We start from the raw sequence: 72,089 nt of genomic DNA on the forward strand, positions 1-72,089 counted from the left end.
TTATTTCATATCTACTACGAATAATTCACTTTTATTAAGAATTATAAAATATTACTATTATTTAGTATCTACTATTAATTATTTAGTTTTTTACTAACAATTATACCTATTATACATATTATATCTATTATACAAATTTCAATTGTAACTCTTAATTATTCAATATCTACTATAAACTATTCAGTATCTACTATTATTATACAGTTTTATTATTAAGTATTAAATATTACTATTATTCAGTATACTAGTATTTATTCAGTTTTTAGTATGAATTATTAGAATCTACTATGAATTATTTAGTATCTACCATGAACTATTCAGTACTATACTAGTTTAGTATGAATATTAAATGATGACTATGAAATATTCAGTATCTATAACAGTGTGACGCTGTTTTGAATAAGTAAAGGATTGTTGGTCATTTAGATAATGGTTTCAGAGTCATTAGCGAGAGCAGTAGATTCTTCACTGTTCCCTTTGTTACTCAGTAACTACAGTAAAACTTACAGGCCGGTCACATAGTTAACCTCTTAAACCTCAGGCGCAATTATTGTTATTAATCATAAATCTTATTATTCAAAAACTACTGAATATTCATCGAGCACTAATATGCACGGTCTGGGTGACTATGCTGTGCGACACCAATAAGAGTCCTTGGGCAAGACTCCTAACACTACACTGACCCACCTCTGTAATACGAGTAACCTTGTAAGTCGCTCTGGATAAGAGCGTCAGCTAAATGCCATAAATGTAAATGTAATTATGAGTGTGGCGACTGTAACGGCAAAAAGCAAAGCCAGGCTTTCAGTAACGTCAGCGATCAGCGCTTAGAGGAAAGTGACCTCAGAGCGGAGGATGAGAAGAGCGCATTAGACTCTGGGGGAGAGTAAGAGTCCATGTGCTTTATTACTGTACTTAGAGACCCTCACAGGGGTTTGTACTCTCTGAGCTTCTCCATCCAGCTACAGACAGAAAGGCCATTTCAAGCAGAAGCAAATACAGTCTACTGAGAAACTGCATGTCAGTCTGGATTTGCCATAATCGAGTGATTTTGTAAGAAAATGAGCATTAAAAGAATTCAGAATACTATTTTTCATATTTACAGATTAGCACTAGGGTCTGTGAACCCTATATAATAATAATATTTTTTATTATAGTTAATTATTGGGCTTGGATTTGACCTAATCTATAAATGAGCGAGTGAAGGGAATGTCAAACAGCGTGTACTTTATTCCTGTACCATGAGCCTATAGAGGCTACTGATCCCCACCACCCTACTAAACATTATTGTAATACATTGGAAAACATCAGCTGGCCTTGACTTTTAATCATCACTGCTATCCAATGAAAAACATGCATCTCCATTTTTGTCTGTTTTTAGTTTTCTCCATGTTCGAACCCTGTAGCTGTCCTGTAGTACCCTTTGTAAATAAGTCTAGATGAATGGACCAATAGAAATGCTCTGAATTGACGTTTATTTATTTATTTATTTATTTTCACATCGATTTCCATTAAAATTTAAGGTGTTTCTGCTCCTCCTGTAAAGTTGCTGTTTTGGAGATACGTGTTTTTCCTCTGGAAAGCGACGAAATAGTCTATTGTGAGATGACAGTTGTGCCTTTTCAGAATCTGACCTGAGGTGGTTTACAAACCTGAGGAACAGTAAAATATCTGAAACAGCTGGAAGCAGCTGGACAATCATCAAGCATCACAATGTGCTTTAATGAGCAGATCAGCTGAGCTGCTCACTCTGCTGCTGCTGCTGTCCGCCGACTGACCACGTTCACATGGACTCAAGCACACAAAACGACATCTGAACAAAATATCACAAATAAAATGAATTATTAAAAATGAAATAATAAAATAATCAGCTAATAAACATTTCATTTCTCATTAAAGCTGTAAAATTATAGTAGATATAGGAACTATATTTATATACATTCTTATTTATAGTAGTGTTATTAGGGTGGGGTTTGTGATAATGTCACTCACTGACTCTATTTGCAATTATTATTATTATTATTATTATTATTATTATTACCACCGTTAACCATCTTCATTCATTTTATTATTTTTACTGTTATCTATTATTGAGAGGGGCGGTGGTGTCTCTGCGGTTAGAGCTCCAGGTTATTGATCACAGGGTTGTGGGTTCGATACCCGGCTCGGCAAGCTGCCACTGTTGGGCCTTTGAGCAAAGCCCTTCACCCTCTCTGCTTCCTGGGTGATGGAGTTCGCTGCCCAGTGCTCTGGGATGTGTGTGTGTGTGCTCACTGCCCCTAGCTCACTAGTGTGTGTGTGTGTGTTCACTACCACAGATGGGTCAAATACAGAGGACACGTTTCGCTGTATGTGCACCTTTACCTTATTATAATCATATTAGTTATATTATAACTATATCAGCTCACTTGAGCTGGAGAACAGTCATATGTGGTGGTACGGAGCCTTTCTATTAATCTTCTGATCAATGATTGATAAGTAGTTTAGACCAGAGGAGGACGGGTCAGCTCCCCCTCACACACATTATGCCTATTTATCACAGTATCAAGGCATCGTATTAAAGAAATAAGCCATGAACCCCACGGGCTGAGATCTTGCGTGGAGCCCCTGATGGAGGGAGATTAGCAGTGGTCTTGTAGGTCTTCCATTGTCTTACAATTGCACCCACAGTAGATTTCTTCACACCAAGCTGCTGCCTATTGCAGATTCAGTTATCCCAGCCTGGTGCAGGTCTACAGTGTTGTTTCTGGTGTCCTTCGACAGCTCTTTGGTCTTCACCATAGTGGAGTTTGGAGTGTGACTGTTTGAGGTTGTGGGCAGGTGTCTTTTATACTGTTAACCAGGTCAAACAGGTGCCATTAATACAGGTAATGAGTGGAGGACAGAGAAGCCTCTTAAAGAAGAAGTTACCGGTCTGTGACAGACAGAAATCTTGCTTGTTTGTAGGCGACCAAATACTTATTTTCCACCATTATTTACAAATAAATTCTTTAAAAATCAGACAATGTGATTTTCTGAATTTTTTCATAGTTGAGTCTACCTATGATGTCAATTACAGCCTCTCTCATCTTTTTAAGTGGGAGAACTTGCAGAATTGGTGACTGACTAAATATATTTCCCCCCACTGTATATATTTGTGTGTCAGGGATCATAATGTACCAGTTTGTAGAACATGATCGATTAGATGTTTCATTTGCCTTGGAATTATCTTTTCAGCGTCTCTTGCCAGAATAATCTAAGCCAAAGCAGATGCCCATGGCCTCTCTTCCAGCATGTCATGCACAATTAGGCTCCAAGGTGTCTGAGCATCACACACACACACACACACACACACACACTATCTATTTCACACCTTTCTCCTCAAAGTACCACTGTCCATCTTTAGCCGTAGGTAGTATGTAGACTTGGTGTTCTCTGAGGTATTCCATGAACACTGGTCTGGATGTAGACCATGCGCTCCCGGTCAGGAGGTGATGGTCAGGAGTTCATCTATCTGTATTATAATGTTTGTTCTATATGTACGTTCTTTGTTCAGAGTGCAGTCAGTCTCTCTCATCCATTTAGGCCATGGCAAGGAATGCTCATCTCAGTGGCGAATGCTGATTAACCATCTTCATTCATTGTATTAGTCTTACTGTTATCTATTATAATTATATTAGTTATATTATGATATATGTGGTGGTACGGAGCCTTTCTATTAATCTTCTGATCAATGACTGATAAGTAGTTTAGACCAGAGGATGACGGGTCGGCTCCCCCTCTGAGGCTTAGTTCCTCCTGAGGTTTTCTTGCCTCTGTCGTCTTCGGCTCTGCAGGAGTTTCTATGTTTGTGGTTTTGGATTCGTCCAGGATCTCTTGTCCTCTTACTGCTTTGAGACGACATAGAAGTGCTGCACATATAAATGTGGTGTAATCTGAGATCATAGATGTTGTTTGTGCTTAAAGAAGAGTAAACAACTGCAGCTTTAATAAAAGAGTATAATTAGTCTGGTCTAATTGGTACGTTGATGAAAACTTGTTAAGGTCAGTTATTGACAGCGTGTTTAAATGTTGAGGTAAATGTGGGGATTTTCAGTAAACCAACATACTGTAAATGATATGATGAGAATATCTAGCAGGGTTTTCATTTCAAATGAAAAGAATTGGAATTAATACCTTTTCTAAAGCCTCAACACGGGAAACGAAGCCTACTGGACAGCAAAAACTCTTATCGCAGACATTCATTTCTATTATTTTAACCTGATTCACACACATAAAGGCTCTTTATCACAGTATTAAGGCATCATATTAAAGAAATAAGCCATTTTCAAACATTTTATGATCTGTGGGAACCCTGTTTTTTGCCATACCCCTTAGTTTCGAATGTAAGTCTTAAGACGATCCAATGATATTCTAAAAACAAGGACACATTAAGGTACAGTTTAGAAGTTAGGAAGGAGGTTATGTTGGAAAACATAAGTGTAATTCGGGCTGGAGGGTGGTTTGTTCAGACTTTGAGAGATAAGCCTTAACTCATTGTCTTGGAATAGATGGGAAAAAAGAGGGAAGCTGAGACCACACTCAGTTCTACATTTACATTTAAAGCATTTAGCAGACACTCTTATTCAGAGCGACTTATAAAAGTACTGGGGTGATGGGCTCTTTAATGGCTCTCAAACCAATTTCATTTATTATGCTTTACTTTTTTTTTTACTTTCTTATGTCTGTCAATATCTTTGTCGCAATTTATATATTTCCTTATGGTCCAGAAGTTGGTTTTGTCAAGCGGTTTCATCCAAAAGTAAAAGTAAAAGTATATCTACTTTAGGTTTTCCATCTTTGTCCAATGTTCCATTTATCATGATATACATCACTAACAGCCAGATCCCTGAATGCAATCAAATCCTCACAGCAATTCTCCTGCAAATTCTACTATAAAAGCCTTGAATCCCTGAACAGTAGACAGTTACTCCAACAAAAGCAGAATCAGCTCTTTTTAGTACCCTTTGATATGTACAGTGGTTGGTGTGGTGTAGTGGATAACACCACTGTCTTCCCTGTGGTCCAATAAGGTCCCCTGAGAGTCAAGACCCTGAACTCTACATTCTCCTACACCAGAGTACCACGACTCGCTCCGGGTACGAGCACCAGCATATGATTCAAATCTAGCGATTTAGAGGAAAGGACTTCAGTCGGCTTAAATCACGACCGGCCCGAAATAACTGCAATCAGGAGCGGTGATGCAATACACGTGGCAGCTCTAGCTGAGAGAGGGATATTGAGAGGAGGAGGAGGAGGAGGAGGAAGAGAAAGAAAGACAGAGAGAGAGAGACAGACAGCGGAGAGACAGAGAGGTGAATAGAGTTACAGGAGTTTATTCAGCATGCTACAGAGAGAGAGAGAGAAAAGCACACCAGTACGCAAGGGACCGTAAAGCATGAGCTCGGTAGAAAAGGAACTTTTAATCGTGTGGCTTCCAAACTACACTGAAATTGTACATTATTCTAGAGATGTAAAAACTCAACCCATGTAGAAAATATACACAGCGCCCCCCTCCCCTTTCGCCATTCCAAAACGCAGACCACAGAATGGCTAATTAAATTATTAAATGAATCGAATCCATTAATGCTGAGTGACCCCCCCCATCCCCATCCCCACCAGCACCACCCCTTCCCCAGACCACAGCAAGAGAGCTACGAGAAACCAAGCAACATCTACTGACATTTCGTGAGAACTTGAGATGCTCCCCCCTTCGGTGGGATGACCAAACAGGAAACGGTTTTGTACAATGCAGAGAAAACGAAGACAAAAGGCACGTCGACTTTGGTCCCAACAGTTCTTCTACGTGCGAGGGCAACACTTCACGACCACGTCACAGTGAACAGCACGACACCCAGCTAGGAGCCGAGGTGCATTCAGATTCAGCTCGGAGAATCACACACACACACACACACAAGTCTGTTAGAGATCACTGAACACCTCGGAACCCTGCTTATTGGTAGGGTGTAAGATGGGGTGTAGCCTCATAACCAGCTGGAAGCCTGAGTCTCGTCTGTCGGACCCCCCTCAAGCCCCTGGGAACCTAAATCTGAGTTTTCTGTCTAATGAAGTTAATCAGGGCCTCCAGCGTAAAGTAAGCGTCGTACTGCTCTCCTCTCCAAAATGTCAAAATGGACTGTCCTAAAATTGGGTCAGGTTGATGTCAGCATACCCCTGACCAATCGCAAGGCTAACATGGCTCCACCCTCTCTTCGAGTCTGAGCAACCCGGAGAGCTAAAGCTAAAGCTCAAGCTGCGACGCCCAATGTACCGGCTGGGTGCCGTGCCAGGACAGACAGGAGGTCCTGATGCAGCACCATAGCCAGGGAGATCTGCTGCCTGCCGCCCACCCGTACCATGCCACATTGGCACTGCGCATAGCTAGACGCCGAAGCGGAGAAGCGTCGGGTGCTGGACGGGAGCGACAGTGCGGCATGTGGTGCAGTCGATCCCCCAGTCGCAGCCGGAGCTGTCTTTTGGAGTTCTTCGTAAGAAGACAGCACACGTCTTGACTGATCCACCAATTAAGAATTTTAAGAGCCTGTCATGCACTCTTTATTTAGGCCAGCTTCAGTATTATTTTTCATTTAATTGAACTGACTTACATTTAAATAATAAATAAATGTGTAACATCCATCAGTGGACAAATTCAGCAGATGTTAGCCTTAGATAATGACTGGAAAAAGAGATGATTGATTTGGCTGATTTCTGAAGCTGATATTAACTGATTTACTGCAGCTGAGCTGAATGTTTAGGTGGGTTAAGTTTCTAAATCTCCAAATATCTGAATTTTACTGCTTTTGTAAACCTGCCGAGATGAAAGTTATGTTTTCGTGCTGTTCCAGGTGAGTTTAGTCCCAATTTCTGAATGTTCTAAGTGTTTATCCATTGCTAAAAATACTGAATGTCACATCAGCGTCTCCCTGAATCTGAATGCACCTCGGTCGAACATACGCAACAGCAACAGTAAGCGTGTCCTCACTACTGCCAAGACACAGCAGTTCATGCTTAAAAATAAAGCTCCAAAAAATGAAATAAATAAAACAAACCCAAAATAAAAAGCGAGGAAGGTTTGGGAGTGTCCCACACAGTAGGTGTTATATTATACACTATGCTGCCCAGAACACATCCAGTGTGTGTATGCCTATGTGTGAGTGTGTGTATAAAGGGTCTCCAGCATTGAATTTTAAACTATTTGAAATGCCAGATCTAAAACAGAATCCACTACAGCCCTTCCAAAAACACATAAACAAACAGAGCACGTCCGGGCAGGTGGCCGTTTCATCGGATCGGGACACTCATCCGCAAGTGATGCATAACTAAAGTTTCGCACTCGGTTGAGGGAAAAAAAAAAAGGGAAAAAAGCATAAAAGGCTTTAAAATGCTCCGATAACGGACTCAAACAAACGTACCGCTTTTAAAATCCTACCGAACGACGAGTCAGAGTCAGAGGGGAAGAGTTTAACAAACACTTCCTACACAAAAGAACGTGCCTACACTTCTACCGCCTGGATAAGAGGATGCAAAACACAGTAGATGACGCTGTTCTGCGTACGTAAGGCACCTTATTGTTGTGGGGGAAAAAAAACAGCTGGCCCAACGCACGAATGACGGGGAGAAGATGAGCAGGTCTTACAGAAGGGAGAACGAGGAGACGGGAGGACACTACGCCTGTGTGTTAGTGATATGGTCTTCAGGAATGACTGACGCGACTGAATCTCACTCTATGCTCTGCAGTGGGTGGGGAGTGAAGGGTGCAGCTACAGAGCATGATCGGATGTTCTTGGGATGATCGGATGTTCAGATGGTGGATTTGGAGAAGGAAACTCTGAGGCGGTGGCCTCTGCCCATGTCGTAGTTGTGGAGGTCGATCAGGGCCTGGATGGCCTCCTCCACCGTGGACATCTGCAGCAGAGCCATCTTGCGGTCTCTGGAAAGGGAAAGGAAAAAAAACATGTTGACTGCTGTTAGCGCCCCTACTGAACAAAACACGGAACTACACCCTGATGCAGGGGGTCCTAAAATAGTGGCAGTTTGTGAAACCTGTTGCTGGGAGTCACAGTTCAATAATCCACATTGAGATTGAGAATCGATGTGCTATCCTGAGTCCTTCGCTATCCTGATAGACTGCGCTAGGGTAGGACTTCTCCATCCATCAACCTCCACTAATTCCTCAACATCATCAAGTCACCACAAAAAACGGGTTTATTCCAAAGTTTGTAAGAAAATATTGATATATCGAAGTATTGCAATATAATGTTCTGCAACTGATTAGAAATGATGAAAAACACAATTATCATCAATTTTTATGGAAATACATCTCATCGCAACCCTTGTATTGTGACGCTGTGTTATCTCCTGTATTATCACCAGGTTCTCCAAATATTTAATTTTAATATTTTACTTGACTAACAAATAGAGTCGCAAAAGAAAAATAATAGGAATAACATTTAAATTAAGAGTCGATGCAGAAGTCTTAAATCAGGCTAACGTCACCACTAGTTTCTTCAACAACATCAAGCCACTGCAACAAAATAAGTTTATTCTGGAGAGAAGCAGGGGTGTAAGAAAATACTGATTTGTTGAGGTATCCCAAAATAATATTACCAATCAATTTAAAATCGATTATTAATATTAATTAAATCGATTATTACTATTAATTAAAGCAATCCATTTAGAATAAATGTTTATGGCAATATATCTAATCGCACCCCCTGTATTGTGATGCTGTAACCTCTGTATTATCACCAGGTTCGTGCCAATACACAGTCCTAGAGGAAGCATAACAGAGTAACTCATAGCAATTGTAATCATATTTTACTAAAGTAACTAAACGTTAATTCCAAAAAAAGTGTCTGTTGGATCAACTGGAGGGGTCTGGAGGGGTCTCAAAAGAAAACTGATGCCTGTAATGTCACTGACTAAGCATCACATTAAAATAAGCCACGTTTAAATGAAGAGTCGATGTGCAGTAGTCTTACACCATCCAGACTAACTTCTCCACCCATCAACCGCCACTAGTTCCTCAGCGTTATCAAGTCACCAAAGACATTAGTTTCATTCTGGAGGGAGGTAGAGGTGTATCAATATTTATAATATTGATAAATTATTGAAAATATTTAATGGTTTGTGTCATTACACAGTCCTAGATGAAACATAACCTCATCAAAAAGTGTAAGTACTCAACTGTAATTATATTTGACTAAAGTAACTCAAGAACTAAACGTTAATCCAAGGTTCCCAAAACATTGTTGGTTGTTTGACTGATAAATCAGAAAAGAAAAATAACAGGAATACTATTTAAATTAGTCTTAATCTTATCGTAGTCAATCTCCACTAGTTTCTTCGACAACATCAAGCCACCAAAACAAAATAGGTTTATTCTGTAGGGAAGTTAGACATACTGATCTGTCCAGGTATCCCAATATAATATTTGCAATCCATTTAGAATCAACTTTTATGGCAATATATAAACATATGCACAACAAACATAACGGAGTAGAAGTATAAGTATTCAATTTTAATCATATATTACTTAATAACTAAACGTTAATCCAGGGTTCCCCAAATAATAGTGGGTTGTTACTTGTCTGATTGACAAATGGGGTCACAAAAGAAAAATAATAGGTATAACATTTAAATTTAGAGTTGATGCAGTAGCCTTAATCTTATCGTAGTCAATCTCCACTAGTAAAAGTATAAGTACTCAATTTGAATCATATTTTACTAAAGTAACTCAAAAACTAAACATTAATTGAGGTTTTCCCAACTGATTGAGAAATGGGGTCACAAAAGAAAAATAATAGGAGTATAATTGAAACAATCCACATTTAAATTAAGAGTCCATGTGCAGTAGTCTTCACCATCCTGACCCCCTGCACTAGTGCAGGATGTGCAGCAATAAAAATCAGGCTAACTTCTCCATCCATCAACCTTCACTAGCTCCTCAACATTATCAAGTCCCCATTAAAAGCAGTTTTATTCTAATATTTTACTGAAGAATAATACAAATTCATTACAGTAGTGAAGTACCATCCCTAAGAATACTTATAATGTGAACACTGGCGGTAAATTTCAACGTCATTAAGTTTTAACAGCAAAGGAATCATGAAAGAAGTTTAAGGTTCTTACTGAAAGAACTTGAAGGCTTTTACTGTGCCTCCAGAGTTGGAGAAGAGAAGTCTCAGGTCCTCCTCGGTCACATCCTCACTGCAAAACACACACAAGCATTCACATTTCTCCACACGGCAAGGCTAGAGAAGACGGCGGCACTCGCACTGACGGGCATGAAAAAAGAAAAGGGAAAAAAAAACCTTCCACGAATCCTCCTCCATCCACAGCGCTACATAATTAACCAAGTTCAGATTTTTAACCTGCGCCCCTGAGCTACAAAAGAGAAACTGGCAATTAATTTTCTAAAAAGGAAAAACCTTGGGAATCCAAAAGCAGATGGAGGCTGTAATTCATGCAATTCCTGAAGAGTTACGAACAAAGTGTCAATGCCAGGTCTGCCCAGTCATCTGCTACAAATGTCACAGCTAACAAAATATTCTCTCAACCTCCCCCCCCCTTTTTTAATTTTATCCATCACATTACTTGGCAGATTCCCTCCTGCAGTGTTTGTTTTCCATCAGCGCTCGTTCAGCTGCCCGCACTCACTGCTACTCACGGGATGTTGGAGAGATGGAGGGTGGCTGAAGGAGGGAAGATGTTCTGGAAGTTCTTGGAGCCGGGCTTCTTAAAGCGGTGCAGAGGAGAGTTGGCGAAGTCTTTAGTGAGGCCCTGGTCGTCGAGCCCTTCTCTGGGAAGCTGCACTGTCTGGTGCTTCGAAAGGGTGACGCGGATTATCTTCCCGTACATCTTCTGACCGTTCAGGTGGCTCATAGCTGGATAGAAACAAAAGGACATGGACAGTTACGGCCTTTCTACTTTTTTAGGGTCTCATAACAAGTGATAAAGCACTTATAGAAGACTGACTTCTAGAAGACTTGGTCAGAACAACTCCATAACATCAAGCAGGTCTTTTGTGGAGCTTTCCTGGTATGCAGTGGTCAGTACCTACCAAAAGTGCTCTGAAGAAGGACAACCAGTGAACCACAGACAGGGACATGGATGCCTAAAGGTCATAGATACGCCCACCTCACAACCTCTTGGTGCCAGATCCTGAAGAACGGCTTAAGAGGTCTTGTGGAGTCCATGCCTTGAATGCACAGACCTGATGTGGCAGCACAAGGGGGACCTACTCAAAATTAGGCAGGTGGTGCTAATGTTCTGATCCGTGTACATCATTTTTCCCTTGTGTCTACCTTTCCTGATGCATGGACCAATAGAAATTCTCCAAAATGACTTGGAATCAAATCTTGGATTTTTTTTCCCCCCTCGTTCTGTAAAGCTGACATTTTGGAAATGTGAGGTTTTGCTTGAAAGCAATGATATATCTTCCATTTGATCCATTTGCTTTCTGACATTCAGGAACAGGACAACATTTAATCGGCTTCCCCTAACGTCCACTCGAATGACTCTTAATAACGACAGACTGCAGGAATACCACTTCATATTACCCCAGGGAGAAGGCGGGGGGCTGCTAAACTGGGGGTCACATGTAAATGTGTTCATGGTAGTGATATCGTATGATAACCTGGTGGAATTTGGCCTTCGCCTTTAACACCGCTCTGGGTGTGTGTGTACTCACTGCCCCTAGTTCACTAGTGTGTGTGTTCACCACAGATGGGTTAAATGCGGAGGACACATTTCGCTGTACAGTGACAAATACGTGCGCTTTTACACCTTTACCACGGCCAAACCTGTGTATTATTATATAAAGTGACGTCAGGAGCTAATTACAATATTTTCCACAACTTTTAAGTACTTTTTTCAATTTGGCTATTTTTCAAGGACTATTCAGTACTGGACTCAAGCATTTTCATTTTCCATGACTTTCCAGGTTTTCCAGGACCCATACAAACCCTGAATCCTGAACCCATAACCCTGACATCAATAGCCCAATGCTCTAACCGCTGAGCCACCACTGCTTCTCTAAGACTTTATTATTTACACAATATATGTAACATAATACGGAATAAAACATACATTTAATATTTTCTAATAATATATCAAACTCTCTTTCAAAAGAGAGAATTTCCCAACCATCTTTCTATACAAATGCATTGAAATAAATGCCAAATTATTTGGCGTCTTTTTGAAAATTAAACCTACCAGTAACATGAAGAACTAATTGATTCCCAATACTGGGTCCACAGTTCAATTTTTTTACATTTAGAGAAATGAGCAATATCCAGCTGAGGTAAGTAGAGCTCAGCACAGGAGAAGTGTGGTGCACGGTGTTGGACCATGCTGGACTGGAGTACTGGTACCTGGTCCAACAGCGTAACTGCATTAGATATCATCAACAGAACGTCTTTCCTCATGGTGGAGAAGTGCGGTTGCATCTCCACAATACACGCAACTGTACGCCTGCACTCACAATACGACCATGTTCTGCATTCTGCTGCGATCAGAGAAGAGGAGCGCTTCGTCCGAGAGCCCTACCTAACTGCGCCTGGTTTCCATCTGCCATCTGGATGAGGGCGCTGTCCTTCTTATTGTAGAGGATCTTCACGCGCTGCACGTCCCCATACACACCTTCAGTTAAGCGAGAGGCAGATGGAGAGGGGAGGAAAGGAGGGAAGGAGGGAGGAGTGAACCATGAAGGACAAGTTAGTGCTTTAGAGGCTTTCGAGTCCGGACATGAAAACAAAACATTAAGATGAAGATGGTACAACCTTCCCAAAATAAATAAAGAAATCGGTAAATCAAAAGATCTACAGCAAAAAAAAAAGTCCAACAGTGTTTAAAATAGAGCAGAGAACATACTCTGATAGACCCTCCCAAAAATAAAGGAGCTCAGTGATTATGGCAAAGTTAAAAAACAAAAGCCTACATGCAAAATAATCAACCATGCATTACGATAAGCTGTATATGAGGAGAGACAGAGAGAGCAAAGATAGAGACACAGGCTTCAAATAGCCAAAAAGAAATAAATAAATAAGTAAAAATAAAAATTAATTAAAAATAAATTGTATAAAAATGTTAAATTTGGAACAAAAAGTAATTGGAAAATTAAGTGTTCTGAATATTATTTAACTAAAGCTAAAAATTTTAAAGGAAAATAATAATAATAATAATAATAATAATAATTAATATTAATAAAATCTAGAAATAAATTAAAATGACAAAGAATAAATTAAAATTAAATAAAAAGAGGTAGATTGCCAACGATAACATACCGAAGAGGGTAAAGAGACTTTGGGGCGTAACCATCTTTAGAAGGAGAGAAGAGCAAGCAGCGTAAGACAGGAAGAGAGAAGAGTCGAGGTAGAGCGGAGATGAACAGATCATCCATAACGGAGGGTGGTTTCCCGCAGGATGGTGAGGTGACCATGGAGCATGGGGTCAAGGCAGTTAATTGGGGCAAGTTGGTCCGAGGAGGAACATTTGTTTTTGTTTGTTTGGGGGTTTTTTTGTGTGCGTTCAGGCACAAAGCATGAACGGGTGTGGGGTATAAGGGAAGAGGGGATGGGATACAAGGGTAGGGGGTGAGATACAAGGGTAGGGGGTGGGATAAAAGGGTGGGAGAGGGGTAGAAAGCAACGTGGGATAAAACAAGGGGGAAAAAAAAAAGGAGTTGGGAAAGGGACAAAAAAAATAAAAATACAGGTCAGTACACAGGAAATGCAGGAGTTTGGTCAGAAATGGCAGGGCTCTCTTTTCTTTCCTTTTGTTTCTGCTCCCGAACATTGCTTTAATCGTGCCAAATGTAGTCCCCCGAGACCAAACGTGGGTAAGGCACATTTAAATAGACTTAATGCAGCACAGAAATGAAGTGGTGGGACAGAGGAGGGGGGGTGGGGGGTTAAGAGAAAGGACATAGGGGGGCATGCAGAGAGAATGGCTTTAGTAGCTGGAATTAGTAGCTGAAGCTCAGCAGAGTATGAAATGCAAGGCAGCGTGGATTAAAAGGGAATGCTAGCCTGTTGATTTGTCCTTTCCTTCCGGATATAAAAAAGGCCATGCAGGTCGTGGGCATGAAAACCACCTTGCAGAGTTATGGGCATCAACAGACAGCACGTCATGTTTAAAACCACAAAACCCACAAGTGTGTGTTTGGGGAAAGAAAACCATGATGGGGTAAAGAAATTACATGGACATTTTATAGATAGAGAAATAACAATAATAATCATAATAATAATCATAATAATAATAATAAATAATAATAATAATAATAAAGAGAGAAAAGTGAGAGATAAATGAGGCGGGGGTGGAGCTACCACATTTCATACCAACTCTGAATAGCTTAGAGAGAGGCAGTGGAACGTCAGGAAGAGGGAGAGAGAAGTTACAGCTTAGAGAGAAAAGACAGTTAGATATTACTTCAAGAGAGAGCAGCAGAGATAGATCAGATTGGTAGAGAGAGATATATATATAGAGAGAGAGAGAGAAAGAGAGAGAGTGATCAAAACTTGCACAGAATGCACAGAGAGAGACTGCAGAGAGACCCTCCATTTTGACGAGAAATTCATCAAGAAATGCTTTCAGTATATTTATGGGAGAACACAAACCACTGTGCAGAAATTAGCTCTACTAAACATCTACGTCAAAGGCATTTCCTGCTAAAATGACCGTCTAACTGCAAATATACTGAAATAACATTAAAACGTAAAACACGCTGAGGATGGTGCTGAGCCACAGGCCCAGGTGGAGTAATGGGACACGTAAACTGCTCACTGTTCATCACGTGACGAACACCACGTTAGTGTGTAGCCTCTTTTTCCATCTGTGCCAATCTGTTCTACGGTGTGCTTTGGAGTAACCAATCGGTCTGTGAGCAGTTACACTCAAGACTCACGAATGCAGTTAATGAGGACGCAGAAGAGCATTCCTGAAAAAACTGAGATGACTCTACCGTCTTTCAACATCAGACCGGTTCGGAAAGCATGATACTGATGTTATCCTATTAAAAAAAAGAGGGAGCTACTGCGAATATCACAATACTAATAAAACTACTAATCAAATGTTGATCAATTTCACAAAATGCATTTGATAAGGTGGAATAGACTAATAGCCATGGTTGGAACATTTACAAATATAGACAGTAAGCTGGGTCTAATGATGCTCAGAAACATTTATTGTTACATACTGTGATGATAAATATGTATAGATATTAGAGAGATCGTCATCTAAAAGGCAGACAAAAGTTTTTGGACACCTGCTTGTTCATTGTTCCTTCTGAAATCAACTGTATTATATTATATATTTTGTTGGAGTAACTTCTAATTTTACCCTATTTTCTACCCAATTATGTGAACGCCCCCGATCACTAGCACATGTCCCCTCCGCTGCCTCATTTCACTAGGTAGCCAGCAACCGCTCTGAGGAAAGCACGGCTCCCTAGCTCTGATACAACGGCTAACAGACGCCTGTGCTGACCATCATCGCATTAGAGGTGATGTGGGGAGGAAGTGCCAGCAACCCACCCCTGCTCTGAGAGCAAGGCCGACTGTGCTCTCTCAGACTCAGGTTGCTGATGGCAAGCGGCATGACCCTGGATCCGAACCAGAGGTTAACTTCTTTATCGGGGTTTCGAATGCATCAAAAAATGAGCTATGAGGACTGAAAGCTTGAGAACTTTTCTGAAAAATATTTTATGGACTTGATTATTAATTAAATTAATAGTGAAATTTGTACATTCCTCACCGAAACTTCTTTAGACCTTTTCTTCTTTTAAATGAACCTTATTTAATTGGAAACCCTACAGAGCGCTGGTCACCAACCCTCCCCTCCAACGTTCCTGCAGAGTTAAGCTCCAACGTGCTGCAGCTGATCCAGCCAATCAAGAACCTTCAATAAAGTTCATTAGTCAGAGCTTGGGTGGAACTAGTCTCCACAGGATCCACAGATCTCCAAGATCAGCGCTGGTGAAAGCACATGTACGATGAAACTCCCCAAAATCTCCAGATCAGCCTGTTGTAACCCGTGATAACATCAGTATGATGCTTTAAATAAGAGATATGATGTTGAAAAATGGCAGGAGGTCCTCTGAACTGAGACAGAACCAAGAAATGAGCAGACGTACAGAGACAGATTCTGCTGGAGAACTGACTGAACACAATAAAGAAGACTGAGAACAGAGAGAGCAGGTAGAGGTGTGTGTGTGTGTGTGTGTGTGTGTGTGTGTGTGTGAGTGAATGTGTGAGTGTGTGTGGTGTGTGGGTATTGCACTGACCTCGTCGTTCAGATTGCTGGCCAGTAACACCCCGCCGCTACTGGAGTGTCCCGACAGTGCCACCCTGCCAGCCGCTGCCGCTGCTGCAGCCGCCGCACTGAGAGGACTAATAGCACCTACAGCGAGAGAGAGAGAGAGCGAGAGAGAGTAAAGGAGAGAGAGAGAGAGAGCGAGAGAGAGTAAAGGAGAGAGAGAGAGAGAGAGAGTAAAGGAGAGAGAGAGAGAGAGAGAGAGAGAGAGTAAAGGAGAGAGAGAGAGAGAGAGAGAGAGAGAGAGAGAGAGAGAGAGAGAGAGAGAGAGAGAGAGAGAGAATAAAGAAAAATTAAGACATCAAATTAAAGGGACAAAAAAAGAAAAACGAAAGAGACATTGACAGAAAGAGAGAGAAAGAGACATTGAGAGGAGAGAGAGAGAGAGAGAGAGAGGTAGAAGAGATGGAGACAAAGAGAGACAAAAAGAGATAAAGAGCTCAGCGTCAATCAAACTGTCTAACACTCTTCTAAACCTGCAGCCTTGTCACTCCTCTCAGCCTTCAGTCCAGCTGCGGCCATGCTGCCACCCAGCGCTGCTAACACACACACACACACCCCCAATACAGACACACACACACACACACACACACACACACACACACACACACACACACACTCCGCCCTTCAGTCAAAACCACATCCAATGTACACTTTATAGAAAGCATTACACACATCACTGCTGGCTTAGTTTCACACAGACTGGCAGTCAGGATGGAGCCCGACCATTGAAGTGAATGGCTGTTTACCACCCCCCCCCCCTTCCCCAATATTTATTACATATTCATTAGCATCAGTGTAAAGAAAACCCTGAATAAAATAAAGTTAATAAAGTGCTGATACTGATTCGCTAAATATAAAAATGGATAAAAATTTGCTTCTGAGGACTTTAATGGTCTAACACCACTTCATAGAGACCACTGTGAATACACTGTGCAATACAGGCATTACTAACAGATTAATGTACATATATAAGTGCTAGGAGTACTGGTGAGGTGCGTACCGGGTGCTACAGCCTCAAGGGTTATTACTTATTTACTTAAACTGTTCAATATTTGTCTTTTACTTCATGGGTTTCTGATGTTTATTACTTCCATTTAGTGAACTAGTCATGTTCGGATCTGATCAGGCACATTTGAACTGATTGGGAATCGGCTATTTTAAAGTCCTTTCCAGTTCAGATCCTTTGTTTTGTGTTTTAATAAGCTAATAAAGTGGGTTAAATGGTTTGTAGTGTGAGAACTGTAATATCTGCCATCACTATACATGATGTGGGTGTAATATATGTGTGTGTGTGTGTGTGGTCTATTTTCTGCTGTTTACAATAATTATACTATAATTAACATGAGGACCTGTTTGATCTTGGATTTTGGTGATCGGCTCACTTGTGGATTTCACTTGTCCGCATGAAAAGCCAGGTGTAATTACCCCAAGACGCACTGTGATCGGACTACAATCAGATCACTTAAACCACTGAAAGGTGATCAGAGGCGAATCTTCGTCAGGCAAGCGGACATACGTCTGTTATGAAAAAAATTCAATGTAAATACCTCTTTTCCCGAGCTTGTGTTTATTTCCCGGCAGACGAGAGTAGTAGTACTACAGAGCTCGCTCCCTTGTGGTTTAAACAGTCTGTTACGGGAACGTGTCTACAGTCTGCCACAACGAGGAGAACTCAAACACAGCAACTCCAGCAACTTGCTTATAAGTTATACTTAAATATAATAAGATAAAAATGTTCAATTAATTAATGGTGATGCTGATTTGAGGGCATATGTCCCAGTGCTAATATCACACACAAATGTGTACCTTCATTTTTGGAGTTTATAATGTTGACTATTTACAATCTGTAGATCATAGGACCAATAGGATTGCTTCAAAATGACTTGAAATACTGAGTTATACTGACCTTCACTGGAATTGCTATTTAGGAAAAAAAACATTAGATTGTATTCCAAGATATTTTGGAGCATTTCTATTGGTCCGTTCATTATGAATTGTTTGACACAATGTAAAGCAAAACTACCAAATTCCTACTAAATCAAAAAGTTTGTGCACAACAGTGAAGAAATATAAATAAATCAGAGCAGAATGAAAGTTAATATAATATATAATAATAAAATTGGCTTTCCCATTTTATGTAGTACCACTGTGCGGCTGAATTATCATTAGTCTATAAAGCAAATTACTGAGGTCTCTGTATTTATTACATCTCTACCACCATTAAATAATATCAATATTATCAGAACTTTCTCTAATTGGACAGGACATAAACAAACGGACCACTGTGGGCCTGTCCGGCAGCTGCACTGCTTTATCAGGACGGAGCTTTACGGGACAGATTGATTGTCCAGTCTGTGTGAAAGGCAGTGTCCAATTACAAACACAGGTCAATCCTTCACATCCAGGCCACAATGCAGAATGGTAGGGCTTATTGCTGTGCCTTCTGATTAGCGCTCTGCAGAAAAGAGCAACAATGAGAACCCAACAAGTCAAGACAAATGGATGGAGCTGTTTCAGTAGGGAAAGCCCCGCCAATTCTGACAGCAGTAGCAAGAGAGCCTCTTTCCTCCGAGAGAAGGAAAGAACACAACAGGGTTAAGAAAAGAATGAGAGAAAGAGAGAGAGAGAAACAGTAGGTAACAGAAGCATAGGTACCTAGAGAAGATGGATATGCTCCAGCACTAGAGTAGGAAGTTACCATTCCGGATGGAGAACCTAGGAGAACGTGTAGAGTAAAAGTCGTACGCGATCAGACAGGAACCGAGGGCCAGGGACTCTACTGAAGTCTATTATGCTGTAGGTTATTTAGGGATGCACCGAGACATGTATCGACACAGGAACTTCAGCAGGGATGAAAAGCATGAACACCACGTTATCCTGAACAACAGCCTATCAGCTTTTACGCCACCACTGTGTCTCTCTTTTTTTTTTTTTACATAAAGAACTAAAAATAGGTCAGACCTGAGACCACACAGTACCCAGAGAGAGCCACTATGGGCCACCAGGACTACTACTATATAACTACTATTATGTAAACTGTGGCATAAATACAATGCAACGTCAGACTGCCCAGAGCAAGGGTGGGCAATTCAAGTTCTGGACGGCCAGATCCCTGCCTAGTCTTGTGCTTTTTCTGCTCATGCACATCGGACTCAACTCACCTGTTAATTACCAGGTTTAATGGGTCTCTTAAGAGAGGGAGTAACACTCAGTAAACTGTGCTGGACTCTGGCCCTGCTGCCCACACCTGGTCTAGAGTAACACTGGCCACAATCTTAGCTAGGTATGATAAACACGCCAACATTATCTGGCAAATTAAAGTCAGTTATTTATTTATTTATTTATTTATTTATTTATTTCTCATCTGTGTTGTGCAAATCTAGATGTGGCGTATCAGTACTAGGGATGTGCATTTTGACTACTTTTGCTAATCCAGTTAAGGTATTATTCTTATTATTATTACCCCTATAAGGTATTAAGTAGAGGTATTATTCGCACAGACAAAAAAAAAAAAAAACCAGAAAAAAAGCTATTACAGTATATTTACATACATATTGCTTATATTATACAGTTGAATTAGATACATTAATAAATTATATATAAATAAATATATAATAAATAAATTATTATATATTCTTATCTAGGATATTTATATAAAATATGTATATAGAGAACAATATATACTTAAAAAAATAATATATTTATATAGAGAAGCAAAAATATATACTTAGAGAACATGGGAAAAAATAAAAGTGGAAAAGTTCTTCCACATAGAACATTATAGAGATAAAGTACATACTATTTTATACTGAATATTTGTAAAGAAAACTTATTCATATAGAGAACAACTAATATACTTTTCATATTGAATATGTTCTATAAGAAACATTATAACTCATAAAATATGTAGAAAATTTTTTTTTACATAGTATAATTTCTACAGAATAATCATATTTATATAGGGAAAATATGTCTTAGAGATTTAGTAGCACAGGAATATCAACCTGCAGTGTAATATATTTAAAATCATACAATACAATTCAAAAATAGCTGCTATCCCTAATCAGGTCGACATCAGCTTACAGTGCTGGAAGGAATACTGGAGAGGGGAAAAGCATGAATGAGATCTGATCCAGTAATACATCTATTCTTAAACAGCTCTGAGAGTGTGATGTAGTTAGCTGTGTGTTCCTGCTTCGGGGCTGGACAGTGTCTGAGTAGACTGAAAATGATAGTCTACTTTTAGATGCTTGTATTGGGTGAAGAGCTTCAATAAATTAAAAACAGCTCAATTAAAAACTCAGTCATTTCTAAAGAAAGAAAGAAAATAGCACATCAGTGTTGGCGAATGGTCAGGATTTCAATACTGGTATTAGAAGGGAAAGGTGGTACTGTACCTCTCTGAGGGCTTCTACAGGCTCACACTATGGTCTATTACTATTATTACAGCTGAACGCAAAGAACTGCTGTGAAACATTTTATACTGAATCTTCTCAGCGTTCGGATTGATCCATTGGTCTAATCTGAGTTTTATGTTAGGTTAAGTTCAAATACCTTTGTGTGTGTATAAATAATGACCCAGCCTCACAGTTTAGATCAGACGAGCTGCTGATTAATCGGTTCAGTAAAATCCTTTATTTTCAGTATCAGTTTCTGTAATCAGACTTTCTGGTCTGACTGATTTAGTTTAGTCAAGACTTTTCTTAAAATGATGTTTTATAGTGTTTAATATCTCAAAATCCAGTCTGACTCTCCTCCCTGACCAATCAGCTCCCAGCTCCCATCACAACACTGCAGTCTAATCACTTCCTGTGTGTGTGTGTGTGTAGTGGTACACTCTCTGGACTGGTATCTGTGGATGTTGTTGGTCTACTGGTGTGTAATAATTGGTTTATAGTGGGTGAATGTGCTGTGTGTGAGTGTGATTGGGGTTTCTATTGTGTATTAGCATTAGCGTTAGCCTCTACTCGGTTCTGAATGGGCTCTTCAGTGCTGGTTTAAGAACAGAGAAAGGCGAGTGAGCGGTTCTCCGGTTCTCCCGTCTGTTTCAGTGAAGGTTCTGATACTATGGTCTGTTTTCAGGTTCCACTGTAAAATAGCTCCACAATCTCAACTCCTTTATTTACCTTCTGAGAACGTCCGCCCTGCTGCTGCAGCCGACTGGGCTATAATGACCGTTAATGGCGCTTTGAGGACAATAGACGGCACTTTAAAAACAAAGGCTCTGAACTGGACTGGGATTAAAATAGCCAATACCCGATTCATTAATACATATGCATAGATTCCTGACTCGGGACATCCCCAGATATTAATAATGCACGACCGGAGTAAAATAAATGATACTGGGCAGATAAAATAAGAACAGTACAGTTCTCCTTCTGCATCAAGCCACGAAACAAATGGTCACATTTAATTAAATTTGCCTTGCGTGACACTGCAGCCCTGTAATGTGGCGACGCAGAAATAGTATACTGTGCAGCCCTAGTTCCAAGTTCCTGGTGAAGCGTATTAGGCATGGCTAGGTAAGAGCTCCTTGCCCTGGTGCTTATCATCTGCATGGGCTTCAAAAACAGACAGGACAAAAGGCTGATTGTGTGTAATAGCAGTACGGACTCATTTAAGGTCTGTCAGAAAGTAAAGTAGTAAAATGTGTACAACTCTTTATAGCTTTGTTTTAGTATAATCGTTGAGAAGACCTTCATGCTGTTGAATGTACTGTTTAAATTTTAAAACACATAACAGGTCCCAGCTGGCACAAATACGCACAGCTGAAATGAGTATCCTGTACTTATGCAATTTTCATTTGCTCTGGCAGAGTCTACGGCTTTTTTGCAATTGTTTATCGCCGAACTCAGACTGAACATAGCTTAACTGAGGCTGATTCTTGTGCCCTCGCTGTCGGGCTGACACTTGCAGAAGGCCTCAGCTGAGACGCTTTGTTGCTGTACCAAACGTTCGACATTTCGTATTTGTGCAGCGTTGTTTTGGTCCACTGTTGTGGAGAGGGCCTCCAAGAGCCTCAACTATTTCTTCCCAGAGCTTCTCAACTTTCTCTGGATATTGGCACAGCAGGACTCATGGATGTGCTGCCAACTTCATTCCACCGTATGGCAAACTTATATTAGGCAGTCGGACAAATCAAGCCTGTTTGTTTACCAAACCCCTCATAAGCCCCAGATGAAGCCTCAATCCCTTCAATAAGGAAAATATGACTGAACAGCACACATCAGTTATGATCTTCTCTAACTGAAGAGATCAATAACAAACATGGCCAAGGTAAAGGGAGGTATTGACTGTGCTAACAAAACTATGTAATATCCATGCTATTATTAGTACAAGGGCTTTTTAATATAAACAACACGCAAGATAACTGATGAAAACATTGGTGTATTGACAATCTTATTCAAAAACTAATAAAAACTAACGTGCCACCCTGGCTTGGGGTGTAATGGTATGTGTACTGGTACCAAACCGTTGCGGTATGGGGGTCACAGTTCATATACCCGGGACGACTATTAAGAATCATTAAGGAGCCTCCTTTCCGCACTCTGTCATCATGTCGTCCATATTTGAGTTTCCTCTTCGGTCTTAGTGGTCATGTTTTGCTTGAACTATTGGCTACTATGCACCCAGGGGTTTCAGTGGTATTGCTTAATCTGTCCGTACCTGTAAACTTTTAGAAAACGTGCACAAATACAGGCGAAATGAACATATGTGTATTTAACACTGAGAATTAAATGGGCCTTAATATTAAATATTATTTTTTAGGCTGATTTTAGCTCTCTAGTCATTTACTGCTCAACATCCATGCCACAAAAGTTATTATATATTAAACCTGTGCATTTTAATTGATTTAAACTTGTGTAATACTGTTGTAATACTATAGTATGAATAGTGTGTATAATGTGTATATAATGTGTGTGCATATGTATAAGATAATGTGTATATATTCAGTATTTCTATTTTGTAAATATCTGTGTTTTTCCACAGTGACAATACATTTTTCATATATTTTGGATAGAAACAAATTATAATAATATTAAAATATTTTGCTTTTAAATAGAAGTTATACAATGAGAGATTTTAGTGAATGCAAAACCACGCACCACAAATATTAAGACCCTTGTTTCACTCACTACTACACTCAGTACTACACGTATGCAAGCAGAAATGTATAAAAGGAAATATATAAAGTAAACGGTATAAAGATTTAGAGATTAGCGCAAATATTGATTAATAAGGAATTTTACCAATAACTTTTGATTGAGGAGTATAAATCAATAGGAATCTTTCAAACTAAAACGCTACAAAAGTAGTGTTCACTTTCCTCATAATTCTTTTTAACAATGTTAAATTATTACTAATACGCAGTTGGATTTTATATCTACTATTAGTACCAGTCATGAATCGGTGCATCCCTATTGTTTTTACAGCAAATCAACAGATACAAGAAAGGAAAACGTACTACGAGCTACAAGTGAACGCTTTCCTGCTATGTTTTGAGAACCCAGTCGTTTCAAAGCACCTCCTGAAGAATGATTATGTACCTGCAAGTCTACAATTTCTTTAAACTTTAACTAACAGGGTTTGTTTTCCTACATTATCTTCTCAATACCCCCTAAAAGCCCTCGCCTACAGATGCATATGGAATGTAAAAGAAGAATACACAGAGAGACAGAATTAGGTAATGTGTATCACTGATCACTGATACACATTAGGGGTGTAAAATGCATCATGATGCATTGGTCTGAAGGTGATGATTCAAATGCATTGTTTTGAAACGTTATATCTGATGTTAAAAATGCATCATATGCAGTAATGCACAAAGATTTCAGGCACCTGTGAAATGTAGAAATTAAAGCAGCTTATCTGGGCAGTAAGTTTTTATCTGCTCAGTAAACCACTGATATTAGAATAAACACTAATAATAACACTCCTACAGAAAGTGGTGGAGGTTCTCCATCACTGTGTTCATCATTAGAACATCTCCAAAGTTCTCCTCTCTCATGGAGTCTAGTATTATTTAGAGTTCTCCTCAGATCAACACCTGGTTTGGTGGTAAATCAGGGCTTAATGATGGTAAATCAGGTGAGCTGCTGCTGCTGATGGAGTTGAACACATCCTCCACGCTGTGCTGGCTGGACTGGGGGGCGTCCAGGAGAACCATGGAGGAACCGAGCTCTGTTCTTCAGACCAGCTCACCGAAGATCTCACTACTTTCTTCAGAATGAGAAGATCTTGTTTCTCCTTTATACTGTATTTATGCTCACCTGCATCTGTTCAGGTGAGATCTGGAGCTTCTACAGTACAAATAAGTAATATGCTTAGGTGCCTAAAACGTTTGTACAGAACTGTATATCTGATTACAGTCACTTCCTTTCTCTAGCTCAAAAAAAAAGTTTTGAGCTGATTCTGAAAATATAAAAATATTTGGTTTGTTGTTTTTAGAGTTCATTACTCCTCTACTGCGTAAACACGTCTTCTAGTCACATTTGTGCACCGAGTGTGTTTTAAAATGATCAATTTGTTGTGAGGTCAGATGTCAAATGCACTTCAAAACTCAGTGAAAGTGTAATCTTTACCGAGCAGGGAGGTGGAGTCTTTGCTGAGAGCAGCTGCCATTGTCGGATCGACAGGAGGCTGGCCGTCCCCTGCAGGAAGCTCCGGCCTGGTGTAGTCTCGACTCTTATCATTGTTGTACTTCACGTTCAGGTTGACCAGCTTGGAGAAGTCGATGCGCAGGGTGCAGCAAGAATTATAGATGTTCTGTCCATCCAAAGACTTTAGAGAGTGATAAAAGATGTGAGACTTTTATTAAACTACATCACATTTACAACTCCATTTACTCTATTACTTGACTGTAAAGCTCCATAAATGTTCAGACAACCCAAGCAGTGATTGTCAGACTGCAACACACTACCAAATGAATTTCCCAAATTCCATCGCAGTATTAAAAGTGCACTAAACAACTTAAATGTTTAGCTACCGCATATGGACAAAAGTATTTGGACACACCTCCACTTTACAGGTCCCACAGGTGTCTAAAATCAAGCATATCATCCACCCATGCAGTCTGCCTTTCTCACACACATCAGTGAAAGAACAGGAGGATCTAAACAGCTCACTGAACTCCAGCGTGGTTCTGTATGTAATAGGAGACACCGCTGCACCAACAACAACAATAAGTCAGCTGGTGAAATTTAGACCTTCCCTCCTAGATCTTAGACCTCCATCAGCTGTGAGTGGTGTTATTACTGAACAGTGGAAGAGTTTAGGAGGAACAGCTCACAGGGAGCAGCTCAGTGAACCACCGAGTGTCTGTCAGACCACGTAAAGTTACAGAGCGGGGTCAGGGCCGAGTGCAGAAAAGCCTCCAACTGACTCAATAACTGCAGCAGAGCTCCAGACCTGCTGCTGCTGGTAGAGCTTAGAGCAAAGGAGGACCAGCTCCATATTAATAATGCCTATGAGCTTAGAATGGGACGTCTTAAAAACTCCTGTAGGTGGAATGTGTAGGTGTCCCAATACTTTTGTCCACAGTGCATGCTACAGTCTAGAGTGCTTTTGATCATCTGAAAATGATGTGATGACATACTGAAGTTAAGAGTCATGTATGCTGTGAGTAAAGTGCACTAAATATAATTGCACTGCTTGGCAAAGAGGAAATGTATGGTTCTAATGTTTAGGCTCTCTTAAATATCAGCAATATCTTAAATAACACCAATAAAACTGAAAATATACACATGTAATACTGTGTATCGATTAGGCCCGGGCAATATGACAATATTTTGTCATATCGTGATAAATCTCGCTGTCATGGTTCACAATGCGCTTTTATGAGTATATCATGGATATCGTCAGTGCTTAAAGAACACTGATTATATGTCTATATATCTATTACACTATATAATTTATTGCAATGAGTGTAATCAGTGTTATTTAATTCAAAGTGAGGCATATTTTGAGTAAAAATCCCGGTACTCAGTATTTGCATTGCAGTATTTTTGCTATATGGCTTTAAATATTGTAATAGGTTATAAATATAAGTTAATTATTTAACAGTAAATAAATCAGTCCCTTTTATAAGCAAAAAGAGGGGTGTTAGTGCTTTCACTGCATCCCTTCAAATCAAACAGGTGCCTTTTTATATACATGATCATACACCTCCCAACCACGGCAGTAGGTAAGGCTCTCAATAATTCAGTGAAGAATTAAATTCCCTTCAATAGACTCCAGAGGTCTGCCCCACTCACCAGTTTGGCCTGCTGGGCATTTACTGGATCACTGAACTGCAGCAGCGCCTGGAACTGATTGTTTTTAGTGAATGTGATAATCTTCATAACAGTGCCAAACTTGGAGAAGATCTAAAAGGGGGAGAGAAGAAGATTGGTTTACGCATCTTAAGAAAAAGAGCTTTTATTCTCAATGTAATTAAACTACTAACTTTAAGAAAATGTGAAATTCTCAGAGTCCCTTATGGTTTAAGTGGTTCATTTTTAAGGCGTGTTACAGTGCAGAGCAGTATAGAGCAGTGACCTGCTGCAGGACATCCAGGGTGACGGGGTAGAACATGTTGTCGATGATGATACGCAGGACGGGGCTGGGTGCAGGCGTTAGAACGCTGTCGCCTGCCGTGTCCGAGCTCGGAGAGCCGCCTTCCTGGACGGCAGAAACTGCCTGCAGCACAGCCTGAGCACGCTGGCCAGTGGAGGAGAAAGGACATAGGTTAGAAACTAAATCAGGACCTCCCTGTTTCCACATCAGTGCTGTACAGTTTTCTCTACATCATCTGGCTTTTTGTCATGAACTGATCGAACAGCCTCTCAGTCGGTTTAATCAACACATTCTGAATGTCAGAAATATCCGCCAGCCGTTTTCACACGTGATCCCTGAGCCTAGCACTTTCGTGAACCCCCACTGCTACCATTATAACACAAGCCTATATTGTTGATGTTTTTTTATTCTGCACTGAGCGTAGAATGTGAGCTTAGCTTTATTAACTATTAATTGGGGATACTATAATAACTAAGTAGCACAGCCCGATCAATAAAGCAATTTACCAATAATATTGGCTGATGACAACAATCCAAGGCCATCATCATGGTTAAAATGACAAAATCATGAAACAGAATCCTTGACAAAAGTAATGGGACACCTGCTCATCTACTGTTTCTTCCTAAATCAAGGGTATTAAAAAGAGTGGATCCTGCTTTTGTTGGAGTAACTGGAGTCTCTAGTGTCTAGGGAAGAAGGCTTTCTACTAGACTTTGGAGCAGCATTGCTGTGAGGATTTGATTGCATTTAGTGACAAGAGCGTTAGTAAGGTCAGGATACTGGATGATGATCAAAGCCCACCTAATCATCCCCAAGTCATCCCGAAATCATTCCAGAGAACACAGTTCTTCCACTGCTCCACATCTAAATGCTGGGGGGCTTTACACCCCTCTAGCATACGCCTGGCATTAGGCAGCATGGTTCCAATAGGGTCATGATGTTGATCTGCTCCAGAGAGTCCTATTCTATTGGCAGTAGTTCTTCTCTACAGGGACTAGACAAGCTGTGTCAGCAATGGGTGCAACTTAAAGCAGCTGAATGCATTTATTACTTATTCATTAGAAGGGGTGTCCACAAATATTTGGACATATAGTGTATGTAAAGGGGATCTGCAGTAAATCAAATGACGCTTTAGGTGCCAGGATTTGTCTGAGGCAGATCTGTACCTGCACACTACTACTCTAAATATAGTGAGAGCCCACACGCTGAAACGACAACGGCTATGCCTGCTAACCTGATTGAGAGCGCTGTCAGTCTTGAGCTCTTTGTGGTTGGAGTACTGGATGAATACGGGGACGTTCCGCACTTGAGGTGTTACTGCCGTGTAATAGTTCACCATAGTAACTGCTGCTTCTTCTGTTCCCAGCTCCAGGAACGCCTGCAGGCCAGGGGGTGATAAACATTGATAGTGAACAAAAACTGCACTTAGCCTGAACCAAATAACTGAAGTTTCAGAAAAGCAAACCCCCAAAAATGCCTTGAATATTTTTAACTCTGTGCTCTGGGTGAAACATCTGCATTACAAGAGATACTCCGAATGAATTCCTCTCTCCCGTACCTGATTCTTGCCCTTCAGCATCAGGATATTGGTGACTTTCCCAAAGGGCAAGCCCAGGGCGATGACTTCTGTCTCAGAAACTTCGTTTGGAAGTTTGCGAATGTGAATGACTCTGGAAGGGGGGCTGTCCATGCTGTCCTCCACCCTCAGTTTTTTGCTGTCACTTCCATTAGCTGCAGAAATCACCACATTTCCAGGTGTTATTATTATGCATTCATAATAACCTGACTTTTGTATCATCACGCAAAAAAAAAAAAAAGCCTCGACCTGAAGGAGCCGCGGTCCTGCACATTTTAGTACCGCCCTCCTCTAACACACTACCTTCAACTGAGGAAGGGCTTGTTAATTAGCTGATTAGTGTATCACGTGTGCTGAGAGCAGAATAAACACTAAAATGTGCAGGGTAGGGGGTCTTTTGGGACCACTGAACCCACAGTTTTTTCCAATCATAGTGACTTTTCCCGACTCTAAAGCATTTCCTGCATTTTGATTTCAGTGATTATCGATAATATCAAGCTTCACGTCCTCTTCCTTGTACCACCTATCAAGGGGAAGTGCTCAGCTAGCTCTGAGACCCTCTCTGACAGACATAATACTGAGTCAGTAGTGTCTAAATCTAGTGTGAAATCAGCTGGCCATTTGTCATTTGAGTGCTGTGTCTTCAACATGGTTGTCGGTTCTATAAAAGCTGCTGTTCTATTAACCTCTTTGCTCCAGGTGCTCTGATCCCAACTTTCTAAGCTGGGATACGTGAAGAGAAGAACTTTGTCGTACTGTACAAGTGTACAAATATACTACTAATAAAAAATCATTATCATTATTACTATTAATATTATTATAATTATTCTTATTTTTTATTCTTAGAGCAAAACACTGTATAAAACGTCACTGCCACTGAAAATAAGCCACTATATCAAATCTACATTAATTATGCTACAAACAATCGCTACTTAAAACATCCTAAACAGCGAGTTCTCCACACACTGTTCTCCTCACCGGTCACTGAAGAGTTTGGACTGCTGTAAAGACTGCCGGACAACAGTTCATCTGAACTTCTCTAAGAGGAAAGATAGAGGGGAAAGGAAAAAAGACGGTCAAACCAGAACAGAATGGATTATAACCATACATGTTATTGAATAAACAGAATTATTACATTTGTCTATATATGTACATACATATATTAGAGCTGGGCAATATGACGATATTGTATCATATTGTGATGAATTTTGTTATCGTGATACATAACAGGCTTTTCTAAGCACGTGGAGGAGACTGTTAGTGCGTAATAAACACTGATCAGCTGCAGGTTTCATTACTAACAGTGTAATTAGACTGGGTTAATTAAATGAAGAGCAGCAGATGTTGAATAATAATCACTGTGTTCAGTACAGGAGAGGATCTGAAAGGTAGCTACTGATGTTTTTAGTCTGTGATTAGATGTATTGTGATAAATATTGTGCAAAATGTCTTTAAATATTGTGATGTAACATTTTTACCAAATCACCCAGCCCTAATATAATATAATATATAGCAATTGATCTGTGTATATATATATATATTTTAGGTACAACATTACAACAACAACACTAACAAAGAGACAACTTTGTCTTTATACATGTACGAACTGTAGTTTAGCATCTAACCAGAAGTGCCATAAGCAACAAGTGCAGAATGTACGTACAATAGATACAGTAGATACATGTAAATATATAATATATTAGAGGTATTGTAAACATAATATACAGATAAAACAGGGAAAAAATAGACATTATATATATATATATATATATATATATAAATTTTATATATATATATATATATACATATATATATATAGTACTATAAACATGATACAGATGGAATAGAAGGTACTATATGCATAATATATAAGGTACACACACACACACATATATATATATATATATATGTGTGTGTGTACCTTATACACATACATACAGCCCTTCTATTCCAACTGTATATCATGTTTATAGTACCATATATATATATATATGTGTGTATATATGTATATATATATATATATATATATATATATATATATATACATACATATATATATATATATACATATATACACACATATATATATATATGGTACTATAAACATGATATACAGTTGGAATAGAAGGTACTATATGCATAATATATAAAGTACATTATATATATATATATATATATATATATATATATATACACACCCCTTTTATTCCAACTGTATATCATGTTTATAGTACCATATATATGTGTGTGTATATATATATATATATATATATATATATATATATATATAATGTACCTTATATATTATGCATATAGTACCTTCTATTCCAACTGTATATCATGTTTATAGTACTATATATATATATATCAGACAGTGCTTTCTCTTTCATCTGTATATTGAGTGTATAGTATAATATGTACATTAAACAAGTGCACCTATTATACATAACAATTAGTATGTCACTCATTTACTGCACGTCCTGCTATTACCGTTACCATATTTTATCTTAATAAAGACATAAGCAGTTTGTTGTATGATGATGATGATGGTGATGATGGTGATGATGATGATGATGATGATGATGATGGTGCTGTAATGTGTGATGATTCTCCCTCTGGCATTAGATACTGAAGTCAGCTAATGAAGGTAGATCTGTAGATCTTAACTTACCTTTACACCAACTGCAACATCACTAGCAATGCTGAGGAGAAGCAGAGAGGAGAACATGAGGATCTGGGAGGTTTTAGGAGCAGTCAGCTGATGGGACGAGGGGCTTTGTTCGTTCAGGGCTGATGTCTGCCTGTTTCCTTGCCCTGTTTTTCTATTAAAGCGTGTTAACTTTCACTAACTTCCCCACAAACTACCTTATTCACTGTTTCTGTGAAGCTCACGTGCACGTGTTGTTATTAATGCATGTTTTTATTAATCCCAGCTGCATCGGTCTGTTAGCAGGTCAGCACCAGCTAGCTACAGCTAGCATCCACGGCCCCCTTGGCAGCAGACAAAGGAAGCAAAGTTGCCTAAAAAGTCAATTTAATACGAAGCTAAAAAGGATAAAGAGTCTATTTATCAATGGTAGTGAAGTATTTCTTACTCACCCGTCCATTGCCGGGGGAAATTCGCCCTTTCCGCGTCTCTACGCTGTATTTTTGCTCGAATAGCGGATCGGCACACGGACGACGCGCAGCTCAACAACTAACGGCAGCAGCAAAATGGAGCCGATGCTGTTCGGGGGGCGAGGGGGTTGCCGGAGTTAGCCGAGCCTCTCCGATTCCGGCCGATGTTTGATGCTAGCTATGTGAGGGGGTTGCCGGAGTTAGCCGAGCCACTCCGATTCCGGCCGATGTTTGATGCTAGCTATGTGAGGGGGTTGCCGGAGTTGGCCGAGCCACTCCGATTCCGGCCGATGTTTGATGCTAGCTATGTGAGGGGGTTGCCGGAGTTAGCCGAGCCTCTCCGATTCCGGCCGATGTTTGATGCTAGCTATGTGAGGGGGTTGCCGGAGTTGGCCGAGCCACTCCGATTCCGGCCGATGTTTGACGATTTTTGACGATCCACGCTCGCTGGACAATGGCGATGCGTTCCGGTTGTCTCCGATTGGTTCCGATTGTTTCCGATTCACCCAAATTCACCCAGATTCGCTTTGCGTTGTTTTAACGAAAGGATTTAGGGTGTAGGATCCCTGTAGAAATTACGGGAAATATTATTAATAATATTTAGAGAATCATTGCCTATTTAAAAAACTGCTTAGTCAATTCAAAGGTAATTTAGTATATTATAATGAGGAAACTGTTTATTAAATTGAGATAATTAATTAAATTGAAAGGTGGATTTATTCCATTGATTTTTATGATTTAAATACTTTAAAATAATTTGTATTAATTTAAAACGAAAAATGATCTGCAATAATGAGCTCTGTAGTGATTTGCTGGTTTACAGCAAGTATGGCCATAACGGTGTTGTTAGCATTGTAACCATAACGTCGTAATTACATTTTATTGTAATTATTATTAATTATTACTACTGTGCTGATATCATTTGAGCCAGATAGCCAGGCTAGCGTACTGGCCTCAGCATCTGGAATGTTGCTAGGCTAGCCTAGGTTAGCTTTTAGCCTAGCATGGATACCAGATCGCCTACCGTAAAATGCAAGTGGTGTATGTCAGCTTTTTAGGGGTTTAAATATTAAGTCAGTCTTGTAATGTAACAGTGTGGAGTCTTGAAACCGGCTGGTTATACAGCTGTTGTGGTTTAGCTATGTGTCCAAATGTTTGTGGACACCCAATGAATGCATTTAGCTACTTTACGTTACACCCATTGCTGACACATCGATGCCTAAATGCACACACACAGCTTGTCCAGTCCCTGTAGGGAAGTACTGCTAATAAAATAGGAACCTATTGGCTATATGAGGGGTATAAATACCCCCAACATCATTGCATCACTGAATGCAATCAAATCCTCACAGCAATGTGCCTCCAAAGTCATGTTAAAACAGTAGACAGTTTATGTTTAGCAACAAAAGCAGAATAAGCTCTTTTTAAAACCCTTAATTTCAGAAGAAACAATGAATGACCATGTGTCCCAATACTTTTGTCCATTTAATACACTGTAAGTCCAAGCTACATGCGGCAGTCAGAATGGAGTCAGATGGCAACAGCACAACAGAAGAAAAGAGCTTAACGACATAGCACTCCAGCGAAAGTAACAGCCCTGTCTGAGCATCAGCAGGCCTATATGCCCTGTATTGATTTCCAATGCAGCACATGTGGCAGTGTCTCCAGGGCTTTGGTCACTGCGTGAGTTTGGAGCTCGCAGTTCTTTGTCCCTTGAATTAGATTTTTGATGATAACAGCAGGGCAACCTTCTCCAAACCCACCTGCCAACAAGGCCTGAGACATGCCTAGAAAAGAGGTGGGCAGAGTAGTCTAAAAGTGAAGGCAAGTGAAAGGATTGTTTCTTTAATGAAGTAAAAACTCTTTATTCTTACTCCTAGACACATTTAGCATTTTTGAGCGTAGAAACTGGAATCTGTCAGACTCTCTTTTTCTGTTTATTCTAATGTTATATAGACTTAATTACAGGTAGACACTCTCACTGACCACTGACTTTTGTTTATTTAGGTTTATTCTTATGTAATATAGAGTTTTATAGGTAGACACTCACTGACCACTGACTATATTTATTTGGGCTTATCCTAATGTTATATAAATTTAATTACAGGTAGACACTCTCACTGTCCACTGGCTTTATGTTTATAACACTTTATTCTAATGTTAAATAAAATTAATTACAGTTAGACACTCTCACTGTCCACTGGCTTTATGTTTATTTGGGTTTATTCTAATGTTATATAGAGTTAATTACAGATAGACACTCTCACTGACCACTGACTTTATGTTTATTTGGGTTATTCTAATGTTATATAGAGTTAATTACAGGTAGACACTCTCACTGACCACTGACTTTATGTTTATTTGGGTTTATTCTAATGTTATATAGAGTTAATTACAGGTAGACACTCTCACTGACCACTGACTTTATGTTTATTTGGGTTTATTCTAATGTTATATAGAGTTGATTACAGGTAGACACTCTCACTGACCACTGACTTTATGTTTATTTGTGTTTATTCTAATGTAATATAGAGTTAATTACAGGTAGACACTCTCACTGACCACTGACTTTATGTTTATTTGGGTTTATTGTAATGTTATATAGAGTTAATTACAGGTAGACACTCTCACTGACCACTGACTTTTGTTTATTTGTGTTTATTCTAATGTAATATAGAGTTAATTACAGGTAGACACTCTCCCTGACCACTGACTTTATGTTTATAACACTTTATTCTAATGTTAAATAAAATTAATTACAGTTAGACACTCTCACTGACCACTGACTTTATGTTTATTTGTGTTTATTCTAATGTTATATAGAGTTAATTACAGGTAGACACTCTCACTGACCACTGACTTTTGTTTATTTGGGTTTATTCTAATGTTAAATAAAATTAATTACAGGTAGACACTCTCACTGACCACTGACTTTATGTTTATTTGTGTTTATTCTAATGTTATATAGAGTTAATTACAGGTAGACACTCTCACTGACCACTGACTTTATGTTTATTTGGGTTTATTGTAATGTTATATAGAGTTAATTACAGGTAGACACTCTCACTGACCACTGACTTTTGTTTATTTGTGTTTATTCTAATGTAATATAGAGTTAATTACAGGTAGACACTCTCCCTGACCACTGACTTTATGTTTATAACACTTTATTCTAATGTTAAATAAAATTAATTACAGTTAGACACTCTCACTGACCACTGACTTTATGTTTATTTGTGTTTATTCTAATGTTATATAGAGTTAATTACAGGTAGACACTCTCACTGACCACTGACTTTTGTTTATTTGTGTTTATTCTAATGTTAAATAAAATTAATTACAGGTAGACACTCTCACTGACCACTGACTTTATGTTTATTTGGGTTTATTCTAATGTTATATAGAGTTAATTACAGGTAGACACTCTCACTGACCACTGACTTTTGTTTATTTGTGTTTATTCTAATGTTAAATAAAATTAATTACAGGTAGACACTCTCACTGACCACTGACTTTATGTTTATTTGTGTTTATTCTAATGTAATATAGAGTTAATTACAGGTAGACACTCTCATTGACCACTGACTTTATGTTTATTTGGGTTTATTCTAATGTTATATAGAGTTAATTACAGGTAGACACTCTCACTGACCACTGACTTTTGTTTATTTGTGTTTATTCTAATGTAATATAGAGTTAATTAGAGGTAGACACTCTCCCTGACCACTGACTTTATATGTATTTGGGTTTATTCTAATGTTATATAGAGTTAATTACAGGTAGACACTCTCACTGACCACTGACTTTATGTTTATTAGGGTTTATTCTAATGTTAAATAAAATTAATTACAGGTAGACACTCACTGACCACTGACTTTATGTTTATTTGTGTTTATTCTAATGTAATATAGAGTTAATTACAGGTAGACACTCTCACTGACCACTGACTTTATGTTTATTTGGGTTTATTCTAATGTTATATAGAGTTAATTACAGGTAGACACTCTCACTGACCACTGACTTTATGTTTATTTGGGTTTATTCTAATGTTATATAGAGTTAATTACAGGTAGACACTCTCACTGACCACTGACTTTATGTTTATTTGGGTTTATTCTAATGTTATATAGAGTTGATTACAGGTAGACACTCTCACTGACCACTGACTTTTGTTTATTTGTGTTTATTCTAATGTAATATAGAGTTAATTACAGGTAGACACTCTTACTGACCACTGACTTTATATGTATTTGGGTTTATTCTAATTCTAATTATAGGTTTTGTAATGAATAGGCTGAAGCAAGCTATGCATGCACAGTGGCTATTGTGGTCAATCAAGGCCGTGGTAATAATATGGGTACGTAAGTAAAGCATGAGCAGAGTCCAAATGACAAAACAAGGATCAAAAGCAAGAAAAACAAACAAACAAAGCAAACAAACAGGAACGCGGCTCAGGACTTGGATAAACACTGAGAGGCTTAGTCAAACAAAAGGGTATATATGAGAAAGGTAGGCTGTAGTTGTGTAAGAGTGGTGGAAGTGGGTGGAGCCCAGAAGAACCAAGTCTTCCCTATGGTGGGCCATCATGACAACAGCCCCATGGCTCCAAACATAGGGAGAGCCTGTCCAATGAAAGGGACAGCTGGAGCTGGCAGAAAGTCCATAGAATGTCCAGTGAACAAAGGCATTGGGAGCTGGAGCCACAGTGACCCTTAGAGCTGGAGTGACCTATGGAGCAGGAACTGGAGTGACCCAGAAAGGCAGAACCAGAGGAACTCAACTGGAACTGGCCTGGATCTTGACTCAGGAACAGGAGCTAGAGTAGCAAGAGGGAGCCAGGGAGCTGGAACGTGAACCCTCACTGGACTGCACTGGAACTGGAGCTGTCCTTGGAACAGGGATTGGAGCAAACTGGGACTGGAGGGTTAGCCTCAGCTGTAGTAGGCACCCAGGTGAGGCGGCTTGGGGTTGTTGATGGCAGTGATGGCACGCAATGGTGTGACGGTGCTCTCTGGACAACTGGGAGCAGACGTGAGCAAGGTCATGAACCTCCAAGCCCAGGGCAGGAGACTCAGAAGCCATAGCCATAGGCAGCTCCCCCTCAGCTGTGTCACCAGCAAACCCCCAGGAGTAATAAAGCCCTACCTGAAATAATTCTGAAAGAGCTTTCTCCTTCAGTAAGAAGGTCCAGAAGGTGGCCATTGGGTAAGGGGCATCACTCTGAACGACCCATGTGTAAGCCCCCCAGTCTAAGGCAGGTCCTTGAAGCAGTGAAGCTACAAAAGTGACTTTAGCCTCTTCAGACCAGAAGAACTCACAGTGGTAGGCCAAGTAGAGCCTGCATTCATCCATGAAGTCCTGACACTCTTCCAGAGAACCGTCAAAGGCTCTTGAGAGAAAAGGTCCAGTGGTGAGGCAACTGCTTGACTGCTTGTTAACACAAAGGCTTGGTAGGCAAAGTCTTCTGTAATGAAATGGTGTTGAGGAGGGCTGCATTTGCTGAAAGGCTTTATTAGGGCTCAACCAATACTCATCATCCTTAAGTCAGGCTGGTAAAGCATAGAAAAATCCATAGTCCGAGTCCAAATAACAAAACAACAGGAAAATCAACAAACAGGACCACAGAACTCAGGTAAACAATGCAGGGACTTTACAATCGGCTTAGTCAAACAAGGACGTATTTATGAGGGATGTATAACAGGCTGCAGGTGTGTACGAGTGGGTGGAGCCAAGGAGGAGCTAGAGTTGGACGATGGGCCATGGGAAGGTACAGCTGGAGCAGACAAGATGTCCATGGCAAAGAGTAGTCCATAGAATGTCCAATGAACAAGGACGATGCCTTTGTGATGGTCAGGGATAGGAACTGGAGCCCTCTTGGAAGCAGGATCAGCACAGGTGGTTGGAACCAGAGTGACACAGGGAACTGGAACAGAAGCTACATATGGACCAAAGCCAGAACCAAAGCAACTCTGTAAATTTGATGGGGACAAGAATGGGCCTGGTGTAGGCCCAGAAACAGGAGCTAGCTAATAACCTGGGTAGCAGAAACTGGAACAGGAGCTGGAACTGGAAATTACCTAGGAAGAAGGAGTGGAGGCAATGCGGTACTACCTTCTACTGACAATGTTGCGTGTCTACCTGTAATTAACTCTATATAACATTAGAATAAACCCAAATAAACATAAAATCAGTGTTCAGCGAGAGTGTCTACCTGTAATTAACTCTATATAACATTAGAATAAACCCAAATAAACATAAAATCAGTGTTCAGCGAGAGTGTCTACCTGTAATTAACTCTATATAACATTAGAATAACCCAAATAAACATAAAGTCAGTGGTCAGTGAGAGTGTCTACCTGTAAAACTCTATATAACATTAAATTAAACCCAAATAAACAAAAAGTCACAGGTCAGTGAGAGTGTCTACCTGTAATTAACTCTATATAACATTAGAATAAACCCAAATAAACATGAAGTCAGTGTTCAGTGAGAGTGTCTACCTGTAAAACTCTATATAACATTAGAATAAACCCTAATAAACATAAAGCCAGTGGTCAGTAAGAGTGTCTACCTGTAAAACTCTATATAACATTAAATTAAACCCAAATAAACATAAAGTCAGTAGTCAGTGAGAGTGTCTACCTGTAATTAACTCTATATAACACTAGAATAAACTCTAATAAGCATAAAGTATGTGGTCAGTGAGAGTGTCTACCTGTAATCAACTCTATATAACATTAGAATAAACCCCAATAAACATAAAGTCAGCGGTCTGTGAAAGTGCCTACCTGTAATTAACTCTATATAACATTAGAATAAACCCTAATAAACATAAAGCTAGTGGTCAGTGAGAGAAAGAAGCTACAGTAGACAGCAGACATGGAATCCATGGCAGTCCATTGTCGTGAATAGTGAATGAGTGAATGAGTACTGTATATTCTCAGTGTATAGTCATAATCTCTGTATATTACAACTTCAGGATTTGACATATATATATATATATATATATATATATATATATATATATATATATATATATATATAATTCATGTGGAAATGAGTTACAGTGCAGCTCATGTTTGAGGAGGTAAAGTTAACAGGTGAATAATCATCACACATATCACCACGTCCTCTGGCGTGTTGAGCAGAGTGGCCTTTCAGAGCGAGTGTGTGTGATGCGAGATGTGTTGTGTGTTGAAATGCCAGAGACGTCACATTTCCACCCTGTTTCCTTCAAACCAGTCGCCTCTCGTCCTGCGGAAAGGGCACCCGGGCTCGGACTCCGTGATCTACTGCCCTGCTGACCCACAGCCAGACAACATTTCAGTTTTTGTTGATACGCTTTTAACTGATAGATGACGGACATCGAGCCGAAATGCTTTTAACCCTTGGGTCTCAGATATTACTGGTCATAACAAAAGCAGGCGTCTTTTCAGAACTATAGACCTTTCCAGGAAGGTACACTAAATGGACAAAAGTATTGGGACACCTGCTCATTCAGTCTTTCTTCTGAAATCAAGGATATTAAAAGTAACTGTCTCTACTGTCCAGGGAAGAAGTAGAGCTTTCTACTAGATTTTGGAGGACAGGAGGGTTAGTGAGGACAGGATGTTGGATGAGGATCGCCACCACACCTCATCCCCAACTCCCCAACTCATCTCAAGTACTCAAGTACTGGATGGAGCTCCACCACCATCATTCCAGAGAACACAGTTCTTCCACTGCTCCACAGCTCCTCAATGCTGGGGGGCTTTATACCCCTCTAACAGCCCATGCCTGGCATTATTAGGCAGCATGGAGCCAATAGGTTCATCCTCATCTGCTCCAGAGAGTCCTATTCTATTGACAGTTTTGACCCCCACCTAGAAGGTCACCTAGGACCCCCATCAAATTTCTCTATGAGGAATCATGACTCCAACACTGAGAGCACAACGGAAACACAGGATTATCTGGTAAAAAATAAAGTACTGATAGAACCTCCTTTGCCTCCATACCTGCAGGGTAGTGAATTTAACAGCAGAGCGTTTAATGAGAGTATTAATAATTAATAATTAATTCATAGTTTTTTCTTTTTTTTTTCAAAGTAAGTCAAGGCATGCCTCCTCTCATAATTTACAATATGTAAACACGTCTTTATCTCACACCAAGACAGTTACCATGGAGACTTTTAGTTAAAAAAAAACCCTGTCGTACAAATCAATCTCATTAACCTTTTCACCTTTCGCCAGGGTCCCCAGAGAACAGGGCCTTATAAACAACGGCTGCTTCACCGGTTCTCTCTCTCTCTCTCACACACACACACACACACACACACACACACACATACACACACACACACACACATACAGACACACATACAGACACACACCCTTCCCTTTTTAGCACATTTGAACCTGACAAAGCGTCATAAGGAGGAAAACGTGGTTATCTGCTGCTCACGGTTATATGATGCCTAATGGATGTAGGCTGCCTTTAATGACCACCCATCTGTCTTTATTTAAATTCAAACCCATATGTGCTCGGCTAGATAGAGGTTATTTCAGGACTTGGGCAGAATTACCTGCTGTTAATTCAGTCACAGCTGAAGTATGCTTCGGGATTGTGAATTCTGGTGCATGCCATTTTCCCAGCCATTTACCCACTGGATAATGCTGCCACGAGTGCTGGAATTGGTGGTTCTCTGTGTTCGCAGACATACGGGAACGCATTTCCATGCTCGTGCAGCCGGGGAACGCCAGATGTGTGTGTTGTTTGGATCTTCAGCCTGATGATCAATGATGTGTAGGAATGACAGGAGAAATGAAAGGTTCTTTGAAAACAACCATGGGGCATGACCAAGCCCCCCACTCCCCACACACCCCTCCAAGCACAGCATAATCAGATCACTGTTCATATTACCCATCTGTAGGGACTGTTTGTATGTGTGGAGATATGAAATATGTATATATCTGTTGGAGGAGGCTTCAAAATCAGATAAAACAGAGCTGACCTATTTTGCAGACATCCATAGATATAACAGGCGTATATATACGAAACAGAAAATACTTTTATATATATATATATATATATATATATATATATATATATATATATATATATATCACCTAATACCATCTTAAAATATAGATACTTAATATATATATTTATATATATATATATATATATATATATATACACACAATATATATATATATACATAATTAGATAGATAGATATACAGTATGTGCTACACTCTCTCTATATATATATACATATATATATATACTGCATACTACATATATAAACAATGGGATATATAAGACATGTAATAATTACATGTAAGGACATAATTCATTACAAAAACGTATAATAAATAAACAAACATGGGTGATATTACATATAGGGGCTTACATCTAGCATTTGTCCAAATGTTTGTGGACACCCTTTCTAATGAATGCATTCAGCTACTTTAAGTTGCACCCATTGCTGCTGACATCAGATGTGCAAATACACACACACAGCTTGTCTAGTCCCTATAGAGAAGAAGTACTGCCAATAGAATAGGCAGAATATCTGCTAGAATAGCAGATAAACAGCATGAACCTATTGGCACCATTCTGGAGGTATGGTGTAATGAGCAGTAAACTGCATTATGCTGTGGAGCAGTGGAAGAACTGTGTTCTCTGGAATGATGGATGGTGGAGCTCCATCCAGTATTATTGGGATGAGTTGGGGATGATGGGGTGATGATCATCCAACATCCTAAACCTCACTAACACTCTTGTTGCTGAATGCAATCAAATCCCCACAGCAATGCTGCTGTAAAATCTAGTAGAAAGCCTTCTTCCTTCCTGGAGAGTAGAGACAGCTACTCCAACAAAAGCAGTGGAAAAACTCTTTTAATATCCTTAATTTCAGAGGAAACAATGTCAAAGTGAGCAGGTGTCCCAATACTTTTGTCCAAATATGGGCCATTATTATTACATTGGACATGGAACATGCAAGTAGGTCCATATTGGATATTTTATTAGATACGTCTGCATATAATGAATAATGAACCTCATGCATTGTGCAAAAACAAGACAGTGTGTGTGTGTGTGCATGTGTGTGTACGTGCCCCATCCCCCCTGAAGGTGGGTCAGTAGTGGCTCCCTGGAGGCCTCGCCCGAGCACTGCTTGTTATCCTGTTGCAGGAGCCGGAGTGTGACAGTGCTTTAATCCGTCCGGCTTTGTGCCGCGGACCCTGACACCATGCTAAATTGCGTTTGCTGTGAGGAGGCGCTCAGAAGCGTGGAGCCCAGCGCCGCTCCCCTGACCCCGCCGCCGCTTCTAGAACAAATACCACAGAGACGCCGCTGATGTGAGGCTTGGCAATCTCCAATGCAACCCAAAGGCTCTTTTGTCATAATTCCTCCATTGATGGCATATGACGTTCCATCTTCCACTTGAGAGGACAGGCACTGAACTCAATTCCCTTCAAAGGCTCCGGCAGCATGAGCCTGATGTTCGCATGATCCGTGTCTGTGTGAAAACACCTCACCTTCACCCTTTAGGGTGTGTGTGTGTGTGTGTGTGAATGAGTGAGTGCTGGGTTTAGGTTTGGGCCATAAGATTAAAACCACTAGTCTTATTTTGTGTAGGCCCTTTTTTCGTGCAGCTCTGACCTGTCTAGCCGTGGACGTGTAGACGCATAGGTGGGGCCTCCATGAGCATCAGTGAGCCCTAGACGTCCTTCCATGGAGGTCTTCCACTTTTGGTAGATACTGACCACAACACACCTAAAACACCTCACGTGACCTGCCTGATGTTTTGGAGAAGTTCTAGATGACCAGGTCGCAATTTGGATCTTGTAAAAGTGGCTCAGATTCAAATACACAAAAGGACAAAAGTATTGGGACGCCTTTCTTCTGAAATCAAGGATATTAAAAAAAAGGTTCTCCTGCTGTTGCTGGAGTAGCTGTAATCTCTACTGTCCAGCAGGAAGAAGTAGAGCTTTCTACTAGATTTTGCCGCAGCATTGCTGTGAGGATTTGATTGCATTAAGCGACAAGCGTGTTAGTGGGGTCAGGATGTTGGATGATGATTGCCACTCCACTGTGCCAATGTCAATGCAATGTGTGCAACTTCATTAGAAGGGGCGTCCACAAACATATGGCCATGCATATTTTAGTAATAGTATGACGGGCCCAATGAGGATTGTAGGGTTCCTTGTCTTTGGGTGCCGCGGGCTCAGCTTTGGTTCATCACAGGTTCCAGACAGTGGCCATATCCTCCTCCAGACGCAGTAGATTCAGCTGCATCCAACACCTGGAAGCAGCTAGAATAACCCCGGGGTCTGCAGGGATCCGCGGCGACATCTGGGAACTAATGAAGCCACAGATGATCTAAATGTTAATTAAAGTTTCTGTAGCAAAAATCCATATGGTGTTCTACTGATCAGCACAGGCCTGATATAATCTGTATGTTTCATTATTCCAGCAAGAGGCTGTTATTGCATTTCCCTCCCAGCCTGGAGCCAGAAGCCATCGAGGGAAAACAAAAATTCCGGTGCTTTATTGCTTTATGAAGAATGATGGCCTTTTATATTTCTCTGTCCTTTTTTACACGTCTTCATAAGCTTTAAAAACGTACTGGAGGATATTACATATTCATGCCGGACTGAATGTAGTAGACAGAGGGAAGGTCTTCTTCAAGAGGCAAGACGTGTGTTCTCCTTTGAAGTTTGGAGAGCGATGCCCTGATGGTTCGAGATGAAGCTCTGCAGAAAGGCTTGTTACTGAAATACCCTTCGGGTCTATTGACTTTCACAGGGACACAGAATAAAGGCCGGGGTGTTTTACCCGCAGTCCCAGAAGATACGAAATGTACATATATACATAAACCGCTGTTATTAAAACATCCAGCCAGCAGAGTGTCGGTGGAGAAGTGGGGGCTGTGTTGGCGCAGCGGTTGGAGCGCTGGGGTATTGATCACAGGGTGGGGGGTTTGATGTCCAGGTCCACTAAGCTGCTACAGTTGGGCAATACACAGCATACAGGTACATATCACACAGATACACAACGCACAGATACACAATGCAGGGATACACAACACACATATACACAATGCAGAGATACACAACGCAGAGATACACAACACACATATACACAGCACAGATACAAAATGCAGGGCTACACAACACACCCAGTACACAATGCAGCAATACACAGCACAGATACACAACACAGAGACACACAATGCAGCAATACACAACACAGATACACAACACAGAGACACACAATGCAGCAATACACAACACAGAGATACACAGTGCACAGATACACAGCACAGAGATACACAACTAGAATACCCACAACACAGAGATACACAATGTAGAAATACACAGCACAGATACACAACGCAAAGACACACACTGCAGAAGTACACAGCACAGATACACAACGCAGGGATACACAATGCAGCAATACACAGCACAGAGATACACAGTGCACAGATACACATCACAGATATACACAACTAGAATACCCACAACACAGAGATACACAATGTAGAAATACACAGCACAGATACACAACGCAGGGATACACAATGCAGCAATACACAGCACAGAGATACACAGTGCACAGATACACATCACAGATATACACAACTAGAATACCCACAACACAGAGATACACAGTGCACAGATACACAGCACAGATACACAACGCAGGGATACACACTGCAGAAATACACAATGCAGAGATACACAGCACAGAGATACACAACTAGAATACCCACAGCACAGAGATACACAATGGGGCACAAGTGGGGCAGTGTTGGTTCAGCGGTTAGAGCACCAGGATATCGATAACAGGGTTGTGGGTTCGATTCCCGGGCTCGGCAAGCTGCCACTGTTGGGCCCTTGAGCAAGGCCCTTTACCCTCTCTGCTCCCCGGGCGCTGGAGTTGGCTGCCCACCGCTCTGGGTGTGTGTGTGTGTACTCACTGCCCCTAACACATGTGTGTGTGTGAGTGTGTGTTCACTACCAGATGGGTTAAATGCGGAGGACACATTTCGCTGTACACTGTACAGTGACAAATATGTGCACCTTTACCTTAAAAAGAGATACACAGTGCACAGATACACAGCACAGAGATACACAACTAGAATACCCACAACACAGAGATACACAATGTAGAAATACACAGCACAGATACACAACACAGAGACACACACTGCAGAAATACACAGCACAGATACACAACACAGAGACACACAATGCAGCAATACACAACACAGAGATACACAGTGCACAGAGATACACAACTAGAATACCCACAACACAGAGATACACAATGTAGAAATACACAGCACAGATACACAACGCAAAGACACACACTGCAGAAGTACACAGCACAGATACACAACGCAGGGATACACAATGCAGCAATACACAGCACAGAGATACACAGTGCACAGCACAGATATACAGATATACACACAATACCCACAACACAGAGATACACAGTGCACAGATACACAGCACAGATACACAACGCAGGGATACACACTGCAGAAATACACAATGCAGAGATACACAGCACAGAGATACACAACTAGAATACCCACAGCACAGAGATACACAATGGGGCACAAGTGGGGCAGTGTTGGTTCAGCGGTTAGAGCGCCGGGAAGCGTTCGATTCCCGGGCTCGGCAAGCTGCCACTGTTGGGCCCTTGAGCAAGGCCCTTTACCCTCTCTGCTCCCCGGGCGCTGGAGTTGGCTGCCCACCGCTCTGGGTGTGTGTGTGTGTACTCACTGCCCCTAACACATGTGTGTGTGTGTGAGTGTGTGTTCACTACCAGATGGGTTAAATGCGGAGGACACATTTCGCTGTACACTGTACAGTGACAAATATGTGCACCTTTACCTTAAAAAGAGATACACAGTGCACAGATACACAGCACAGAGATACACAACTAGAATACCCACAACACAGAGATACACAATGTAGAAATACACAGCACAGATACACAACACAGAGACACACAATGTAGAAATACACAGCACAGATACACAACACAGAGATACACAATGTAGAAATACACAGCACAGATACACAACACAGAGACACACAATGTAGAAATACACAGCACAGATACACAACACAGAGACACACAACTAGAATACCCACAACACAGAGACACACACTGCAGAAATACACAGCACAGATACACAACGCAGAGACACACAACACACCCAATACACAATGCAGTAATACACAGCACAGATACACAACACAGGGACACACACGGCAGAGATACACACTAAGCTCAGTCTAATATTCTATCCTCCACCTGATTAGAAGGTGATCACAGATTTTTGCTCTCTGGGGCTTTAAAGAGCGTCTAAACGCAGTCAAGAGCCAGTTTATCTACCCAAGCTGCATAAAGTCTTCTGAGGAGTGTGTGGGGAGTGAGTCCTCTGTCAGACTAATCAGTCACTGGGACGAGCTGCTGTTTGTGTTGTAGAGAGGAGGAGAGGAACAGGCTTTGTGCTGATTAGGACGCAGAGTTGATGAATCTGTCTGTTCGGAGTGTCTTATCTCCCAGACGGCTTTTTGGCAGCAACAGCAGACACGGCCAAGGAGGAAGGAGATGTGTGTCCAGCTGACTGGCAGGCTGATAGAGTCCTCAAATGAGCTTCATGGTAAAAACTATAGGTGGTTACTGAAATTTGCTTAACTATCACTTTAGTTGCCATTCAGATCTAATCCGAATGTTAATGTGGGGATTTTATTTCACAAGTTCCTCAGTTGGTCCTTAAGTTGGTCGAACCTAAAAAAAAAACAGACGCCAATAACCTTCAAACAGCAGGAACTGTGCGATATTAAAAAGCATATATCATAAAAAACAACTTTTAGTGCTTTATTTGTTGCTAAATGTGCCATTAACTGCATTTACTGAGCATTTTCAGTCCACTGACTAAAAATAGAAGCTCTAGGACTGTGGTCCAGGCTGTTACGGATTTACAAGCTTATTTACAACCCTGTTACACAACATGTCCAAATATTTGTGCACACCCCTTCTAAGGAGTGCATTCAGCTACTTTAAGTTGCACCTATGCTGACACAGATGTGCAAATGCACACACTAGCTCATCTAGTTCCTGTAGAGAAGTACTGCCAATAGAATAGGACTCTCTGGAGCAGATTGGCACCATGCTGCCTAATGCCAGGTGTAGCCCTTTTAGCATCAGGGCTACAACAAACCAGCAAGCTGATTGGCTCTTTTTGTTGAAGGGCAGCCCTTTTAGCAACCAGCTGTGTTCAGAATAAGGGGAATTATTACTGTAAGGCAGGAAAATTATGTGTATTCTATACACTGTTACGGTTAAAGTTCGGAGGTTAATCCATGGTTCATGGTAAGTGTGAGAAACATGCATGATGACATCATCAGCTAATCAATTATTAAATTAGTTGTCAAGTTGACTAGTCGTTGCACCCCTACCCAGCATTGAGCTGTGGAGCAGTGGAAGAAGTGTGTTCTCTACACTTCTGGGATGAGTTGGGGCGTTGACAACCAGATATGGTGGTGAGCATCACTAACGCTCACTTCTCTTATAATGCAATCAAATCCTCACAGCAATGCTCCTCCAACATCTAGTAGGAAGCTCTACTTCTTCCCAGGACAGTAGAGACAGACACCCCAACAAAAGCTGGATGTACTCTTTCTAATACCCTTGATTGGGACCCTTGAGTCCAAATACTTTTGTCCATATGGCGTAGCCCTGCCCACACAGCAGTACGACAGGCCTGTACTGTAAATCGCTCATTTCAGCTTATTTCTAAAACCTTGGTATGGTGCATGGCCATGTTCCACAGAGGCAATCACACGCACTGAGGGATAGGATAATTGCCATTGATGGTGGACAGCCTTTCAGCGGAGCGCTGCGTAGTAGTGCAAATGGCAAACACTGACTTCATGATCGAGGCTTCGGAGAGAATTCAGGCGCTAGTGTTTGGATGAGAGTGCCGATTACTTCACCGCTCAGAAAAGGGTTTGGACAGAAACCTTGTTTTACAAAAAGGTTTTTGTTTACGGCCCAAAACCCAGCGCATGACTTCAGCATCACATTAGGTGGCGACTCTAAAGCGGTGATTTAGCACAGCTTCATTACAGCAAGGCCTGTGATTACAGGAAGCGGTTGGAAAGCCCGCGCTGGTCCCCGGAGACGCGGGAATGAATGTACATTCGCATGACAGCTGGCAGCCCCTGTTAGCCTGTTTTCACCTGGACCCCTGGAGAGGTGTCAGAGCTGGACGCAGCGCGGTTTTCTCTCCTAACGCCGCCGAAACAACTCATTAAAAGCAGATGACACTCTGGTGACGAGCAGGCAGGCAGCGGTCAGCGCTCCCAGAATGCCGAGCTGCGGGCATCATTAGCGGGGAGGCAGGGCAGCGTGAGGAATGAGGTCAGTGTGTTCCGGAACCGCGGTGGGCAGGACGGCGGCGGCCACTCTGTGCTGCGCCTCGGCTTGCCAGGCCACGGCCATAATGAGCACAATCTTCTGCACACCCTCGCTGACACGCATTAACACCGTACACACAAGCACACACACACATACACACACACACACACACAGGCATCAGCACACACACTTTTTTCTACAATTTGGACCTACTTGCAGAAGAATGTGAAAACGGGATCATATAATAATAGTAATAATAATCATCATCATCATCATCATTATTATTATTATTATTATTATTATTATTAAATAAATACAAAAATACATACATTTATTAATTACTTTATTACTTAATTACTTACTATTTTTGATGCACCCATTTAACACCCGGGGCACCTTAGCAACAACCTGAAAAGCCACAGCCACAACCCAAAACACCTTAGCAACTGAAGCATCCTAGCAACCACTTTAGCAGCCCTCTAATATCACAACTCAGTCTGTTAGCAACGCCACAGCGCCCACATAGCAACCCAACATCCCTGCAAACTACCTGAAATGCCATAGAAACCACCTTAGCAACATCACAGCAGCCACCTGGAATGCCATAACAACCATTAAGAAACACCTTCACAACACTACACAATCATATCTTGGCAACCACCTGAAGAACCCTAGAACCACCCTAGCAACCATCAGAAGTTCCATAGCAGCCACCCTATCACCCATTAGGAAACACAACACCACATCACTCACTTAGCGATGACTTAGCAACCACCTAAAATACTAGACCAGCCACCACAGCAACCACCTGGTGCACCTTAGCAACCACCTAAAATGCCATAGCACTGTACCAGCGCCTGAATGTAATACCAGTACTATTTAAGGTGGAACCTTCCAGCAGCGGCTCTCTGATTGGTTCTTTAGAGAACGTGGTTCTTCTATGGCATCACTCCAAGTACCATTTCTCACACCTCCTTTTTTAAGGCTGTTAAAGGCAGATACCTGGTGCAGGTAAGAACTGGACATGAGCTGGACATAACCCATCACTCCAGCTCCAGCGGCAGGTTAATGTCAGGTAACGAAGGCTGGAGCGGGATGATCAGAGGGCTACCCAGACGTTTCCTCTGACGTAAATTCAGAGCTGCAGCTGAGATTCGCTAAATTATTAGCGGAGAATTGACGAGCATTTTCCGAAGCTGACCGAGAAATACCTGTCTTTTATAATTGGGGGGGACATGGTGTTAGAGGCACGTGAGTAATTACTGCAGATAAGCAATCTGGGTTTGTTCGGAAGCCTCGTCTGATAGAGGTGAAGGGGTTTCCCCCGTTAACTCCACACATTACCTGCTTAATTAAAATCTACCTTCTTTGAAGGAAAAATGTTAATTAACGCCCACAAATACTGGGATAATTAGAGAGCAGCGATGACCTGACACTTCATTAATGCTCGGGTTCCAGTGACATTTCTGCTTTTTGCTTTTTTTATTTTCCGCTGTGGGAAGAGCCCGAATCCGAATATCACTCCCGCTTTAGAGAAGTACTGCCAATAGAATAGGACTCTCTGGAGCAGGTAAACTAGGTATGCCAGGTGTGGCCTAGAGGGGTAATATAAAGCCCCCCAGCTCTGAGAACTGAGAAGCAGTGAAGGAACTGTGTTCATGTGCAAAGTTAATAAACAAATAAACAAATAAACAAATAAATAAATAAATAAATAAACAAATAAATAAATAAATTACTTTACTACTTAATTACTTTTTATTATTTGGCTATTTTTTGCTTCAAGTCTAATGTAGCTAACAAGTAATAGGACTACAACTTGAAAAGCTAATGCACCTGCCATAGCAACCACCAAGAAACACCTTAGCAACCCCACAGCACCCATTTAACACCCGGGGCACCTTAACCCGAACAACCCGAAAAGCCACAGCAACAACCCATGAATACCTTACCAACTGAATTATCCTAGCAACCACTTTAGCAGCCCTCTAAAAACACAACTCAGCATGTTAGCAACGCCACAGCGCCCACATAGCAACCCAACATCCCTGCAAACAACTGTAACACCTCAAAAATTACATAAATTGCCATAGAAAGCAGCGTAGCAACATCATAGCAGCCACCAGGAATACCATATCAACCATTAAGAAACACCTTAGCAACACAATCATATCTTGGCAACCACCTGAAGAACCCTAAAATCACCATAGCAACCACCTGAAACAGATAAACAGCAGATAAACTAGCTATGCCAGCTGTGGCCTAGAGGGGTAATATAAAGCCCCCCAGCTCTGAGAACTGGGGGCAGTGGAGGAACTGGGTTCTCTGGAATGATGGATGGTGGAGCTCCATCCAGTAATCATTTTGGGAAGAGTTGAGGGAGTTGGAGATGATGAGGCGTGGTGCTGATCATCATCCAACATCCTGTCCTCACATACGCTCTTTTGCTGAATGCAATCAAATCCTCACAGCAATCAAACCACCTCCAAAATTTAGTAGAAATCTCCTTCTTCTTCTTCTTCTTCTTCTCTGGACAATAGAGACATTTACTCCAACAAAAGCTAAAAGGATAAACCCTTGATTTTGGAAAAAGAGCAGGTGTCCCAATACTTTTGTCAATTAAGTGTAGCTGAAGTGAGTGTAAATCAGCTGGGGAGGTCAGATTTATAAGACTTTGTTTTCTATGAGTGATTAGACCGGAGCCACAGCAATTAACGATTTTCATCCTCCTCTAGTTCAATCTACTCCAACTGATGGTAAGAGGGTTGAGGGAAGCAGCTGAGGGCAACAGCGCGATCATGCGATTTGGAGAATTGGGGAATAATAAGACGGAAACAATGAAGGTCTATATTGCAGCTCTGAGGACAAAGGAATCCAAATCTGAGGAAGAAAAGTGGTTTCTCTCACACTTTATTCTCTTATTCTGATACTGACTGACAGTACCACCCTGTTACGCCAAGTAAGACTGAAAGACTGAACGACTGAAAAAACGCTCCCATTTTTTTCAGAAGGTTCTTTAAAAGTGAGATGAAAAGAATGACACTGCATTTACTGAGTATTTAAGGTGTTGTTTGATGTATAAATAATATAAAGTATTAAAAGTATGAGATGAAAAAGCTTGTTTACCACCCTGTTATTTTTCATTTTCAATTTTCAAAAGTTTTATTTCTGAATTTTTTTAACCCATTTTCTCCCCGATTGTCATTTATCTACCCCAGGACACCTGAGGCCGGCTTCGCCACAATTTTAGTTAACGCTAATTAACGCTAGTTAACCAGGTTTAGCGTAAGCTTTAGCTTTAGCTCACCAGGTTTAGTTAAGCTTTAGCTTTAGCTCACCAGGTTTAGCTTTAGATTTAGCTTTAGCTCGCCAGGTTTAGCTTTAGATTTAGCTTTAGCTTCCTATGTTTAGCTTAAGCTTAGCTCACAAGATTTAGCTTAAACTCTAGCTTTAACTCGCCATGTTTAGCTTTAGCGTTAGCTTGCCGGTTTAGCTTAAGCTTTAGTTCACCAGGTCTGGCTTTAGCTTTAGCTCACCAGGTTTAGCTTTACATTTAGCTTTAGCTCGCTAGGTTCAGCTTAAACTTTAGCTTTAACTTGCCATGTTTAGCTTTAGCTCACCGGTTTAGCTTAGGCTTTAGCTTGCCAGGTTTAGCTTTACATTTAGCTTTGGCTTCCTAGATTTAGTTTAAGCTTAGCTCACAAGGTTTAGCTTAAACTCTAGCTTTAACTCGCCATGTTTAGCTTTAGCTTTAGATGCCAGTGCCGGCCTGCGCTGCACTGGAGCGAAAATGCTAGCGCTGTCGGGTCAACATCAGAACTTCATACTTACGTTTGTGGAGCTCGTCAGTTTGATGTGGTTATGGTCAGAAACACCACCACCACCACCACCCTAGGACTGGGGCTTTTTTTCTGCACAGAGCAAGTATATTTCTCTGCTGTCCAATGAAAACCATGTATCTCCAATTTTAATTGTCCAGCTTTAGTTTTCTCCATGGTTTGAACCCTGTAGCCACTCTGGATGAACGGACCAATAGAAATGCTCTAAATGACTTGGAATAAGCTCCTATTCCACATTAACGTCCATTCAGAGTTAGGGGGATGATTAGTCTTCTGTAAAATCCCCATTTTGGAGATACATGTTTTTCATTGGACAGCGATGATTTACAATTACCCCAAACAAACAAAGGGTAAAGTATGAGCATTAGCGGAGCGGCATTTTTATCCAGTGAGTCTCAGTAGCATGTACTTATCAACCACATGACAGACAGACAGACCTAGCAGTACCTTAGAAACCACATAAAATACCATGGCAACCATCAAGCAATATTCATAGCAATCTGCAGCATCCTGTTCATGCTGCTAATGCCTGTGTGGGTAAAGTGTGGCACGGGTAAGACCACCCACACTGCTACAATAGTCCTCGCACCCCAGCGCCCTCTCTGTGAGTGCTGTCGTAGCGCCAGGCTGCCGGGAACACCTGCGTAACACCAGCTGTGACACTGACGGGACCCTGAATCCAGGCGAAAGGTCAAAGGTCATCTGCCACACAGACGCTGATCTAAGGCGAAGGCCCGTGGAGTAAACCTCAGCTGCACGTCACCTTTCATTACCCACTCACGATTACAGCTAACCACTGAAATACCTCTCTCTATAGCTCTCTCTATAGCTCTCTCGCTCTCCCTCTCTTTCTCTTTCTTTAGCCAGGGCAAATTACTTTACGTGGATAATCAAATCCTCACAGCAATGTTTCTCCAAATTCTAGTAGAAAGTCGTCTTCCCTTCCCTTCCCAGTTACTCCCAACAAATGTAGTGGATTAGCTCTGTTTAATATCTTTGATTTCAGAAGAAACACTGGATGAGCAGGTGTCCCAATACTTTTGTCCATACAGTGTGCTTTGTTTACATACGTATAAGCACATCTGCTTTACTATGAAAAATGATGGTATGGTATGAAGGTATGACTGTAAATAGTGGATACTCTCTCTCTCTCTCTCTCTCTCTCTCTCTCTCTCTCACTCTTCCCATCTGTCTCCATCTCTCTGTCAAACGGCAAAACCTTGTATCTACATTTTTGCTGTTTTCCTGATGAACGGACCAATAGAAATGCTCCAAAATGACTTGAAATCAAATATTTTTTTACATTGACTTCAATTGAAAGTTATAAAGGTTTTTTCTTTGTCCTTTAAAGTTGGCAGGTTGCAGTGTTTGTGTGCAACAGTGATGATTTTATGATAATTTTATTATATTGTTACCATAAATCATGTCAACAAGCTTTTCTGAGCATATTATCGATGTATTTAGTGCATCTAGGACACTGAATAACACATGTCATATATATATATATATATATATATATATATATATATATACATATACAGTGGGGTAAAAAGTATTTAGTCAGTCCCCAATTGTGTAAGCTTAAGTCTCCCACTTAAAAAGATGAGAGAGGCTGTAATTGACATCATAGGTAGACTCAACTATGAGAGACTGAAAATCACATTGTCTGATTTCTAAAGAATTTATTTGTAAATAATGGTGGAAAATAAGTATTTGGTCGCCTACAAACAAGCAAGATTTCTGTCTGTCACAGACCTGTAACTTCTTCTTTAAGAGGCTTCTCTGTCCTCCACTCTTTACCTGTATTAATGGCACCTGTTTGAACTGGTTAACAGTATAAAACACACCTGCCCACAACCTCAAACAGTCCCACTCCAAACTCCACTATGGTGAAGACCAAAGAGCTGTCGAAGGACACCAGAAACAAAACTGCAGACCTGCACCAGGCTGGGAAGACTGAATCTGCAATAGGCAGCAGCTTGGTGTGAAGAAATCTACTGTGGAGCAATAATCAGAAAATGGGAGACCTACAAGACCACTGCTAATCTCCCTCCATCAGGGGCTCCACGCAAGATCTCAGCCCGTGGGGTCAAAATGATCACAAGAACGGTGAGCAAAAATCCCAGAACCACACAGGGGGACCTAGTGAATGACCTGCAGAAAGCTGGGACCAACGTTACAAAGGCTACCGTCAGTAACACACTACGCCACCAGGAACTCAGATCTTGCAGTGCCAGACGTGTTCCCCTGCTTAAGCCAGTACATATCCGGCGCGTCTGAAGTTTGCTAGAGAGCATTTGGATGTTCTGGAAGAGTTTTGGGAGAATGTCTGATGGTCAGATGAAACCAAAGTAGAACTGTTTGGTACAAACACAACTCGCTGTGTTTGGAGGAGAGTGAATGCTGAGTTGCATCCAAAGAACATCATACCAACTGTGAAGCATGGGGGTGGCAACATCATGCTTTGGGGCTGTTTCTCTTCAAAGGGACTAGGACGACTGGTCCGTGTACATGAAAGAATGAATGGGGCCATGTATTGTGAGATTTTGAGTGCAAACCTCCTTCCATCAGCAAGGGCATTGAAGATGAAACGTGGCTGGGTCTTTCAGCATGACAATGATCCCAAGCACACTGCCAGGGCAACAAAGGAGTGGCTTTGTAAGAAGCATTTCAAGGTCCTGGAGTGGCCTAGCCAGTCTCCAGATCTTAACCCCATAGAAAACCTTTGGAGGGAGTTGAAAGTCTGTGTTGCCGCCGACAGCCCCAAAACATCACTGCTCTAGAGGAGATCTGCATGGAGGAATGGGCCAACATACCAGCAACGGTGCCAACCTTGTGAAGACTTACAGAAAACGTCTGACCTCCGTCATTGCCAACAAAGGATATATAACAAAGTATTGAGATGAACTTTTGTTATTGACCAAATACATCATCAAAAACATCATTTAACCCTTGTTGGCGAGCACAGCAGTCAGACGCTTCTTGTAGTTTTGTATAAGGTTTGTACACACTTCACTTCAGGAGTAACTCTGGCCCACTCCTCTCTGCAGATCATCTCCAAATCCTTAAGGTTTTTAGGCGTGCATTTGGAAACACGAAGCTTCAGCTCAAGGTCATGGAATGGCCTAGCCAGTCTCCTGACCTCAATCCCTTAGTTTATCAATGGGATTGAGGTCAGGAGACTGGCTAGGCCATTCCATGACCTTACTATGCTTCTTATGGAGCCATTCCTTTGTTTCCTTGGCTGTATGTTTTGGGTCGTTGTCATGCTGGAAGACCCAGCCACGACCCATTTTCAGTGCCCTGGCAGAGGCAAGGAGGTTGTCACCCAGGATTTTGCGATACATGGCCCCGTTCATCTTCCCGTTGATGCGGTGAAGTTGGCCTATGCCCTTAAAAGAAAAACACCCCCAAAACATAATACTTCCACCACCATGCTTGACAGTGGGGGTGGTGTTCTTAGGGTCATATTCTGTATCTTTCTTCCTCCAAACACGTTGAGTTGAGTTGAGGCCAAAGAGCCCAATTTCGGTCTCATCTGACCACAGCACCTTCTCCCAGTGTCTCTCGGAGTCATTAATATGTTCATTGGTGAACATCTTGAGGCGGGCCTGGACATGAGCCTTCTTGAGCAGAGGAACCTTGCGTGCACTGCAGGACTTTAAACCATTACGTTTCAGTGTATTACCAATGGTTCTTTTGGAGACTGTGGTCCCAGCTGCCTCGAGATCATTAACCAGCTCCTCCTGTGTAGGTCTTGGCTGATTTTTAACCTCTCATGATCAGTGAGACTCCACGAGGTGATATCTTGCATGGACCTCCAGGCCTAGGTCCATTGACAGTTATGTTGTACTTATTGTTGTCCACTTCCGAAAATATTTGCACCAACAGTTGTCACCTTCTCATCCAGCTTCTTACTTATGGCTTTGTAGCCCATTCCAGCCTTGTGTAACTCAACAATTTGGTCCCTGACATCTTCAGACAGCTCTTTAGTCTTGCCCATGGTGGAGATGTTGGAGTGTCACTGAGTCTCTTGGCAGGTGGTCTTTTACACAGGTGACAATTTGGGACAGGTGTCTCTTATGCAGGTAACGACTTCACTGAGATTAGTGTCAGTGGTCTGTGGGAGCCGACATTAGTCATGGTTTTTAGGGGATCAAATACTTAGTTCCCTCAATGAAATGCAAATTATTTTTTATTTAAATATTATTTCATTTTCTAGATTTTCTTTCTGATATTCTGATATCTCTCACTGTTAAAATAAAGCTACCATAAAAATCATAGACTGTTTAATTATAAACTATTAAAATCAGTGGGGGATCAAATACTTATTTCCTCCACTGTGTGTATATATATATATATATATATATATATATCCCCAAACTTATGACTTCTATAATAACCCCTCAGTGAAGGCCGGGGCGTTGCAGTGTGCTGTGGGACAGCTTTCAGAGCAGGTTTTGTCTCTTTAATGAGAGCAGTGTTAATTACGAGCTGAGCGTGGGCGCTGCTCACAGACATTTATCTGACTGAGCTCGACCGACTGATATGTTTGTTCCCGAAACGACTCCATCATCCATTACAGCCCCTGGGAACACGATGATACGCTGGATTTTTTTTTAATACTAAACGTCTGGGGTGTTCAGAGAAGCGCTCAGCAAAGTCCAACTAGGAAACGCAAAGCAGAAACCTGATGAAGCCTCCTCAAAAATCCCCAAGATACACGACTGGGCGTGGTTTAATATTCTAATGAACATGCGTGATTGACAGCCCTATTTTGGTTCATGCTACCATGGCAACGCACACAGTCTTGAGTCAGGGAAGTTGTGTTTTTTCGCTTTTTTACTTTGAACTAGTTTTAGCTTTAGCTCACCAGGTTTAGCTTTAGCTTTAGCTCCCCAGGTTTAGCTTTAGCTTTAGCTCCCCAGGTTTAGCTTTAGCTTTAGCTCCCCAGGTTTAGCTTTAGCTTTAGCTTTAGCTCACCAGGTTTAGCTTTAGCTTTAGCTCCCCAGGTTTAGGTTAAGCTTTAGCTTTAGCTCCCCAGGTTTAGGTTAAGCTTTAGCTTTAGCTCCCCAGGTTTAGCTTTAGCTTTAGCTTTAGCTCACCAGGTTTAGCTTTAGCTTTAGCTCCCCAGGTTTAGGTTAAGCTTTAGCTTTAGCTCGCCAGGTTTAGGTTAAGCTTTAGCTCGCCAGGTTTAGGTTTAGCTTTAGCTCCCCAGGTTTAGGTTAAGCTTTAGCTCGCCAGGTTTAGGTTTAGCTTTAGCTCGCCAGGTTTAGGTTAAGCTTTAGCTTTAGCTAATAAATAATGACGGTAGTCTGCAAATTGTGCAATGTGTAATAAATTTTGAGTCCAGTGAGGTAGTAAAGTTAGTGCAAATGCTTTGTGCAAAAAAATGCTTTCCATTTTATCTGGGGTAAATGGTGAGAGAGAGAGAGAGAGAGAGAGAGCATGTAACAGAAAAGATATCAGTTCAGAAGTTGAGTTGAGTTGAGAAGTCTGATGGCTTGGGGGAAGAAGCTGTTGCAGAGTCTGGTCGTGTTGGACCGGATGCTGCGGTACCTTCTTCCTGATGGCAGGAGGGAGAACAGTCTGTGTGAAGGGTGGGTGGAGTCATCCACAATGCTGGTTGCTTTGCGGATGCAGCGGGTGGTGTAAATGTCCATGACGGAGGGGAGAGAGGCTCCGATGATCCTCTCAGCTGTCCTCACAATGCGTTGGAGGGTCTTGCGGTCAGAGGCTGTGCAGGTCCCAAACCAGGCAGTGATGCAGCTGCTCAGGATGCTCTCTTTAGCTTTGGCTTCACAGGGTTTAACTTAAGCTTTAGCTTTAGCTCGCCATGTTTAGCTTTAGCTTTAGCTCGCCATGTTTAGCTTTAGCTTTAGCTTGCCATGTTTAGCTTTAGCTTTAGCTCACCAGGTTTAGCTTTAGCTTTAGCTCACCAGGTTTAGCTTTAGCTTTAGCTTGCCAGGTTTAGCTTAAACTTTAGCTTTAGCTCACCAGGTTTAGCTTTAGCTCGCCATGTTTAGCTTTAGCTTTAGCTCGCCATGTTTAGCTTTAGCTTTAGCTCGCCATGTTTAGCTTTAGCTTTAGTTTGCCAGGTTTAGCTTTAGTTTGCCAGGTTTAGCTTTAGCTTTAGCTCGCCATGTTTAGCTTTAGCTTTAGCTCACCAGGTTTAGCTTTAGCTTTAGCTCGCCATGTTTAGCTTTAGCTTTAGCTCACCAGGTTTAGCTGAAACTATATATATATATATTGTGTGTGTGTGTGTGTATATATATATATATATATGAAAAACGTCTTCAACGTTCCTAAATTCAGCCATGTCACTCCACTGCTGCGTTCTCTCTCCACTGTAGCTTCCTGTGGCTGCCCGCATCAGATTCAAACCCCTGACTCTGGTCTACAAAGCCAAGACTGGACCAGCCAGCTCCTTCATACCTGATGGCAATGGTCAAAAGCCGGTCTGCACCAAGAGCCCTTCCAGCTTCAAGTACGGCTCGGCTCGACCCGCCATCCCTCAAAATCCACGGAAGACGAGCGTCCAGACTTTTTCTGTCCTGGCACCGAAGTGGTGGAACGAGCTTCCCCTGGGTGTCCGAACGGCCGAGTCGCTCGCTGTCTTCAAACCCAGACTGAAGACCCACCTCTTCAGAGAGTACTTGGGCGAATAGAGTACTATGGTCGCCTTATTGTCTTGTGCTTAGTAATGTCTAAAGCTTAGAGGTATCTTTGAATTATTAGTCTATTTAAACTAGCTAAGGGTTCTTTCTTGGGTAAATAGCAAAGCACTTTGTAAGTCGCTCTGGATAAGCTGCAGAATCGTCGTGGCTGAACTAAGGATCATGTTCTGGAATCAGCTCAGGGCCCACATGGAAATCTTCGCTTTGCCAGCAGGTTAAGTCAGCTGTCAGCGGTGGCGGAGTAGTCTGGATTGCCTTTGACTCTGAAAGTGTATGTGTATATGTGAGTGTGTGTGAGTGTATATGTGAGTGTGTGTGAGTGTGTGTGTGAGTGTGTGTCAGTGTCAGTGTGTGCCCGCTCAGTATGAGCTCAGCAGCTCCGGAGCCTGGCTGCTGCTGCTGCTGCTCCACTTTAAGGACATATCTGTCTCCCGCAGACGGCAGTGATGGCGGCCCGGAATAGAAAGCGGTCCAGGAGAATCCGCCGTCAATTGGGCAGAAAATAGGAGATGACAGCGGAGCCTGTGTCCTGCCCGCTGAAATAGATCGGCTCCCTGATGCCTTTAATGTCATTATTACCTCTCAAATGCACTGTGCAAAACACATCATCTGCGCGGCGGCCACCGGCTGCACGGGCACCCAGCATTATGATGGTTTTGACAGCCGGGGCCGGGCAGAGCCGGGCCGGTACAGGAGACAGTCTGGTGCTGCTGGACTTCGAGAACAAACTGTAGATGCAGTGGAGGAGAAACCTGTCTAACGCTATGTCTCGCCACTATCCAGTGGCCTTCACAGGGGCAGAAACTACACCCTATTCACTATGTCCAAATGTTTGTGGACACCACTTTAAATGAATCCATTCAGCTACGGTTACACAGATGTGCAAATGCACACACACAGCTTGTCTATAGAGAAGTACTGCCAATACAATAGGACTCTCTGGAGCAGATCAACATCGTGACCCTATTGGCACCATGCTGCCTAATGCCAGAGGTGGGGCTAGAGGGGAATAAAGCCCCCAGCATTGAGCTGTGTTCTCTAGAATGATGGTGGATGATGCTCTATCCAATACTTTGGATATATATATATATATATATATATATATATATATATATAGTCAAAAGTTTGGACACACCTGGTTGAATGTGTGCTGGTCATCATTTTGGAAAAAAAAACAACAGTCCAAATGCTAGGGTGACCATATTTTTGCTTTTATCAAAGAGGACACTGGGGACACATAGGGATCCACTGTAGTGTGTATGTTGTGGCTGGGGGGTTTCAAGTAGGCTCAAGTTGTAGGACAGTGGCAGTGTGTGTGTGTGTGTGTGTGTGTGTGTGTGTGAGAGAGGGTGGAAATACCTCTTAAGCTACATTTAATGTTAATATACATTAATACATGCACATTTACTCGTTTAGTAAAAGACCTAAATGGCCTAAATGACCAGATAACCTCCTTTCAGGTCAGTGTACAACTTAGGCCGACTTTACACCCCCTTCAGCCACACCATCCTAATGGTCACCCTAGCATTTGGGCCAAATGTTATTAAGAAGATGATCAGAACCCATTCAACAAGTGTGTCCAAACTTTTGACTGCCACTGTATGTATTTTCTATAGACAAAAGATCTGGCTATCAGATTTCTCTCTCTACTGTACAGATGAAGCTTTCTACTAGATGTTTTTGAGACATTGCTGTGAGGATTTGATTGCATTCAGCGCCAGGACTATTAGTGAGGTCAGGATGTTGGATGATGATCACCACCCCACCTCATCATCCCCAACTCCCCAACTCATCCCAGAAGTACTGGATGGAGCTCCACCACCATCCATTATTCCAGAGAACACAGTTCTTCCACTGCTCCACAGCTCCTCAATGCTGGGGGGCTTTATACCCCTCTACTAGCCCACGCCTGGCATTAGGCAGAATGGTGCCAATAGCTTCATGATGTTGATCTGCTCCAGAGAGTCCTATTCTATTGGCAGTACTTCTTCTCTACAGGGACTAGACAAGCTGTGTGTGTGCATTTGCACATCTGTGTCAGCAGCAATGAGTGCAACTTAAAGTAGCTGAGTGCATTTATTAGAAGGGGTGTCCACAAACATTTGGACATAGGCTATATAACCGAGCACTTATTATTTAATGGATTTAAGGAAAATAATCACGCTTTTCATGATGCACTGGATCAATTATTAAATCATTTTAATGAATTAATCCATATGTTTAGCGACTAATCTTTATATTCTATTGTGAAATCTTCATTAATAGCCGGTAATCCTCTTATGTCTGTGGTTCCCAGTGGACCTGGAGTCAAACGCTGTGCGTTCACACGCTAAACCCTGAAAGCCTTGAGAGTAGGATCAAGCCAATGCCTTCTATAGAAACATGGAGCACCACAAAGCATATTCCCCATTTACAAGCTGGATTTCCATGCTAGACAGCGCAGCCCCATTTGAAATTCACAGAGCCGGTATAAGGGAGGCTCTCCTAAATCCACTCTGACAATCCATGAACGTGTGATTTGCAGTGCTCGTGAAAAGAAGCTGAATTATTCGCCCAAACCGACAGACAGGATGGAGAAGGCCTAAATCTCGAGATCTGGAATACAGCTATTCCAGCAGGACTCACGACACACTTTTTTTACCACATACACTATATGTCCAAATGTTTGTGGACACCCCTGTCCATGCCATAATGAAGGCATTAAGCTTAGTCTGCTCAGTCTAGTCCCTGTAGAGAAGCACTGCCAATAGAATAGGACTCTCTGGAGCAGATCAACATGATAAACCTATTGGCCCCATGCTGCCTAATAATGCCAGGTGTGGGCTAGAGGAGCTGTGGAGCAGTGGAAGAGCTGTGTTCTCTGGAATGATGGATGGTGGTGGAGATCCATCCAGTACTTTTGGATGAGTTCAGGAGTTGGGGATGATGAGGTGGGGTGGTGATCATCATCCAACATCCTGACCTCGCTGAATGCAATCAAATCCTCACAGCAATGTTCCTCCAAAAATCTAGTAGAAAGCCTTCTTATCTGGACAGTAGAGACAGTTACTTCAACAAAAGCAGGATCTACTCTTTTTAAGAAGAGAATCAGTGAATGAAAGCAGGCGTCCCAATACTTTTGTCCTATTGTGCCCATATAGTGTGTTTCCTGTAAGCTAACAGACTTACACCTGGATCATGTTATACAGGTTGAGGAATGTAGAGCTGTGTCTGCGCTGTAAAGCTTCCAGCCATGGGCTGGACTGTGAAAGAGGTGAGCGAGAAAGCGATGATACTCCTGCTCATCAAATGCCAGCTCCACGTCCCCCTCGCCCTCACACTGACAATGCCGAGTCGAGTTAAGAGCCTCCCTGGGGAAGGGACAGGTCGAACTCCTCACATCTCTCCTTTCTCTCCTTTTCCTTTTGTCTCTGCATGGAGACTGCATCTGTACAGGCCTGTCAAATCATCTAATATATGAGTTACAGCGGCGTTGTGCAGCAGTTCAGCCTTAAAACTGCAGCTTCAGGACCGTGCTGATGCTGCACTGACTGTAACAGGGAGTCGGGGATGATGAGGTGGGGTGGTGATACAAACGCTCTTGTTGCTGAATGCAATCAAATCCTCACAGCAATGCTTCTCCAAAATCTAGTAGAAAGACCCAACACTTCACCACCATCATTCCAGAGAACACAGTTCTTCCACTGCTCCACAGCTCCTCAATGCTGGGGGGCTTTATACCCCTCTACTAGCCCACGCCTGGCATTAGGCAGCATGGTGCCAATAGCTTCATGATGTTGATCTGCTCCAGAGAGTCCTATTCTATTGGCAGTACTTCTCTGCAGGGTGTGTGTATTTGCACATCTCGGTCAGCACCAATAGGTGCGGCTTACAGTAGCTGAATGCATTCATTAGAAGGGGTGTCCACAAACATTTGGACACATAGTGATAGTAATCAGCCGAGATAAAAGGCTTGTGAAGTTTCACACAGCGGTGTTAAGGGGTTAACGGCGTCGCTGTGTACGCTGACGTACAGGAGAGCTTTTCTAAAAGTCTCTGGACTCATTTCGACTGACCCTGCGGCTCCTCCTCGCCTCGGCAGAGTCACGCCGGGGTCGACTCCCCTGACTTAGTGTTGCTATTTCCAGACGGCAGTTTACATAGAGCTCCTAAACTCCTGCAGAAAAGCTCTCGCAGGTCTGAGCTCTCTCTCCAGAAAGCCCAGTCTAATGATCTCTCCCAAACAAACCGCGGCCGATCGATGTGTTTGTCTGGACGGGCGAGTGAGAGGTAGAGAGAGGTAGAGAGAGGTAGAGAGAGGGAGAGAGAGAGGGACAAACAACACATGGCCTCAGAGACATGCTTCTCACACTGTGGAGACTGTCTCCAGCAGGTCGAGGCAGTCAGAAGATACAGCCACACATAGCATAAAGACCCCCCTCACAAGCAGCCAGTGAGTAGAAGCACAAGTCTGGTGTTCCTAATAAAGTGGCCAGTGAATGGACGTGCAAGGTGGGTGTTTCTAATAAAGTGGCCAGTAAGCAGAAGTACAAGGTGGGTGTTTATAATAAAGTGGCCACTTAATGAAAGCGCAAGGTGGGTGTTTCTAATAAAGTGGCCACTTGGTAAAAGCGCAAGGTGGGTGTTTCCAATAAAGTGGCCAGTGAATGGAAGTGCAAGGTGGGTGTTTTTAATAAAGTGGCCACTTGGTGGAAGTGCAAGGTGTGTGTGTCTAATAAAGTGGCCAGTAAGCAGAAGTACAAGGTAGGTGTTTCTAATAAAGTGGCCACTTAATGAAAGCGCAAGGTGAGTGTTTCTAATAAAGTGGCCAGTGAATGGATGTGCAAGGTGGGTGTGTCTCATAAAGTGGCCAGTAAGCAGAAGTACATGGTAGGTGTTTCTAATAAAGTGGCCACTTAATGAAAGCGCAAGGTGGGTGTTTCCAATAAAGTGGCCAGTGAATGGAAGTGCAAGGTGGGTGTTTCTAATAAAGTGGCCACTTGGTGGAAGTGCAAGATGAGTGTTTCTAATAAAATGGCCAGCAAGTAGAAGTACAAAGTGTGTGTTTCTAATAAAGTGGCCAGTGAATGGACGTGCAAGGTGGGTGTTTCTAATAAAGTGGCCAGTAAGCAGAAGTACAAGGTGGGTGTTTCTAATAAAGTGGCCAGTAAGCAGAAGTACAAGGTAAGTGTTTCTAATAAAGTGGCCACTTGGTAAAAGCACAAGGTAGGTGTTTCTAATAAAGTGGCCACTTGGTAAAAGCACAAGGTAGGTGTTTCTAATAAAGTGGCCAGTGAATGGACGTGCAAGGTGGGTGTGTCTCATAAAGTGGCCAGTAAGCAGAAGTACATGGTAGGTGTTTCTAATAAAGTGGCCACTTGGTGGAAGTGCACAATGAGTGTTTCTAATAAAATGGCCAGCAAGTGGAAGTACAAAGTGGGTGTTTCTAATAAAGTGGCCAGTGAATGGACGTGCAAGGTGGGTGTTTCTAATAAAGTGGCCAGTAAGCAGAAGTACAAGGTGGGTGTTTCTAATAAAGTGGCCAGTAAGCAGAAGTACAAGGTAAGTGTTTCTAATAAAGTGGCCACTTGGTAAAAGCACAAGGTAGGTGTTTCTAATAAAGTGGCCACTTAATGAAAGCGCAAGGTGGGTGTTTCCAATAAAGTGGCCAGTGAATGGAAGTGCAAGGTGGGTGTTTCTAATAAAGTGGCCACTTGATGGAAGTGCAAGATGAGTGTTTCTAATAAAATGGCCAGCAAGTAGAAGTACAAAGTGTGTGTTTCTAATAAAGTGGCCAGTGAATGGACGTGCAAGGTGGGTGTTTCTAATAAAGTGGCCAGTAAGCAGAAGTACAAGGTGGGTGTTTCTAATAAAGTGGCCAGTAAGCAGAAGTAAATGGTAGGTGTTTCTAATAAAGTGGCCACTTAATGAAAGCGCAAGGTGGGTGTTTCTAATAAAGTGGCCACTTGGTAAAAGCAGAAGGTGAGTGTTTCTAATAAAGTGGCCAGTGAATGGATGTGCAAGGTGGGTGTGTCTCATAAAGTGGCCACTTGGTGAAAGCACAAGGTGAATGTTTCCAATAAAGTGGCCAGCGAGTGGAAGTACAAAGTGGGTGTTTCTAATAAAGTGGCCAGTGAATGGACGTGCAAGGTGGGTGTTTCTAATAAAGTGGCCACTTGGTGGAAGTGCAAGATGAATGTTTCTAATAAAATGGCCAGCGAGTGGAAGTACAAAGTGGCTGTTTCTAATAAAGTGGCCAGTGAATGGACATGCAAGGTGGGTGTTTCTAATAAAGTGGTGCACAGTACAGAATATTAGCCATACGCTGGTTAATTTCTCGGTGGATGTTAACGATCACATGTTGTAATCTATAGAGCTTTCTCTCAAACCAGTCCTCCGGGGGTCTGACAGCGAGCGTTCCTCAAGCCTTTCTTCCCTATTTTTTATGATTACCCCTCCCCTCTTTTTCTGTGCTCGCCCTGTCGGCCTCCCACAGCTTGTTAAATCAAAACATGTCACTGCGCTTGATTGCAACAGTCAAGATCTAATGTATGCCACCTGTGGGTGTGCTCCAAGGCCTGTAAATTATATTAAGCCTATAAAAAAAGATCAGCTATCACGCCGCCATGATGGACTGGAATAATTATTGCAGGTCTCATTTTGACTGTAAAGCTCGCGAAAGACAAAGAGCGTGAGGGGGGGCAGGATCGAATAAAAGCCCCCCCGACGGCCCACGGGCGTAAAACGATGTGATTCAGTGTCGCACTGCATTGGTCCCCTGTCAAGACACAACAGCATGAATGCCATAAACAATAGTTATTATATCATACGAGCTCACGGCGACTCGAAAATGTGTCCTTATATGTGCTCTTGACTTTAATATATGCGTTTAAGTGCACTGCCTTTCAAAAGTTTGGGGACACAGTCTATATAAAAAAAAGAATTACCTGCATCATCATCAGTCTGCACAAATCTCCACTTTAGCCGTTTTTCACTTCTAAGCAGATCTCTTAGATCAATTACATACATTTAAAGTGTTTCTAATAAAGTGGCCAGTGAGTGGAAGCACAAGGTAGGTGTTTCTAATAAAGTGGCCAGCGAATAGAAGCACAAGGTAGGTGTTTCTAATAAGTGGCCAGTGTGTGGAAGCACAAGTCTGGTGTTTCTAATAAAGTGGCCAGTGAGTGAAAACACATGGTTGTGTTTCTAATAAAGTGGCCAGTGAGTGGAAGCACATCGTTGTGTTTCTAATAAAGTGGCCAGAATGGAAGTAACAGGTAGGTGTTTCTAATAAAGTGGCCAGTGAGTGGAAGCACATCGTTGGTTTTCTAATAAAGTGGCCAGAATGGAAGTAACAGGTAGGTGTTTCTAATAATGTGGGCAGTGAGTGGAAGCACAAGGTAGGTGTTTCTAATAAAGTGGCCAGTGAGCGGAAGCACAAGGTAGGTGTTTCTAATAAAGTGTCCAGTGAGTGGAAGCACAATGTAAGTGTTTCTAATAAAGTGTCCAACGAATAGAAGCACAAGGTAGGTGTTTCTAATAAAGTGGCCAGTGAGTGGAAGCATAAGTCTGGTGTTTCTAATAAAGTGGCCAGTGTTTGAATAGTACAGGGTTTCTGTATCAAGGTAGGTGTTTCTAATAAAGTGGCCAGTGATGTGTATATATATATATATATATATATATATATATATATATATATATATATATATATAGTGTAGCAAGTGTCACTGGATGATTGTATGCTTAGTGTGTAGCTATGTGCAGGTGTGTGTGAGTGGTGTATCTGTGATGGGGGTCAGCCCTTATTTCTGGACGGTTGTGATTTCCATCTCCAGGCGCTCTCCTCCGCCAACACTCCGATGAGTGTGTCACTGCTGGTGTAGCTGACCGCTCACTTGATGCGGGGGCCAACTCAACTAATTAACTCTCCAGCCACGGATTTCATTACCCACGCTTCTGCAGCTCAATCACTCGCTCACACACTCACCCGGACCCACTGTAGGCTCCCAAACAACAGCGCGCGCCGGCCAGTGATTAATGAGCAATTCTCAGTGGACCAGGTAGAAGTGACAGGCGAGTTAGGCTGCAGAGGCCTGATTTTTTAACTCTTTGATATTCACAGACTGCAGAAAATGATATCCTGCTATGATATGATGAGAGAGGAGATGAAATAATGAGTATTTCATATAGTGAGATTATTATTCTGCCTCTTCTTAATGTTATATAATATCTACGATTATCTAGTTATGAAATCTAAGATTATTATCACAGTTCTCAGATTGTTTCTAGCTTTATTGCACAGAAACTGCTGGAGATAACAAAACCATGGTCGTACCAAAATTCATAATTCTATTGAAAATGCAGATGAGATGATTTAATCATATTTTTATTTTAATATATTTTTTATGTTGAAAAATTACATTTGATTTTTTTAATTCAACAGTTTTTTTACTTCACTTTTTAAAATAATTATAAATGTATCAAATACTTGAAAATTACAAATTACAAATACTCAAAATAGTTACTACACTGGGAATGCAAATGCTGATTTTTCTTTCAAAATTTGCCTAAATTAACAAATTCATTTCAAGATGAATTAATTTAATTGAACTGAATTCTAATCAATTGTCAATTAATTAATTGTAATTATTAATATCATTTAAAATAACAATTCATTCATTTTTCCAAGTAAAGCAATGCGTAGGAGTGGATGTTAAATAAATTAAACCTTAATATTTCTAAGTAATTTATTTTCCTAATAATTTAGTATTTTATTAAATAAATTGTATGAATAAATAAATACATTCAACACTTTGATATTTATTTAGAAAATAATAAAAACAAACTTGGTATCAAAGAATATTAGAATTATTAACAATGTGTGGAATTACTCCCATCTAAAACGTGCCCAGCACCGACCCCGCTACATGTAGCCCATACAGACCACTCACTGCCCAGCACAGACCCATGCTACATGTAGCCTATACAGACCACTCACCGTTTAGCACAGACCCCCGCTACATGTAGCCCATGCCGACCACTCACTTCCCAGCACAGACCCCCGCTATGTGTAGCCCATGCAGACCACTCACTGCACAGCACAGACCCCACTGCATGTAGCCCATACAGACCACTCACTGCCCAGCATAGACCCCTGCTACATGTAGCCCATACAGAACCACTCACTGCCCAGCACAGACCCCCATTACATGTAGCCCATACAGAACCACTCACTGCCCAGCACAGACCCCCACTACATGTAGCCCATACAGACCACTCACTGCCCAGCACAGACCCCCACTACATGTAGCCCATACAGAACCACTCACTGCCCAGCACAGACCCCCACTACATGTAGCCCATACAGACCACTCACTGCCCAGCACAGACCCCCACTACATGTAGCCCATACAGAACCACTCACTGCCCAGCACAGACCCCCCACTACATGTAGCCCATACAGACCACTCACTGCACAGCACAGACCCCCCACTACATGTAGCCCATACAGACCACTCACTGGCCAGCACAACCTGAAATTCATTAGTGAGGACAGACTAGTTGCTCGGCTAACAGAATGACTGTAGTCCTTATTCGACACTATATGGACAAAAGTATTGGGACACCTGCTCATTCACTGTTTCATCTGAATTCAAAGCTATTAAAAAGAGTCGATCCTGCTTTTGTTGGAGTAACTGTCTCTACTGTCCAGGGTAGAAGGCTTTCTACTTGATTTTGGAGAGGAGCATTGCTGTGAGGATTTGATTGCATTCAGCAACAAGACTGCTAGAGAGGTCAAGCTGCTGGATCATCCCACCATTCCAACTCATCCCAGAAGTATTGTATGGAGCATCATCCACCATCAATATAGAGAACACAGTTCTTCCACTGCTCCACAGTTCCTCAATGCTGGGGGGCTTTATACCCCAAGAACCTTCAAATAATCCAAAGATTCTTTACCAGCTTAATAGTTTTTAGCAAAATATGGTTCCTTATGGTTCCCGAAGTGATTCTTCAAAGAATCCTTTGTAGCACCTTCACATTCAAGAGTGAAGATAAGCCTAAGCATGTGGAAGTTGAAGGTTTAAGGGGTTAAAAGCAGGAGTGTAAGTTTACTTCTGCTTGATGTTGTTTGGAGAAAAGAGGAGTTTATTATAACATCCCATTAAATCTTCTTTTGTCTCCTCGAAATGAGGGGAAGCTTCGAAACCAGAAGCCCCCCTGCGAATTAATAACAGCTTACACCCTGCAAACGCATGATTTTATGTCTTGTCAACACAGACTGAGAAAACTCGGGATTGTAATTAAAACATATTACTTCTTGCTGCTTCTGAAATGATAGTCTTCTTAATTTCCCTCGCTTGTTTTTGCCGTTCAGAAGTGAGACTTTGAAAGATTTATAGTAGGATAATTAGATTTTCTTCTCCACGGTGACAAAGGTGCGCAGTTATTTAAATGTCATTATAAAAGATGAGACTTTAACAGCAAAATTAGAATCCGTCAAGTGCTGAAATGCAGGTGATAGTCTTCAGGCCTGCAGCGAATTACCGGCATTTTCTGCCGACGCCTACGTCCACTTACGTTTCTAAATATAAAAGAAAACTGTAGGCACGCTCCATTACATCGTAAAGTTCGCTAAGTTAACTTCATCTGCCAACAAAAGAGAAAACATGTGCAAAACTCATGCAGAAGTTTACCCGTTTTAATCCTACATGCAGATTTCAGCTAAAACACGCCTGTCCAAAAGTTTGTGGACACCCATCGATCCAGGGTTTCTTCTGAAATCAGGGGAATTAAAGAAGCAAAAAAAAATGTGCTGTGTGTGATTAGGGTCTCTATAGCGTGTGTGTGTCCCATCACAGTCCCATCAGCTTGAAGCCACCCAGAACTCCAGCCCAAATTTCTCGAGTTCTCCTTTCTTGCCTCAGCAAGGTCCGCACTTTGCAAACTAGCAGATAAAAGCAGAGCTACGTCCACTTACGTTTCTAAATATAAAAGAAAACTGTAGGCACGCTCCATTACATCGTAAAGTTCGTTAAGTTAACTTCATCTGCTAACAAAAGAGAAAACGTGCAAAACGCATGCAAAAGTTTACCCGTTTCATCCTACATGCAGATTTCAGCTAAAACGCCTGTCCAAAAGTTTGTGGACACCCACTGATCCAGGGTTTCTTCTGAAATCAAGGGAATGAAATAAATAAATAAAGAAAGAAAGAAATAAGCTCTGCTTTTATTGGCTAGTTTGCGAAGTGCAGACCTTAACGAACTTAACGACTTAACAAACTTAACTTAACGAACTTTACGATGTAATGGAGTGTGCCTACAGTTTTCTTTTATATTTAGAAACGTAAGTGGACCAATTGGTCCAATTAAACTCAATTTCTACCTGGCAAGGTGTGGGGGTCTGGGTTCGAGTCCCATTAGCTTGAAGCCACTTGAAGCCTTATTTATTCATTTATTTACTTTAATGGAAAACAGTGTGTTTCATTCTACGGTCAAATAACAGGGTGGTAAACAGGGATGTTAAATGACATCTGAGCATTTTTTCACCCCGACCAAAATCACACACTTACTCTCAATACACATTAAACTCGACTACACTCAATAAATGCTTTCCAAGGCATCTTCAATTCAGAGACTCAACCCTATACATCCATTCTAAACTCCAACCCGAATCAATTCATTCGACTGAAGGAACTTCTGCCAGCGCTGTAAATTGCATCCATGGGCAGAGCAGGAACCGGCCAGCTCCTCATCGCATCTCGGTACGTTGATTTGTGATACAAGGAAACGTTTGATAGAAATTTCTCGTTAAAAAGTGCAGTGAATAGCGCTGTACTGCTCGCGAGCCACGCGTCTGTAAGTCACGCAACGCTAAACGTGTTCATGCTCGTTTGTTTGGCTCCGGGCGATGAATACTTCTTTTATATATATATATATATATCTGTGTGTGTGTTCTAACAGTTGTACTCGGTTCTGTTGATGACTCTGACAGAGCCGAGCAGAAGTGTGGCTAAAAGCAAACGCTCGACAGATGGTGAGAAAAGAAAAGGAACTTTTCAATGAGTCAAGGTCACCTTTTCTACAGTCTGTGGCGTGTGGCATTTTTTCTTATCTCTCTCTCTACAGTAAATCGTGGCATCAAGTGTCCCTAAATGTTCAATAATCTCTCCCATTTTCTCTTCTCTGTCCTCTAATCCATCACTGTTTCTACTCTACGTCCGTTCTTTTAATGCCCTGCTTCTTGCAGTTGATCCAGAATGCGGTGGCACGGGTCGTCTTCAGCGTTTCTAAGTTCAGCCATGTTCAGATTCAAACCCCTGACACTGGCCTACAAAGCCAAGACTGGACAAGACAGCCCCTCCGTACTTGATGGTTATGGTCAAAAGCCGATCTGCACCAAGAGCCCTTCCAGCTTCCAGTAGTTCTTCCACAGTTCTTCCACTGCTCCACAGCTCAATGCATGGTGCCAATAGGTTCATGTTGTTGATTGATCTGCTCCAGAGAGTCCTATTCTATTGGCAGTACTTCTCTACAGGGACTAGACAAGCTCTTTAAATACTTTAAAAAAGGGTTCTGTAGAGCATCAACAGGCGAATAGATTGCCTGTACAGATATTTGAGCTTATAAAGGGTTAGAGAGATCCAAGTTTGGGAAAAAAAGAACCCAAGACTCAAAAATGGAAACCCATCCTCCTCTGGTCAACACTGGATAGAACAACAAATGCCAGAACCTCAAGAATAACTGGTTCTATACACCAATAAGAGGGTATGTGCCACTGTTACAGACTCTATGTTTGCTCCTACATATAACTCTCTCTTCTGGCTGGTCTTCCTCTGTGCACCATCAGGCCCCTGCAACTTATCCAGAATGCAGTGGCACGGGTCGGGTCGTCTTCAACGTTCCTAAATTCAGCCATGTCTCTCCACTGTAGCTTCCTGTAGCTGCTGCCCAGGTTATCAGATTCAAACCCCTGACTCTGGTCTACAAAGCCAAGACTGGACCAGCCAGCCCCTCTGTACTTGATGGCGATGGTCAAAAGCCTGATCTGCACCAAGAGCCCTTCCAGCTTCAAGTACGGCTCGACTCGACCCGCCATCCTTTAAGATCCACGGAAGACGAGCGTCCAGACTTTTTTCTGTCCAGTCCAACGCTCGCTGTCCTCAAACACAGACTGAAGACCCTCCTCCTCTTCTGAGAGTACTCAGGCGAAGAGAAGAGTGTTATGGTCTCCATATTGACTTGTGTTTAGTCGAGTCTAAGATTAGAGGAGCTCTGAATTTTTTGTCTATTCAAACTAGCTGAGGTTTTGTTGAGTAAATAGTGAAGCTCTGGATAAGAGCGTCTGATAAATTCCGTAAATGTAAATGTAAATAGAACCGCTTTGCAAATGTAGATTTTCAGGTGGCAAAACTATTTGGACGGTCCTTTCCCCCCCCTCCTAATAATTTAGACAAGACGTCTCGTGGAACCAATTCAGCGGAATAATTTGCTTTGTTTGGCTGCACATGCTGAATAAACCAGTTAATCACTGAGCACCAGCTTTGCAGAGACTTGCTTGCTTGCTTTTTTTTTTTTTTTTGGACAGA

The 72,089-nt window shown here is 41.6% G+C and overlaps 1 protein-coding gene across 2 annotated transcripts; it reads right to left on the reverse strand.

Annotated features, from left to right (window-relative positions):
• Window positions 1-6,549: 6,549 nt before the first annotated feature.
• ptbp2b (polypyrimidine tract binding protein 2b) lies at window positions 6,550-31,657 on the reverse strand. 2 transcript variants are annotated; one of them, XM_072691450.1, is made up of 15 exons: window positions 31,562-31,657; window positions 31,134-31,164; window positions 29,441-29,501; window positions 28,445-28,617; window positions 28,121-28,264; window positions 26,869-27,030; window positions 26,586-26,696; window positions 24,915-25,113; window positions 18,988-19,047; window positions 16,301-16,416; window positions 13,305-13,338; window positions 12,568-12,660; window positions 10,688-10,904; window positions 10,150-10,227; window positions 6,550-7,948 (listed from the first exon to the last, which is right to left on the reverse strand). In XM_072691450.1, exons 1-15 carry the CDS (start codon window positions 31,567-31,569, stop codon window positions 7,819-7,821), a joined length of 1,617 nt encoding a protein of 538 aa, XP_072547551.1. In that variant the 5' UTR covers window positions 31,570-31,657; the 3' UTR covers window positions 6,550-7,818. The 2 variants fall into 2 exon arrangements, with proteins under 2 accessions (XP_072547551.1, XP_072547552.1); XM_072691451.1 differs by lacking the exon at window positions 18,988-19,047.
• Between the last annotated feature and the right edge of the window lie 40,432 nt (window positions 31,658-72,089).

This window comes from Salminus brasiliensis, chromosome 11, assembly GCF_030463535.1.
Source record: "Salminus brasiliensis chromosome 11, fSalBra1.hap2, whole genome shotgun sequence".
NCBI classification, from domain to species: Eukaryota; Metazoa; Chordata; class Actinopteri; order Characiformes; family Bryconidae; genus Salminus; species Salminus brasiliensis.

Bases quoted from the DNA above. Each gene is read 5' to 3' on its own strand.
- ptbp2b (XM_072691450.1), bottom strand. The intron at 29,502-31,133 runs GTAAGTTAAGAT...CTTTCCTCTTAG, and splicing joins ATGTTGCAGTTGGTGTAAAG to AGAAGTTCAGATGAACTGTT. The intron at 10,228-10,687 runs GTGAGTAGCAGT...TGTGTTTTGCAG, and splicing joins CTCCATCTCTCCAACATCCC to TGAGGATGTGACCGAGGAGG.